Here is a 52079-nt window from a genome sequence, read left to right on the forward strand (position 1 = left end):
GCAGCAAGGGTCCAGCATGGCAGTCCTGGAAGCAGCACAAGAAACAAAAGCCCCCCTGGCACATCCCTCTCCAGGTGGGATTTTCCATAGAAGAGCACCCCGGTCTGCTGCTGTGTTACCCTGTATCCCAGAGCTCTGGCTGGCAGGGGTGGCAGCTGCCCCAGGCAGGGGTGAGCTGGGGAATGAAGGACAAAACTCTGCCTGATGATAGCAAAAAGTCTCTTCCTGTCTCAGCTGGTTTCATTTCTCTGTTCTGGTCTGAATACACACTGGGTTGGGGCCAGGACACTTCTGAGCCCTGGTTTCTTGTCTAGTTGCTAAACCAACTTCTTCTTTGGCTGGCTGGATTCTTTCTGCTGCTCTTCCACATGGCCAAGACTGGTGCCTGTGTGAAAGAGGAAGGGAAGGTCCTGCTCTCTCACTCAGAGGGAGTGGTGCAGCTCGAACAAGTGTCTGTCACAAGGCAGGAAGAGTAGGAGTCAGACTTTCCCAAGGCTCAAGTTAGATCTCTGTCTGGCCGCCGCGCTGACGTGTAGGACAACAAAAGCACTCTGTTGGTAAATGGAAGTGGAGTAGTTTGAGAAGGTCCCAAATTTTCTTCTTGGCAAAGTGAGGTGATACGTTTTCACAGTGCTGTGAGAACCTTCCTGAAATTTTCTCTCGTGGAGAAGGGATTCACAGTGTGCAAAGAGGACCTTCAGGTTTGTTTTATAGTCACAAGGCTCAGCAAAGAACTAAGAGGAAGCACAATACCACAGCCCTGTGGTTACTTGTCCTGTGTTCAAGCTACTGCTGTCCTTCCTGGAGGTCATAAGTATTCAGTCAGCTCCGAGCGTCAGCCAGTAACGTCTCTGGGGAGCCAGAAAGTCCCTTGGATCTTCACTGTACAGAGCTGGTGTCTGTTTGAGGCTGCTGAAAAGGACTGTGCATCTCATTGACAGCCCTGGCTATGGCTGGGGTGGCTGCCTGTGTCAGCTGGACCTGGGGAATCCTGAGCATGTCCCATGGAGGGAGCTGGGGGATGCATGCCGAAGTCTCCCTGGATGGGTAACTGTGACTGCCTCACTTCCACTGCTGAAGGAAGCAGCAGGCTGTTTGGTGAACCTCTCAGCCTGCAGTGATCCATAAAAATCTCGAGCACAGGCACCTGCTCAGACTGTCTTATGCTTGAATTCAAGAAAAGCTTTCTCCTTTAGCAAAGTGAAGCTAGCACATGGTTTGGTGCTAGCCAGGAGCATCACCCCTGCCCCTCCTGCCCCATCCCGAGCTGTTCCTGGCCTGGCAGCCAGAACTCCAGCCCTCCTGCCATGGTCCTGCTCTCTTGGCAGCTCCTCCCTACCTGTGACATGCTGCAGACATTGCCCCCGGAGAATACAAAGGAAGGAGCACTTGTCACCAGGAAGGACAGGTCTTTCAGACATCTTTTGAAGCCTCACAGCCCTGGGAGTGGGCAGGACTGAAGTAATTTGTTCCTGGAGCCAGAAGTCTGGAGGAAAACCAATTATGGAAATAATAACAACAGCAACAATCAGAATAGGTGGGATTGAGCTCAACACAAAGACAATGTGTTGGCTGAAGCAGGCATCTGTTTCTGTGGAAAAAGTCATCTGCTCCTGTGATGAGCACCCCTCCCTGCCTTTGGGGAGCTGGGAGGAGGAGGATACAGGAGGGATGGAGGTGGCTTAGTGCACACAGAGCTGGCTGTGCCTGGACTAAAGGCAAAGTTTGATGCCTTGGTGTGTGAGTAGGAAAAAGCAAGGGAGCTCTTTGCCCCTTTCACTGCTCCTGGACAGCATCAGCTACGGCTTTTGTGAACCTCTGAGCCAAGCTCCACCTCAGTGAGGTGAAGACAGCAGAAACCCTAATGCTTTGCAGGACACATCGTGTCAGGTTTGGCCACACTCAGCTTGGTGGACTCTGAGGTGACAGTAGGGACCATTTGTGATTTAAAATGGGTCAGTCACAAATTGCAGTAACTCATGGTGGCGTCAGGTGTGTGACCTGCAGGTGAATACCTGGAAACAGAGCCTCAAAGGGAAGTGGAATCCTGTCCACAACCTGCTGCTGTGAGGTCAGCCTGGGCTGAAAGCAGCGAAATTGGAGGTCACAAATCATGGTCAGTGAAGGACTGTGCCCTTCCTGCTGGCACTGTTTGATCATGGCCCACGGCGCAGGCAGCTTTCACCTGCCCAGCCCAGAGTCCCTGAGCCCAGCCTGCCCAGCCCAGCCTGAGCCAAGCCCAGGCTGAGCCCAGCCCAGGCTGAGCCCATCCCAAATCCAGCCAGGTGCTGGGGTTCCTGGTGCACCTGCGTGATCTGACCCCTCAATGTGTCTGGTGGGTGCTCACCTGACCTGTCACCCCCATGGCGGATCTTGTCCTGCCAGACCTCAGAGGGCCATGTCCCTCTCTCCTGACACATGGTCTTGTCACCTGCAGAGTGACATCCAGGCTCACAGAGCATCCCTCAGAGCTGCAGGACTCATAATCCCACACCAGCGTGGGTCTGTCCCAGGGCAGGGCAGGTCAGGGGGTGCAGCCCCACACAGGCAGCGGGATAGGGGCTCAGCTCGGCTGTAGCCGCACCACCAGGCCTGTTTGGCACCCCAAAACAGACCTGCCATCCTAATGACACTTGCCAAGGATTTCTCCTGGCCTGCAGTTTCCAGCCTGCGTGAGCATCACCCGGCTGGAGATTGAACAATGTCCTTTAATAGGAGCAGGCAGCGCAGTTTGCAGTGCAGGGAGCGGCGGAGCCTCCACAGGCAGCGCCGGGGCCGCGGCGGGGCTGCCATGCCCTCATTTGGAAATCTCTTGCTCGACCCAGCTGCTCGAAATGCGGCTGTTTCCTACACAGAGGCCAAGGGAGGCTTTTTATTTAGAGGATGCTTGGCCTGCTCAGTGTAGAGGGGAAGTCGAAAGGCAGCAGCTCTGCTCCTGGGCTCCGCTGGCTGTGACTTGGACCTGGAGCAGGCCCAGGAGCCTCCCGGCTTTGCTGGTGCTGCCATTTATGGGGCTCCCCCGCCGAACAGATTAGATAATGCTCTCCCTCCTGTGCCCCGGCACTCCCTGCTCCTCCCGGGAAGGGGCTGCTCTGCGTACGCAGGAGCTGCCTTTAAAAATAACCTGAGGAAACAGCCAGGCGGGAGGGCACCGCTCCCGTTTCCATGAGAACACGGGGAACGCAGCCTGCCACGGCAGCTCAGCCCTGGCCTTGGCTTTCTGACCCCGCTCGGTTTCTCCCCAGCTTTTCCCTGCTTTCCTCTTCCCCCGCCCCAACCCCTTTCTTTCTCGGGGCTCCTTTGGGCGGGCCCTTGCTGTGGCCCTGCTCTCTGCAGCCTCTCCCGCTGCCTCCCAAGGCCTCTGAGCCCTCCTGGGGGAGCAAAGCCCCGTCCTGCCACCGCCAACACCCCAAGGTAGGGGTCCCACAAAGGGTCCCACCCCCAAAACGGGCACAGCCTGGTGGATAAAGCCCCCTGCCCGAAACAGTGAGGCTGGGGGCTGAGACAAGGGTTCAGCCACCTCTCTAGCAGGGCAATATTGCTGCCAGCTCCTGGGCTGGCACAGGAATCTGTCCTGAGCTGGGCTGCAGGATGGGGTCCCTGTGATGCTCTCCTCATGCTGGTGGGAGCTGACCTGTGGGACTGACCAAGGTGTCCAGCTGCGAGTGGACCACAAGGCTTTTCACCTTTCATACCATGATTTTTACAGTCTTTTCCATTCCCAAGAGAAATTCTGCAGGAATTTTCTATTTCTGCAGGAAAGGCAGCAGGGAGATGAAAGGTTGATCTCTCTCGAGACCTTTGTACTTTATTTTTACTTTTGTTGTTGTTTTTATTTTAATCTTGAGGAAGGAACAGGCTAAAAGAGGCATAAATAAAATCCAGCTAGTTGGGACAAAAATACTTGGTTGAAATCCTTGCCCAGCACTGTGGGTGAGTTTGTATGTGAGCGAGACACTCCACTAAAGGAGGGTTCTGTATCTCAAACCAGGATTTTTTACCTTTCTCTATGTTCCATCTGGAGAAGAAGGAGAGTGACCAGGTTAACCTTCATCTCTGGAGAGGGTGAGCAGCATAGCAGAAGATCATGTCCACAGCAGAAGATCATGTCCAAGAGCCACCTTTGTCACCCAGTCCCCAGCCTCAGCAAAGCAGCTTCCTCCCTGCTGTGAGATGGGGCTAAGATACTCTCCAAGGCCTGGTTAAAAGCCTGAATGATGCTTTGCTAAATGCAACATTACAGAATCACAAAGTACTGTTAGTACTAAGCCTGGCATAAGCTGAAGGAGCAATCTTGTTTTCTTTTCCAAGACAGACTTTGGGATTCCCTTCACCTGGGTCAGCACCTGGGGGTGTGTCAGGAGGCTTTTTTGGAAAGGAGAGAAAATGCTGTCAAGCTTTCATCTGCATCTAAAACATGTTTTAGCTTCATGCTGAGGATAGTGCCATTGCTTAAAACAAATATATACATCTCTAATTTCCTTGTGTTACTTTCCAAAGATCCTAGTCTCAGTGTGGCTTGTCTGTAGTCTCTCACCACAGGTTGCCCGTTCTGAGAGGTTCATTTCCAAGTCCCAAAATGTCTCCCTGAACAGTTCCTTTGGAAGCTGCAGCCCCTTGGCCATGGCCACCGTGCCCTGGGTGCCAGTGTGAGCCTGGACTGGCCACCTCTGCCAGCACTCCAGGGCTTTCTCAGTGGGGTGGCAGGACAAGACCAAACATGTTGAGAAATAGCAAGGAGAGAATTGTTATGCCAAATTCAAAGATTAGTGGTTGGCTTATTAGGTTTTCCCCTGAGCTCAGTATTGAGTAATTCTAAATGACCCACACAGAAGTCAGAAGGGAGGATTAGTAAAGTTTAATGGTGGAGGTTTGAGTTTGGAAGTGTCATGGGACTAAAAGTGCTGCCAAACCACAGTTTCCCCCCTTGCTGGTAGACGTTTCTTAGTATCTTAAAAATTGTTTTACCTCACTTGCTAGTTTTCTGAGTCATTTTAATAAGCATTCCAATGCCCATTGAGCCTCAAACAGCTCTTGCGTTTCTAAATGTATTTTATTGTTTCTCTGTATCTTTTTGATGCATTTATTCCAAATCCCTTTCAGATAATCTAATCTCTGGTTTTGGTGGTCCCTGCTCAGGGCTGGCTTTAACTGGAAGTGAATAAACTGAGTTGAAAGACAAGTCAGGTGAGCACTTAAATAACTCCTATAGAAGATGATGGCTCTCCAGGGAAGTTGCTCTTGGTGGAAGCTTCATTCTTGAACTAAGTAGCATGAAAATAATCTCCATTGTGGCCATGTCAGTGGCTGTGGAAGTTATCTTAAAAGAGAAGAAGGTTGTACAGATACCCCAGGAAAGTCCAGGATGATGGAGACCATGCACCAACCACAAAAACATGTCATTGCTGGCTTGGGCACTGATTTATATAAAAGTATTTGGAAAAGATACACTGGCCATCTGCCACTTCAGCTGACCCACTGCTTGATGTAATTTCTCATAAATACTGTTACAGGGACAGTTCTTTATTCCTTGTGAGGAAAAACAAAATACAGCTTCAGTCTGCCTTTAAAGCTGCATCTTATACCACATGCAAGGGTTTTCTCAGACACATGTTCTGAGGTGTCACACCCAAGCAGTGGGGCCACCTGAGTTCAAGGCATTCCCAGGGAGCAGAAGGGAGCTGGGAGGGCTGTTCTGCCCCTGGAAACATCCTGGTACCCCCAGGAGAGGAGAGGGACACTGTCTCTTTCTGACAGTGGGTAGCAGCTGAGGGCTGCACCCCAAAACATGCAGTCCTGCTGCTGGTGTGAGGACACAAGTGACCACTAGCACAAAATGCTGCCAAGCACCTGTGACTGCCAGCAGGGAGAGAGGCTGGATGCTCCATGGGTGCAGCCAGACTGATGATTCCCAATGGGACTGGGGCCTGGTTCTGTCCAAAATTTAGGTCACTGCCAGGAGATGATGCACATAAGCCAGGGCACAGCCCCATGCTGCCACAGGGACCCTTCCCCACTGACACACTCAGCCAGAGGTGCTGCCCTGCAGCAAAGGACAGGTCTGGCAGAGATGGATTGTCTCCATGCCATGCTGAGGTTGTCCTCAGCCCTGTTTCAGCTCAGCAGTGACCCAGGCTGCTGCCTGCAATCTGAGGCTCCCCCCACATAAGCTGCAAGGTCTCTGTCCTGCTGACAAGTCTCTGCAAAGTACAGAGTTCATTGCAAAAAAAAAAAAACAAAAAAACACACGCAGAAAAAAAGCCAAACCAAGTAACAGAAAACACAGAACCTGGGGCACTGTGCTGGCCAGTCCCTGCTTGCTGGCTCAGCCTGGTGCCCGGGTGAGCCCTGCTCCACTTCAGCAGCCCAGGGAATGGGCTGGAGCAAGCACAGCAGTACATGGGCAGTGGGAAGCTCAGCTGCTGCACAAGGTGGATGCTGCTCAGGTGCAAAGTGTGATTCCCAGCAGCTGCTGCATTAGGTGCCTCTCACACAGCCCTGCCCAGGGCTGGCTGGAGCAGCCGTACTGATGATCATCCACCTGGCTCTCCACCTAATGCAGTCAGGAGGTGGCTGCAGTGAGAAGCAGTCTGTACAGCCACCACTGGCTGGGGACTCTGGCCACGGCTTCTGGGGCTGTGTGCAGGTGTGTCCATCCCCAGCACTTACCTCCTGCTGCTGGGATAGGGCTTCAAAAAGAGTTAGGAATTGGGAAGCATGGACAGTGAGGGATGCTGTGAGCAGTACCAAGGGCTGGGATCAGCCTCTGGAGAGACGGGCAGATCTGGGATGTGCCCAGATGGGCACAAGAGCTGAGCACTGGGGCAGCTGGGCACTCTGCAGCCCCTGCACATGTGACCTTGCATTCCCTCCTCAGCTCTCCTTTGCCTCCAGGACAGCTGTAAGAAACCCTCAAGCCTCTCCTGAAGCTCTCAGCAGTAGAAAACAGCTGAGCTGTTTGATTTCTCATGGCCCTTCCTGCCTTTAGGCAAGTGCAAAGTTTGGGGGCCACACTAGCCTTGGCAGGATCAGAGAGCACCCTGTGCCACCCACCAGCTGGAGGAGGGGAAGGGGCACTGACAGGGGCAAAGGGGGGACATGCCAGAGTCAGAGGGAAGGAGGTAGGTACCCATTCCAACCACAAGGGAAAGAGCATCCTCAAGATGATCAATGCCGTTTTCCCTTAAAATAATGGCTTATTAAAAAAAAAGAAACAACAGGAAAAAAAGCCAGCCATGACTCTCCCATAGAGAGGAGCTGAAACTCTGGGGCCATCCATTGCAATCCCCATGTCATGCATATTCCCACAAGTATTTCTGGAGCCATCTCTCCCAGACAAGTTCCAGCTTGGAGGCTGTTACAGCAACAATCCAAGACAAAGCTATCTCATTGTCCTCTGCTGAGCACAGCCCACTCTAATGGAGCAGAGGGGTTCCATGGCCCTCCTGTGTCCATTCCCCCTGGGGACCTCTCCTCTCCTGCCCACCTGGACAGGTGCAGTCCCTGGCTCCAGCACGGGCTCTGGGTCAGCAGTGCCAGCACAGGATGGCAGTGCCAGCTCCTGGTAATGGCAGCCTGGGAGCACTGGCAGCCCCAGCAGGGATTAGTGATGATTCAGGGGATTTCAGCACAGCCTGCAGGGAGAAGGGCCAGTTTCTGTGGGCAAACCACAAGGCCTCAGTGAAACACCAGGTTCCCTGCCCGAAATGGCTTCACCAGCTGTGCCCCAAAGCCACCTGGTTTGTACCTCACTGCCTCCAGCCTGTCCCTGGCCAGCTGAGACAGCACAGCAGAACGAGTCACCCCTGTGCCAAAGACAGTGCCCAACCTCCATCAGCTCCCACGGGCAGAGCTGGCACTAGAGAGAACCCTCCAGCTGCACTGCAGTTTGGATGTGCAGCACATTTGAACTGCAGACAGACACTATCCACACCCCAGCAAACCTGCCCTTGGTGAATGTGCTCACTGCTCTGCTGGACCAGGCATGGGGTTTCAGGTGAGTTAATTCAGTAATTTTCCAGTCTCGCTCTTTCCCATGTAATCCAGGAAAGCTTTGCTGTGCTTGAGTGCTACCATCAAACACCATCACAATAAGGCACTGCTGCTGACACTTCCAAGGTCTTCCAGGTTATTCTCAGTTTCACTCCCTGGTCATCAATAATGGATGTGGAAAAAGCAACCAGACTGCAGCTGTCAGCCAAACCTCACACCCACCTGCACAAAACACAGGGAAAGGCTGAGGTCCTTGCAAAGATCTGGAGCTTGCATGCATATGGTAAATTAAACTTCACTTTTGATTTTATTCTGAAATTGCATTGAAGAAAGTTCAGGGTTGCCCATTCTTGTGTATTTTTAGCTGAACTTTGCACATTCATTAAAAATTTCAGTGTTAACATTTTTCTACCCATTTTCCTGGGTGTTGAACATGAGGCATTCTGCCCTTTTAAAAGTTTAATTCATATATATATATACACATATATATATGTACATATATATAAATGGTTTCTCAGAGTCTTACTCACTGGCTGAAGGAGAAAAACAAAAATCTTTGGTAGGTTTGGATGCATCTGAGTTTATTTTTACCCTGTCTGATACTGCAGAATTTCCCTGCTAATTGTCAATCCCAGGCTGAGCTCACGCTGCCAATTTGATCACTAGACTCACACTGTGGGTGTAGCAGGTACTACTTCTCACCTGGCACACTCAGCCTGGCTCTATGCAGCATTTGGACAAAAAAAACCTGCCCAGATGGTGTTCCAAAAGGTGGGGGAAGCCCAGTGGTTCAGGAGTGACACCTTGGGCAGCCCTCGCCTCTGGCCTGTGGCTTGTGGCCAGTGAGGTGCGTGGGGATTGGGAGTCCAGGGCAAGTGGGCCACATGGGCCTTGAACAGCAGCTGGTCAGGGGCTTGTGTGATTTCTGTGTAAGAAAATAAATCTAAAATGTCATAACCAGGGGAAGAGGGTCAAGCAATGCAAGAGGCCCAATTGTGATTAGGGCTCCCCTCCACTGCAGACAAATAAAACCCAACAAAACCCCATGATGGTGGGGAAGTGCCCTGTCCCACTAGGGGAGAGCTGGAGAAAATGTCACCCAGGCTATTTCCAGCTTTGTAACTATGTTTTTTTAGGAGGAGGGAAGGCAGACTAGCCAGAGGAATGTGGAGCAGCCAAAGGAGCCTGCTGGCCTCCTGCTTCCCCAGGGGAAAAGCAAAGCAAACAGGAGATGAAAAGCCTGTGATGCCATCTCCATCCTTAGAAGAGTGCCTTGCCTACCACACTACCACATTTTTTGTGTGTGGGTGGGTGGGTGGAGAAAAGAACAAAGATCACTCAAAGTCTTCTGCTCAAGTTATTCCATGTTGCGTAAAAATATGGTAATGCTCATCTGAGGACAGGCTGGAGCCTAAACCCTCCCAGGTGAGTGCTGGAGACATTAGGCAATAGCACCTTCGTTTTCCTTCTTGGCCTAGCAATGGATGCTGAGCAAAATGGAAAGCTGGAAGAAAGTGTTGCCCTGCCCTAGGGGCTGTGGTTGGAGCTGAGCAAGAATCCTCAGCGGAGAGCCGGACTGGAGCAGGAGCCTCCTGTGCCCCAGGCAGAGCACTCACCAGGCATCCAGCAGGTAAAACCACCTTGCTCCATCCCTTCTTTTTGTGAGAGAGCAGGGACACGGTTTGGCCACCTTGTCCTGGGAAGCAGGAGCCTCCCTGGAGGAGCTGGAGCTGCTCGGGGAGCAGCCACCCTGTCCCTGGCCTGGCTGGAGGCACAAGGGAGCGTGTGGGGAGCTGGAGCCTGCTCTGAGGGCTGGGAGCCTCCCCCGCCAGGGCTGTGGTGCTGAGTCCACAGGAGGGTGAGACACCATGAATCATTTTCCAGTAGATAGCACGGAAGTGGGATAAGGAGCATTTAAGCTGCCAGTGAGTGTAACATGAGAGGCAAATGGTTTCCCAAAGAGATTCATTTCTTGAGCAAGGACTCTGGGGTGCCAGCAGGCAGCCTGCTGCCTGTGCCACACGTGTCCAGAGGCAAGGCTTGGCACCCCACCAGCCAGGGCTGGGCAGCTGCTCCCTGAGGGAAGCAGAAACAGGAGGAAAGTGTAATGACAAACAGAAATTTCTCTTTAGAACATTATAAAAGTGGTGCATGTCTCGCAGCACCGAAGGGACAATGTGCCAGCCTGGAGGAGCAGGAAACAGGACAACACAAGGGGCTGCCTTGCAGCAGGATGGCAGCAATCATCCCTGCTCTCCAGTCTACAGGGGAGAAAAGCTCAGCTGAAATGTCACAGGAAAGCCCAAAGATGGCCCAAAGGGCTCCTGGCCCCTCTCCTCCCCCAGCACTGCTGGGACCAACAGAGCAGTCCCCATTCCAGGCCTGGTGAGGACGCTGCCATCACCGTGGGGGGTGACGAGAGCAGGAGCCACACGGCTCCTTCCTAAAAGCTACAGGACACAGGTGGTTAATGCAGGTTCCCTGGATAAAGCACAGCACTGACTGATAACCTTCCTCTCCTCTCCTGTCCCATGGCAGCCTGCCAGCACCTGGCACCATTTTCAGTGCCCAGAGCACAAACAAGCAAGCAGCTGCTCCATACAATCCATGATGGGCACCCAGGGCACAAGGGTAAGTAATGCCAAAGATCAAATCAAAGCTTTTAAGGTGAGGGGGCAGGAGCTTTAATCTCTCTCTTGATCAGAGGTTTTTAGAAGGTCCCACCTGGGGTTGGTCACAGTATCCACCTTTTGCCAGGACACATTCTTTCTCTGAGATACTTGCAATTGCTTTGCTTTGTACAAGCTGAAACAAAAGCATGGTCGCATGGCAGCAACACGAGGGAACACAGCAAAGGTAGTGCGTGGGAAAGAAAACCAATTAAAAAGAAATATTTTCTAGCTGGATGCAGGCATTAAAGACTGGCTTGCTGCTTTGAGCACAATTGTTTAGCCAGCTACAGGTGCTGTCTCAGACTGCAGGGACTCAGGGGCTGAAAGCAGACAAATGTAACAGCTCTGATGGGTTAAGAACATAGGAGAAACAAGATGCATAGAGAGAGAAATGTTTTTATTAGTCCAGCTGATATAGCTAGAAAAAAATAGACAAGTTTTCAGGCAACTCCTTTCATTAGGTAATTGCTGTGAGCGCAGTAACAACGCTGTGTTGAGGAGAGGCACCACTAAATGAACACTCTCTGATTACAAGAAGCAAAACCAGCTATTTGCCAAGCGTCTGTGAACAGTGACATGAAGCACAGCATGGGGGATCTAAAGAATATACAGAACCAACCGGTTGTCTCTCGCACCATTTTCTCTTCCCTGCTCTCACATGCTTTGTACAGAAAACTCCTGTGCTGATTAACTCAAATATAGGAACGCCCAGTACAGAACAAAACTCTTACATATGATCTCCTCTCCCCCTCCCAATTAACTTTGAAACACATACAAAGCTGTATTAAAAGAAAAAAAAAATCTTATCTGAAATGTTCACTCAGCCTTTTCTCACCAAAATTAAATTAGCTTACCCCAGCTGGAATCATCTCTTCAGCTAAATGACAGCCTGCAATCACAGCCTTAGAAATATCACAGCCTTTACAAAAGAAAGCTTCAGTTATCTACACAAACCTATATAAAGCTGCACGCCAAGGAGCTCTGCATCAACCTCTCATCACACTCCCTCCATCAAAGCTGTGTTTTAGCAGTGGGTAGAGCTGCTGAGCAGGTGCATCTGCATGAGCTGCAAAGGCTGCTCTTCCCAAGGGTCTGATGCTCCCAGTTAGCAATACTTGTGGGAAATGCTGCTCCTGTATGTTAATAATGTGATGCTTCCACACAGCGAGCACACGTGTACAGCCATTCTGGAGAACAGACCTACTTGATGCAATCTTGAGCTCATATCCAGAGAACTACCTGAGCTTGCAAGCCAGGCCCAATTTGGAAAAACTATTTAGCATGTTTTAATTGACTGTACTGCTCAGTTTTAGGTTCATGGGGCAACCGGTGCAGGGGCCAGCAAGAGTCAGCTGACTAAAGCTCATTAGCCGGCATTTTCCTGTAAGTGGCAGCTTCCAGCTCCCATCTCTCCCCTGGCTGAGCTGAAAGCACTTGAGAAGCATGGGCTGAATTAATCTAGGTTTCACTTCATCCCATACACTCAAAAGTGTTGTTGTTTACACTAGCTAGGTTGAAGACAAGCTCCTCCCCACAAAGCAGCTCAGGGTCACTAATACCATGGACTGGAGTCTGACCTCAGAGCCTTGCCCTGCACCCCTGAGGGCCCATCTGAGAGAGCAGCAGCCCTCTGATCCCAGCCATGTCTCCCCTCCCTCACAGGAACCAGCCTGGCTTGCAGTACTCAGGATTGAGTTTACAGTTGGCATGAGCAGATGCACAAGTCAAAGCCTTGGAGGTAGGGCATGTTTGCAGTGACTCATGTTTAACATTAGTTCTCAAATTTACAGCAACTACAATCAAGTTAAGAGGTTCAACTTCTGAAACTGCTTTAACAACATTTCAACTCAGCTGGTCTGCAGCAGCACACCTAGGAGGATGTGCTTGCACACAAGACCAGACCACCTAACATAACTATGAAAACCAAGCCACTTAAATCTCAAAGACATTCAGTTAACATATCTAAGACATCTCAGGCCAAACAATAGTTTATTTCATTTCATTTTCAGCAACATCTCAACCATCAAAAAATAAACTCTAACACAGATGGATGGAAGACTTCTCTACAGTGTAACTAAGTGGGCTCTGACCCCAAGGGTTTGAATTGGAGTGACATTTTATTATTCATCCAATAAGTTAGGAAGCATGAAAATAAAGTGCTTTATTTCTGAGCTGGCATGAGGTCATCAATGGACTGGCCTTTTTCAAGGCGTTTCTCCATTTCAATGAGAAGCTTCACTCCATCCACCACCATCTGCACCAGCTCCACCTCAGAGAAGCCAAGACGATCAGCATTGGAGACATCAAACACTCCTCCAACAGCAGCTGTGTCCACACCACCTGCAGCAAGAGATTCAGTTACAACATTGACCTCAGCCACAGCAGACAAGTCTGACTTTCCTCCCTCACTAGCTTGAGGCAGGGACACAGCAGGACCATTCTCTACAAGCTGCCACTGGTGCCTCGTCCCACATGCGGGAAGATAAAGCCCTGTGTAACTGCCAACATGAACCACAGAACATGCAATTAGGCCAGCTCTTTATTCTTCTGACCCATGAGCAATCTAACCTGAGGTCACAAGTACCCGCTGGAGCCATCTCCTAGCCATAGGTTAAACCAGGATTCCCACCCTTGCTTATGAACAGGAACAGCTGTCCCAGGTCCACCTTACCTGGTGCTCAAAATGACACAGAGGACATTAACTAGATAGCCAGACAAAGTACAAACTAAGTAGAGCACTGGCATCCTCAACTCCTCCGCTATAAAATTTGAAAATGTTTTTCTCTACATGGGCTTTAAAAGGGTTCCTTTTGGGTGCTGCGACAGGCACTGACAGTGTGAACCAAGAGATGGCTCTGGCCATAACTAGGCTTTTGCTGGTGTCCTAGGGCAGACTGACCCAGCCCAACAGTGTTATTATCAACTCTCACCTGTGCCTCGTTTCTGCAGCCGAAGTCTCTTGAGGACTTCTCCAAACTTCTCATGTTTCCCAAGGTGTGGGAGCTTGATGTGCACACCAGCACGGAGCCCTGTTCCAAGGTTGGATGGGCATGTCAGGATGTAGCCCAAGTGTGGATTCCACATGAACTCGTAGTTTTTGGCCTTGAAGAGACTTTCTATCTATAAATAGAAAGAATGAATGTTTAGAGATTGTTCTCTACCTTAAGATTGCAGAACATCCATTAGTGCTTACTTGCAGCTTCAGTCACTCAGCAACAGCCACAACACCCAGAACAGAAATTTCAGCCACATAAGCCTCCTCCCTATGGAAAAAATGGCCACCAACAAGGGGCTTTTAAGGCCTTCATCTTGCTCCTAGCAGTGAGACAGGCTAAGTTGAAAAGCTACACTCCTTATGTCACTATCTGTTGGGAAGCTGGATTTACTCCATGTCAAGCTGGCACATCTCAGGATCAGGAAAGGGGCCAGTAAAGCTCAAGCTTCTATCAAGACTAGACATAGAGAACTTGAGTCCAGCTTTGCCCAAGCACATTCAAGCAATTTCTCCTCCTCCCCAAGGTGTCTCAAAGCTTTAGAGAACTATGCAGAAATTCTTTAAAATACAGTTTGGATAAGGGTGCCACCACATTAAGCAAACATTCTAGATTGCACAGCTACAAGGCTTTTTGCCAAAACACCTGTTTTGGAACCCTCACAGCTCTGGATCTCATCAGGGTGTTTTCAGAGATCCAGGCTGTGAAACACAACCACGGAGGACTCCAGAGGAGGCTTGAAAGCTGCATTCTCAGATCTAACCAGACAACCATTTGCCATTTGAACCTACAGCCCAGACAATGGTGATTTACCTTTGTTAGTCCAGTACAGAAGCGGCTGAATACTTCCTTCATGTTGCCACCTTTCTGCATGGAAATAACTCTAAGGTGATCCTCCTCATTGATCCAAACAAGGAAAGTCTTGTTATCATTGTGCCTAGGAGACAAAGCAATCAGCTTGCTGTCTTGCCCACCTCACATTTTGAAGATGGCCCCAAATTGCTCATCACTGCAGTTTTTAGTTCAAGATACTCACTTAGCTGCTTCAACAAGACTGATCTTCCTTCTTTTGCCCACACAGGACCTGAGTTAAGCCGGTAGTTGTTACCCTGCTCTTTTCAAGAGGTAATTTGAATTGGCCTTTACAGAGTGAGTAATAACATGGCATTACCTAGTCTTACAGTATCAAAACCTAAAACCCCCTCATCCCCCAGCTCACTTCTGGCTCCAGTTTACAAATTAAGGTATTTCTGCTCAGCAATGTGAAAGGTGATCAGTAGACCTTGAGGGAGTCCTGTACAATAATGTTCATAATGACACCATGCATAACAAGCCTTTTTAGCAGTATTTTGTCAGATTTATGTCAAACTGCACTTTGTACCTTACTTTCACTATGAACTTTAGATCAGGGCTCTTCAGAGATGCTATATAAAAATCCTCTGAACAATGGGCTCCTCCTGCCCCAGCTTGCAGCTGACAGCAAGTACTATCATCCGTGTTTATCTTGCTAGTAATTTCTGAACTTGATTAGGATCAAAAATTAGCTAGTACCCAAGGAAAGTTATTTATGCAGACAACACTAAGACATTACACACTTCAAGTCTGTAGATTAGTCATGCTCAGATGACAGCACTATCTGGTGCTGGCAATCTGCAGGTAGATGATGCAATCTTAAAGGTGACCTACAGAAACAAAGCATGCTTCCTCTGGGTTGTACTGAAACAGCTGCAGTAATAAGATTGGAGCATTCCTGTTGATAAAAACCTAGCCCTTAGCTTACAAGGGAGCAAGTTAATTATGCTGCAGAAGCTCCTGAGATGCAGTTTTATGTAGGTGACCTACATTTAAAACAAGCAGAATCCTTCTATTCCACACCTCTGCATCAGTCAATTCCTGTCACTAAGTCTCTGGGGACAGGGGGGAGATCTCCTCACTAGCACAGATAAAACCATACCAGCCCAGCACCAGTGAGTTTCTGCAAGCAACTCACTGGGGAGTAACCCAGGGGAGTCACCACGCATCCAAGATCAACCCTGAGCTAAGAAAATGCTATGGTTTGTACCACAAGTTACTCTCAACTCTTGTGGGAAGAGCTGACTGTAGTGGCACATCTGCTCCTTTACAAGTGATCCACTTCCATAAGCTGCTTCAGTTTTTGCATGGTAGCTCACTAACCCATGCAGGCTCTGGTTCTGGGCTAGCCAAGCTGGCTTGTTCTTACCAGCACAAGAATACTTGTCCAAATTATGGTGGTTAACTGCAAGTTCTCTGTAGAAATTTCTCATCAAATACAGTAATATAAGGTGAGAAGTTACTACTTTGCCCAACAGTACAAGTCACCACTGAAACAGCAAGATTTTAACTTCTATGACTGCTTCCTCACAGACATACTCACCAGATACCCCTGGCATCAGGCCAGTCTCGTGCCATCCCAGATGCCAACAGAAGAGGAGAAACTGGCTTGTCAAACAAGAAGTGGTCATCAATCAGCTGCTGCTGCTCTGCATCAGTCATGTTCCTCAGAGCATAGTACTTCCCCTTGAGATCACCATCCAGACTACCCAGAGCTGAAAGAGAGAGACTCTTTTAGAATGGGACTGAAAGTTCTACACTTTCCCAGCACTTTGGAGACCACACACAAAGTATGGCAATGTTTGATCTGCTGGGTCTGGTTCCTCCCTTGCTTTCATCTGCAATGGCAGTGCCCTTGTGGCAGAACCTGAGGCAGTATCAGATGATTTGTCTGCACCTTCCAGGCTTATACAAGTAGCCTTTGTTCCCTTACATGCAGTATAGAATCATTACTGCTGCTGAACTCTACAAACGGAGACTGCTTTTCTTCCAAGGAGAACCAAGGTTATGAATATAACAAGCAGTATTATTCTAGTCAAGGACTGTTACCCTGCCCTTGAGAAATTTTGAAACAATTACACACTCAGCCTCCAGAACTGCACCTTGAGCACTGGGAGGCCATAGGAAAAAAAAACAGCTGAAGAGCTTCACTGAAAACCAGTGCTTATTCTATTCAGCTGCAGATTTGGAACAAGACTACATCTCTAAGCAAGCTGAACATTAATGAAAGTCAATTAAATGCAGCCACAAAATACTGCACCCCATGACTCAAGCCCTGTAGTTGCTACATACCTGTTACATTTCAGGTTTGAGCCCTGATGAACCAACCTCTTTCCCCACACACACAGAAGTTTTTGAGATCAGCAGAGGTCAACTTTAATGCAGTCCAACTTCCCTCTGCCATGTGCTCTCGCTGTCAGCTACAAGCTGCAATGCTGAGGCAGCTCTAAAGCAATGAGCCTTTTCCAGGGAAAGCTCCATGTTCAGACTAAGTCTCCAGGGAGGTGCCTTTTGCCAAGTGCCTCCATTTTCAAACTGCAAAGAGCACCTCTTGCACAAAGGACAGAACGGCCCTGGTGCACCCAGCTCTCACCTTACCTTCAACAGAGAGCTTCTCGATGGCGCGCCTCTCTCCTCGACTGCAGTGTGGGGGAAGGCAGAACCCACGGATGCTCCTGCCAGTTCTGACACGGGAACTCAGCACGTAATTGGGATCCAGGTCATCACCTCCCTGCAAGGTGAGCAAACCAGCAAGTAAAACCCTGTTACCAAGACACCTAAACACATGTAGCCTCCATGCATTTAAGAATGCACTTTACACCTGAGGCAGTGACTCCTTGGCCTGTAAGCCACTGCCTCACTTCAGGGCAATTCTCTTCAGCATCACATCAAGTATCTGTGTAACACAACTCTTGCTCTGAGGTCAAGGCTACAGATACTAAGTAGTCCTAGAAGACAGGGATATGACCAGAACATCAGTTCCATGTCTGTTTCAGACTGTGGTCTGGACTTCTGTTATCCCTTACAGATTTGCAATCTAGAGACATCAACATGAGGCAAAAACCTTCCTCAGGTATGAGAATTATTCTTTACTGTTCTCCCAAGTGTCTTTATTTTCAATGATTTATGGCTAGCGAATCAATATGGAGTTAGGAAGTCCCAGAGTTTAGCTAACAGTAACCTTTAAAATCCGTAAAATTATTAAGAATCCTTACTCCTAGCTGTAAAAATATTTATTCAATGGCATGACACCATCAGCTGGTAATTAAGATCCAAGATCAGACAGAAGAAAGTATTCAAATTTTATGATAGTCCTCAACTTCCAGGGCAGTGTTGTTTAGGTTGACTGTTAGAGCCCACAGCTCACGGAAACACACACTGAAGGTGTTTGGCACAACCCTCACTGCAGCAGCACCTGAGAAAAGCTCCTGCTGCACACAAGCTGCCCAGCCACTGACATCCCACAGCAGCAAGCTCTTCAGGCTGATTGCACCAGACTCACAGCCCAAGTGTCCGTGCTCAGTGGAAGCAAGGGGACAGAGCCTGAGCAACCAGCTTAGGCAGCTGCCAACAACTTCACAGTCCTCAGACCAATAATCTGTAATTGATCAAAACTTTATACCTGCAGGTTATCAGCATTCAGGTCAGTCTTGTGCTGATCACTTGGTTTGTAGCCACCATGCCTGTCTTCAATAACTGGATCAAAGAGCTCCTTGAACACTTCATAGGATTCTTCATCACCAGCCACACATCCTACTGTCATTATGAAGGGATGGCCTGGAGTGGTAATAAAGTCAGAAGAGCTAAGTTTGGGTGACATTTGGCTGTACTCCAGTGCAGCACTAACCAGGCAAGTTCTTTAGTGGCAAGTCTAGTCACTCAGAAGTTCATTCTTACATAGAAACATTTGGAGAGACCCTACATTTTACACTTCATTCAGTTCGTCAAATGCAGTGCTATGGAAACCCATAGCTATTGTCATTAAACCAGGCTCATTTGTCAAGCTTGGTTTAGGACAAATTTGCACAGCACATCTAATTTGACTAGCTAATTTAGATCACTGCATAGAACTTTATGTCTAAACAATCATGCTTTGCTGCAAGCAAGCATGCTTTGCTTTTTGCTCCTTCTGCTACAGAGCTACATTTCTGTAGTCTGCTCATAAATGCCACCTCCACAAGATTAGTTTTAAGTCACCATATTCAAAAGCACCAGTTACTTCAGCTGGTTCACACGGAATATTCTCAATGCATTTTACCAGGATTATCAACCCCAGTCTGAATGACATCATCCAGGGTGAAGCCACTGGGCGTGACTCTGTCTCTCAGTTTCTCGTATAATTCCAGGGTTAGAACTTTGGCCATGTGGTTGTTGTGGGTGCTCAGGTCCGGATACTCCTCATCAGGAGGCAGTCTCTGATTATTTAGTTGGGCCATTTTGATATTGCTAGAGTAAAAATAAATACTGTAATGTTAACATGTAAACACATCTGCTCCCCCTTTTTCATAGAAGTGCTAGAAAACATCATGTAACCAGTTTGGAATAGGAAGAGACCGAGATTGTCAGGTAATCTTTTTTTCCCCCCCCTCCTCAGATGAGTTATAATTAGAATGCATTTGGTTTAACTTTTTTTTTCTCTCCAGATTGAAAGTATTTAGCAGAGCAGTTACATAATAAGTGTCTGGGAATTGGTGTGTCAGATCACAGCATGAAACATAGCTTGATGGAAACATGGCCTCCCAACAGAGCCATGCCTTTAGAGCAGTCTCTTGATGCTTTGGATTTGTCCCTCAGTAGCTTGAGAACTTTGGGTTCTCAAGCATTGTCAAGAAGCACTTCCAGTCAGGAGGGAGAACAGATCATTATGCAGACCTAACGATCCCATTACCTGGGTTGTCAACCCCAGTCTGGATACAATCATCCAGGGTAAATCCACTGGGAGTCTGTTTATCCCTCAATTTCTGGTACAGGTCCGGGGTCAGCACCTTAGCCATGTGATTGTTGTGAGCTTTCAGGTCAGGGTACTCATCCTCAGGCTTGTACTTCATCTTCAGGAGGTTGTGGCTGTTTGAGAAGGGCATGGCTGACCCTACCGCAGTCACTAGGGGAGAAAGACGGGAAGCCTTTCACTGGGGGTTTGGCAGCCTCCGAACCGCCCGGGGGAACGCCAGGCACCCAAAAGGTCACCTTGGCTCACGTTCCACCCGCGCCCTTCACACCTCTGCGGCTACACCACCTTCCACAGGCGCCGAGGAGGAGCAAAGAAAGTAAGTTCTTCACCTCCAGTAGCCTTGCCCCGTCCCCACCATCCCGGCCGCAGGGGCACAGGTTCTCCCGCCTCCGGGGCGCCGCCCGGGTGAGGGGACGCGCCCAAGGTCGCACAGAGCGGCCGCTGCACAGCGGGCGGACCCCGCGCGGCTCCGGGGCTCGGGGAGCGGCCGGGCCGCCGCCAAGCGGGGGGTGCTCGGCCCCGCCGGGACCCCGGGCCGGCCGGCAGGTGAGCGGGGCGGCACCGCCGCACCCTCGGCGCGCGGCCGCGCCTCCTCTCGCCGCTGAAAGGCGAGGGGAGCCGGAGGAGCGACGGCGCCCTCCGCGTCCGCGGACACCCGGCTGCCCCCCGACCGGGGAGGGGAGGGCAGCATCCAACAAGCCCTTACACAACAGACAGCTCCCTCAAGGGACCTGGACGGGGCGAGCGTATGTAACTACCCTGCTAAATACCGGGTTAATCTGGTTTTAGAGCCCAACCAGGCCCGGCGAGCACCTGCGCCGCTCCCCGCGCCCCCCGCACCGGCTGCGCCCCTGCCCCGCGCCGCCCCTCGCGCTCCTCCTCAGCCGGACCGGCTCCACCCCACACAGCGGGGGAGGAAAAAAAAAAAGGAAAAAAAAAAAAAAAAAAAGGAAAAAAATTAAAATCCTTTGTTTAAAGGCTGCAGAACGGCTCGGCTGCCCCGGGACTTACCGCGGGCTTCGCAGCTACAGCAAGAACCTCCGCGACGCTCCGCGTACTACACCGCCCGAGTCCGAGTGAAGCTCCAGCAGCCCCGCCGCGCGTCTTTTATATAGAGTGCAAGCCCGCACCCCCATTGGCCGTTATTTATAGCCCATTCATTCCATTGGGCCGCGCAGCGGCGGGCGGGGCGGGTGCTGCGCCGCCGGCCGGGCCCGCGCTCGCCGCCATTTTGCTCGGCGTCGGGGAGGTCGGTTGTGGGTGGTGGGACGCTGCGGGCCGCTCCCGCGGCGCTGAGGCGGCCCCGGCGCGTCCGTTAGCGCCGGCGTGAGGGCAGGAGTCCATCTCGTGTGCCACTGGCTGGGGCGTGCCAGCGCACACCAGCGTGGCTGGTCGGAGGCTTCACACCTTTGCCAACACCTTAGTCGGGGTTCAAACGCGGGTCTGATAATGCATCACCCCAAAGTAAGGGTTATGTGGCGTGCGGACTGGCCGTGCTGGGAGCCTGGTGAGCTGCAAGTGCCCCGAGCTGGCAGAAAGCCCTGAGGCGGCTGCGGATGTGGCACGCAGCCCCCGGCAGCCCGGTTCTGCAGAGGGAGGACCTGCACCTCGCCTCCAGCACCTGCGAAACCGTGGGCTCGTTTTACAGTTTAATTCGAAAGGAAGTAGAGTGATGGTGTAAATCGCAGTGAATCCTCTGCTCTTGTCATGTGCCAAAAAAAAAAAATTCTTCAGCTTTTATTGGAGAGAGGGTGATTTCCTGCTAAAGACAGGCACAGGAACTCTGGGATCTGACCTATCTAAAGCTCACCTGAAATTCACAAAAATAGTGACTTCCACTGGTCTTTGTAGGAATGAGCAAGTTTGTCCCAAAGCAAAGATGCAGCTGAGAATCCTGCTGTTTGCAGAAATTGCAATATGTTAACAATCTGAATGAGTATCTTGATTTACTTTCACCTTTACATAATAGTATCTTTATCTTTCTCTGACGTGTTTCTCACAGCAGAACCCATGTTTATCCTCCTGTCCAAACAGAGTGTATTTATCCATGAGTGTGCAGATCTGAGTTCCAGAGTTGCTTTCCTTGACATGAGCTGTGAATGTCAGGAGACATCACCTGAAACTCTTTCCCCATCACAATCCTTTCAGCACCATGACCAGTACCCTCACCCTAACAACAAGAAGCATGTGCACTTTACAGAACTGTTTAGGACTTAAAAATAATAATATACATATAGAGGAAATCATTGCAAAATAAAAAGCCTAGACTGCTTCAAATAAAAATGTGCTGTGTTTGGCTGCCATCCAGATTTCCGAGTTATTCCAGGTCTGGTAGACTGAGATGCTGAGTATACAGATCTCCAGGAGAAGCCAAGGGCTCAGCATCTGTGCAAGTCCAGTCTCAGCTTCCGGATCAAAGAACAAATCCTCTCTCTTGGTCTCCTCTGCACTTTTAACCTCACAAAGTCTTCCCCTATGCATTAACAGTTTCACACAATGCTCATGTTTCAGAATAGTGTAAATTGCAAATAATGCATGGCTAGACAACTATTAAATTATTATAAGTGTAAAATTGTACCTAGAGTCCTCAATAAATTACAATATAAATGTAATATTACTGGATTACCTCAGCTACAAACATCATTCTGATTTTGGATTTTTTTTAATGTAAACCACAAATATTTTATTCTTAATTTGAAACAGGAATATACTAAACCCATTTTCTTACATTATGGCATATTTTTGTGGCGGTATTCTCCACAAAAAGAAAAAAAAAAGCCAGGTTCTGAAGGCTCATTTTATCTTATTCCATAATCTATTGCCACACAAAAAAAGAAGCAATCAACTGTTCTGTAGTTTAATTGTTCAGGAGATTTCTGGAGTCAAGGTCACCCCAAGATCCAAAACCCAAGGATCCGTTTCATTGCATATGCTCTTTTTCTCCCAGTCTTGCAGAACAGGGAATACCAGTCATGGTGAGCAGGTAGAAGGCTCAGTGTGCCAAACATTACAGCACTTCTAACACAAACACACACCTCTTCTTCACAGAACTTGAGTGACATGGAAAGAGTCAGGAACACAAAATCATGAAAATATACCCAATTTACACGTTTGACAAACAATGCATCCTCTACCCCCCTTTTCTCACCACTATTTATTTGACAAATTTCTAGCACGCAGTAAGTCAGAAGTGGCTGGGTTTTACTCAGACAGCATTTAAAGATTTGCTGAAAGCTGTGTGTAAATTGGATCCTATCTTTGTCACAGCATTCCGTGCCAGCTTCCCTAGTGACTTAATTACAGATGCTGTGCCCTGTGTCAACAGCCTCTGATCACCCGCTTTATCTGCCTCATCTGCTGGGAAACACTCGCTTTGGATAAGCCTGTATGGCCTGTTAGACTGTGATAAGGGCACCAATACTCACTTTCCATGCTGGGATGGTATCTTAGTGAATACTGATTTATATGCTACATTTCCAGTTGGAAAGGTGGGCTGATTACTCCAGAGATCTTCGCACTGAGCTTTAACAATGAAGAATTAAGGGAAGTTAATCAAGGGCCATGCAGCTAACTTCCTAAGAGGCTTAATTATAAATGTTGTGTGGTGTGCAAGTGCAAGAGGAGATGGGTGTTACCTAGTGAATGTGTCTTCTGAAATTACTTGCGTGAACATAATATGAACCTGAAGAATTAGGGGATAAACATCATCTTGGAACTATAGAACAATATTCCAAATTAGGAGACAACAAGAGAAAGTGGTTTGCTGTGAACAACTGAATTGTTTCCAATTCCTAATCTACAACTCATGTAGATCTCATGTACCAGTAGATTAAAGAAATTGGCCATAGCTCCATCTGCTTAACTTGTCAAATGAAACTTCTCTTCCCATTTATCACTTAAAATGTATTTGCTTAGTTATTATCCTTGGTGTGTTTTTTTTCTCACTGCTTAGGCAGGCTGTTGAAAATTACCGATTGTTTCCAGTGAGCTGAGTGCCTATGGAAATGAGGAGTTGCTGAGTGTCTCAATCTTGCACACAGTCAGGCCCACAGTGATCTGAACAGCAGCCCATCATGGGAAAGAAAGGACATGAGAACATAAACAATGACAAATATAACCAATGACACTAAAAATTACAGAAAATTAAACAAAGTGGGTGCAAATATAAAGGCACAGTAGAGCCATGATTGCCAGTCAGAAAAACAGCTGAGTAGGAGTTTGCAGTTTAAGAAACCTCTGAAACTGCATACATTATGTTTAGATTAGATGGAGAAGAGTTTCATAACTAACAAAGACTACTGCAATTATGCTATGGGCAGGTCAACACCATAACAAAAAATATGTTCTCACTGAAGGTAATGGGAAAAAATTCCCTTATTCTTGGTGTAACCACATTAATTTAAAAAATCACAGATCATCATCTAAACAGCTCTCCGTTACTGGGTTTGTGATTGTGAAAGGATGACTTTTTCTCCATTATTGTGTATTACAGGTTACTGGTGAATGCACCACAGTACAGAGCATTATCTGATTTAGCTGGGAACACTACCTGCACGTCCAAGGTGATTCACATGCTCCCTGCTATGCCCATACCGCTCCCATGCCAGGTGGCCTGGGCTTGTTGTGAGCAGAAGATGAGGCAACATTCTCCTCCTTTGCTCCTCCTTGCCTCCTGACTACAGCCCCCGTACCACAGGGCAGGCAGGGTTCTCCACATCACTTCGATCCTAAACACGAGACAGAAGTAGGAGTTAGTACCATGCTGTTAGGGGGTTAGATAACAATTCTGCTGCTTCTGAGCCCACAGTGTGGTTTCTCCTGCAGCCTTATGAAACCCCTGTGAAGAGCTTGGTTGGCCTTGAGCTGCCTTTCCCTGAGGCTGCCCTGGGGGAAGGGCATGCAGAACTTTCTGGAAGCTGTCTGCCTGGGGGCCATGGAGGCAAGGCCCAGGTCTGCCAATAGCAGTCATTCCCTGGGGAAGGGGCTCCAGCCCTGCTGGCGGTGACCCTCGAGACACCCCACACGTTCAGTGGGTGATGAACGCCATGTTCCTACTGGGGCTATCAGTCCCCATTGCAGCTGTTCCCAGTGATGCACTGGGACTCGTCACTTTCCCTGACAGGGCAGCTGCCGAGGCAGGAGCACCCCACGGGTTGCCCGGGGGCTGCTGAGGGTGGTCAGTGATTGTCCCCACTGCTCAGGACCCAGCAAGGACCGCGGAGAGGACGGGGCGGGGGCGGTCAGCAGGGGACTGCGGGGGACAGGCGCCTCGAAGGGGCTGAGGGCACGGGTGTGCTCAGGGGGATGGATGCTTCGATGGGACTGTGCGCATGACGGGCTTAGGGGAGCGGGCGCCTTGATGGAGCCGTGGGCATGACGGGCTGAGAGAAACAGGCGCCTCAGTAGGGCTGCAGGAACTAGGTCTGATCGCGCCGGGCACAAGCGGCGGCGACTGCCGGCTCCAGGCAGGGCTGGCGGGGGCGGAGGCGGTGGGAGCGTCAGCAGCCTGCGACCGAGGCGGAAGAAGGCGCTGGGTGGCTCCGCGTGTGAGGAGAGCCGGGCCGGGCCGGGCTTGGGGAGGTAAAAGGCTCGGGGCACGGGGAGAACCGTCCCTGCGGGGATGCGGGGCGCCGGGGCCAGGGCGTTCCTGCCCCGCGGAGCGGCCGCCCGGGGCCGTTACGGGTTAACACTGCTCTCCCGCAGGCGAATGCCGCCTCTCACCCCTTCTGTGCCCAGCCCGTGCTTCTCACCTGCCCGCAGCTGAGGTTCCCGGGTCCGATGCGCTGCCGGGGTGCAGGAGCCGCTTTACCGCTCTCGGGATACGGAAGGGGACTGAAGGCAGCCTGGTATCGGGGTCACCTCTGAGCGGGTGCACGGAGCGGCTCCCCAGCCTGCGTGTGCCTGGGCAGCGAGGGGGCTGTGCCTGCCGGAGGTTCCCCGTGCCGAGCAGCCGGGCTTCAGGAGGGGGCAGGGGCAGCCTACCAGGTCCCTGTGGGAGCTGCTCAGGGAAGAGAGATGTGTGTCTGCGTGGTGATTGAAGGGAACCCAGAATCGTGTTAGTGCTTTTGTTTGTGAGGCTGTGTGGGATCCCCTGGGGCGTTGGGTTTAGGTCGCTGCAGCCATGGCAAACCCAGAGAGAAGTCCTGACCCCGTGTCGGGGGACACCGCCTCAGGACACCGCGGCTGCGGTGCTACAGCAATCCCCTGCGAGCTGCCTGGGGGAAAATGTAACAGTGTGGGAGCCTCTGCACTGCCAGGCAATGGAGAATACTGAAAGTGGTGGTAGCTCACTGTACTCCTTGACAAGTGGGCGAAGCAAAGAAACTTTCAAAATTCCTCACAGACGCTAATTATACCCCAATTGTATGAAAATAATGTAGCAGGTGAGGCCTAAGGGATGGGTCACTTGGGATGTCAGCTTGCACTGATATGGACTTGCTGATCTTAAAGGTCCCTTCCGGCCTTAAAGATTCTGTGATTCACTGCTGTGACTCTTAGCTGCGGTAAGTGTAGTGGCTCAAAGGAAGGCAAGGAAGTTGGCAACCAGCTGGTTGGTGTATTCAAAGGGAGAGGAATTCACTCAGTGTTCCTGCAGGCTTGCTACAGGATTCTTTTGCACATGGGTGTAACTGCAGTAAATACTGTGAAAGAAATGGATTCCGTTCGAGGTCCTTTCAGATGACGCTTGTGAGACCTGAAAACTGCACTGCATTGAAAGTATCTGGAGTGAGAACTCTGAGTATCATTTTTGAAAGATTAAGACATGAACATAATCATAGGGTGCAAGCTATAAAAGACAGCATTTGTTCTATCTCACAAAGTCCTTTATCTATACATTTCTGAATTCATGGGATGCTCTTACTATTTCACCAGATGTCCAGACAAGCCTCCTCTGCCTTGGCATCTGAACACCTTATGCAATAATCATGTCATAAGCTTTGGAAGTTTCAGCCACAAGCACATCTGTTTATCAACCTCAGTGACTGCAGTGGAAAAATGATAAATCTAGCTGCTTAACAGCAAGTTGAGCTACATGGAGCTCCAGGCAGGAACCAGACTACAGACACCAGACTACACTTTGAGAACTGAATGTTTTTAATTGAAATGATGAAGCAGGACCAAACTCTTAAACATTCAACACAAAAGTGCTGGAATTAAGTAATTGTTCTGAAACTAAAAGTAACACTGGTTTTGGTTCTGCCTGGGATGGTATACCATAAATCTGACTTTCAAAGCCTTCTGTCATAGGCTTTAATTTCTAACTTTGGGATCCATGTTTCTTCATTAAGCAATTCTTGCCTGAACTGATCAACCTGCAGCTTAGACAGTTAGCTGCTTTATCTGAAAGGCAATGTCAGGTTTCATTGTAACCCACCTTCTGATTTCTAGATTGTCTTCTCAAAGCCATCAAAATTTAATTGTAATTCTCTAAAACAGCTCTGAGACCATGGGGCTGAAGTGATTCAGCTGTTGGCATTAGCTTGCAAGTAGTTGTTTACATTTAGCTGGAGCAGAGATCACTTCCCAGACAATTACTTTGCACCCCCAATGGCAAATTAAAGGCCACAATATTCTTTTTCCATGTAGTTAGTCAAGTTTATGCATAAATTAATGCCCTTAGCCTATCTCTAAACGTTCATTTGGAAAACTTTCAAGGATACTTTTGTTAGTGGTCCTAATAGCTGGTGATTGAGGTCCATGCAAGTAGCAGAATGTCTTTGTGTTGTAAGTCATCAAAAAATAAACAAGAAGATGGGAATAGAAGTTAAACTTAATAACGTGCTATGAGTGCTCGGGGACAGGGAGCTGAAATTGGTACTAACCTGCAGTAGCATTTTGGAGCAGGCTGAGTAAATTACAACGTATTTTCCCAATTTTTCTTTAAAAGGTACCATAAACAAAGAAAAATACTTGTTATTTTCAAATGTGTGGGATCCTTCCATTGATTGTAATTGGATCAAGACTACAGTGGAGAGCAGCTCCCTAAACTGCCTGGGAGTCTCTTGCAGCATCTTATTTACACAGTGCGGTTTTGTTCTTTATTAGAGAAAATAAAATGACTTGGTGTTATATCTGTAGGTTCAGCTCCACCATGGTCCTGTGAAACTCTCCTGACATATTTATTCTTCCCTAGGTGACAATCATCAGCCAGCTACAAGATTGTGACCATGAGTTTTGTGGAATATGGAGATACGATAAAGGATGGTGACACAGCTATTGTGTTCCTGGGCCACGAGTCCATGTTTCCTGTGAAGGTGCAGCATGGCTCTGTAACACAGACTAAGTATGGGGTCATCAGGCATTCCACAGACCTCATAGGCAAGAAGTATGGCTCCAAAGTGACCTGCAGTAAAGGAGGATGGGTGTTCATTCTTCATCCAACTCCAGAACTGTGGACCATGAATCTCCCGCACAGGACGCAGATTCTGTATTCCACTGACATCTCCATAATCACCATGATGTTGGAACTGAAGCCAGGCTCTATAGTATGTGAATCAGGTAATAATTACTATGTTGAAATCCTTTATTAAGAACTAACACCAACACTTTCATGAGAAAAACAGGGTTTTCTTTATATTTTGCAAAAAGTTGCACTTTCTTCCCACTGTGATACAATTTTCCCTACCCACATGTTGAAGAATTCTATATCATGTGCACACGTTATCAACTGTTTCTTGAAAAATTGGTGCTACCTCGGCATGCAGCCTAATTTATGTGGGTATACCTCTGAGCATGTAAACATTTTCATTTCCCTTTTCTAAAACTGTTGTTAAGTACTTAAAAAACGTTTGTAAATACCTGATTTAAATCAAGATTCAGGCTTTGAATTTGCAGCTTCAGAGGATGTAGTTAGGATAAACTGGTGAAAGAGATTCTGGTGATAGGGTGTTGAACTAATAAGAGAAATAAATTGGCAGTATTTATATATGGCACCGTGTAAGTACAGAAATTTCATTCTTATGCAAAATCACTGATTAAATACAATGGATGATGTGTTCATCACAGGGCTGTGTTTTATTTCTAAACTTGGTTAAATTTATTACAGCTTTCATGATTTTGCTTAATTTGGCAGTAAGGAGTGAAAATTTACATAAATATTATCTTGGTTACATAGAGTTTATAATAATGTCTTCATAACTTTATTGCTACTTGCAGTATGAGGCTTGCTTCATTTGAGAGAATCTCTGTAGTTTGGAGAAATAGCAGCTGAGGTAGTTTGTCCTTGTTTTTTCTGGCTGTTGGAGCATTTTTTGGAGCAGTTTCCTACACCTCCCTCTCAAGCATAGATATGGCAAAGGATCAGCATGATAGGACTGTGATGCACTGTGCTTTCTTACATTTACCGTTTCCTGTTCCCACTCATGCATAATTTTGGGCAGCTTTTCAGGCATAATGACCACTTTCCAACACAACTGAGACAGCACTTATCTCTGCACCCAGTTGAGAAGCAGGCAGTGTGTTTAGCTGCTTGCTGTACAGCAGCACTCGAAGCAGGCAAAGCCCTGTGCAGAAACCTCTGATACTGTGAAAATAGCTGGGTCCTGTGAGTTTGATTTGGTTTGCAGGATGATCAGACGTTTTTAGTTTTGTCATGGGAAGTTTCTGTATTCATCAGCTCTTCCCCTCCCTGCTATGTTTAGACAGGATGGGAAAAGTAAACAGAAAGTTATTTGGGGGGCAGGGGGAAGACGTTGGAATTGCTCCATGTCCTGTCTCACTCAGACTAGTCAAATGTACAGAGCTGTATATAAAATATTTTCAGTAGTGTCAAAGGTGCTTAGAGAGGATGAAAATGTTTAATCTCTTGCTTAACAGCTAAGAAATGGAAGCACTTGATGATTTCCAAAAATGTTGTGAGTCAAAAGTCATAGCCACAAATCAATCCTTTTTGCTAAGGGGAAGCTGTCCCCAGGTTCATGTTAATGTTTGTACTGACATTGTATTGCAACTTCAGCTTTCCAGGCAAAGTGAACACTTTTACAGCTATAGCTATGCTTGCATTGCTTGCAAGGTTCACTGTTCACAAAGAAAGGAAAGAAGAAAGAATACTACAATAAATCCATCTGGCTAACCTTGAAGCAAGAGACCTTACTGCAGATTTACTGTGAATTAAAAACTTGACAGGTATTGACAACTGGAGCCTGCAGTGTGGAGATGTAGCCTGATGTAGTGCCTGCTTTGTGGTGATGTAGCCTGCTTTGGTGCCATCCTAAATTCTGTGGTGTTTAGTGATCCAAAGTCATTAGCTCTAGATCAGCCTTGTGTGGGCTAGACAGAACCAGCCCAATGGTGATGAGTAGAAACAAGACAGGAAATCTGGTATGTAAAACTTGAGTCTGCTTCCTGCTGGTGCCAAATTTAGGAGTATTTTAAGCATTAATTAGCACAGAGGTCTACATTTTTTGTTATTTGAACTTAGATATACAGTTGCTGTATGAATTGGCAAAGCAGGCTCTGTACAACATGCTGAGCTCTTTTCCTCTTGTCTTACGAACTCAGCTGTAGAGGTGTGTCCTGGATTTAGCCATTGTAAGCTAGCAGAATTTTGAATTGGTCTCCTTAACTGTGAGAAGAAGTGATTGAAAAAGTAAGAGGAAATACCCTCTGTGTCGTGTTGAAATACTGTGAATGTAAATAATCTTCTGCATGTGATTATAAAAATGGAGTAGAATAACCAGAAGGATTAATTATATAGTTTAAATTGATTAGTCATTATTTGTCCTAAAAGATACAAACATATTAATATAGTTTTTACTATGTTTAATGATCTTAAATAAACACATAAAGAGCAAGCTTGTCAGCAGCACATGCATAATTAAAATGACCCAGGCATGCTCTGTTGAGGAGGCTACAAGGACACTCTGCATCTACCTGATGTTTCATGACAGAGGTGTAGGAATATGATCCTTTTTCTGTCTTCTGCTAATTTCTAATTTATAAAGGTATGTTGAGTTTTAAAACTGTTACTAGAGCTAAGATCTTTTTAAAATATTGGTCCCTTCTCTAAGAAATTCCACACTTGGATACAGTTTTTAACAGCCTTATCTTTCCAAAATTATGGTACTCAAAATAGCTGCTTAAATATCTGCTGTGAGTGGCCCAATAGTATGAAAGTTTCATTCCTGTCAGGTAACTAATAATCCCATTTGTGTTTATTGCATGTGCAGCAATGCCTAGATAAAGGAAAAGGCTAAATCTTTCTCTTCTGTCTCACCCCACTCTCCAAATCACCAACTTCCCAGGCTAGGCTCTCTGTAGGATAGTTCCATTTGACAACTGGTTTTGAAGGGTTCACGTTTATTTTTAATACTATACTGGAACCAATATGAAACCTTTAAAATATTTTTTCCAAGCAAAATCCTTTTCTTTCCAGTCCCCACACCAAGGCTTTTTACTGGTCTCTCTCCATGGTGAGATGTAAAAGAGTGCCTGTCTTAATAGTACAGCATGTGAAATCTCATTTAATCTGATAAATCTCAGAAATATTTTGGCTTCAATGGTGTATAATATTTAGACAAAACATAATTTAGTCAAAAGTGCTTTAACCACCATCCCAGTGATCCTTCAGCATTCACAAAATCAGACTCACGTGAGCAAAAACGTTAATTGGATTTTTTGTTTCCCTTCAGCTAAATCCCAAATTAAAAATTGCTAAACCCTATTCATTGCTGCACAGCAAAGGGTTTCTGAGCTGAGGGACTGGATTTCTGAAGGCTGAGAGCAGTGTTCTGGGTTCTCATGGTTTCTCAGAGAAGGAGTAATAGGAGCTGCCACCCAGCCTTACCCTAGAGCTTCTCAAAAACAATTATGAAATTTTCAGACTCACAGCCTGGGTATAGATTTTGTTAAAGAGTACACCCATAAAAAATTAATGAGGACTTAATGATTAATGGATACTTAATAAATGATTAAGAGTTTATTGTGGAGTCCCAGCAAGTCAGCTGTATGCTTATGACTCTTCTGAAGTGCTTATAGACTTTTTGACAAATACTGCTCCTGTCTTCATTATTTTTGTGTCATAAGTACATCTAAATTGTTTGCAGCTCTGTTTTTAGTGTAAAGTACAGATCAAAGTTAATTCGATTCTGGAATGTGCCCAAACTAATTATGTCTGTGTTTTATAATGTCTCCCTTATCTACCTTTTAGCAGCTGTTCAGGTTAGAGTGGGAGAAGAATTAGAAACCCTGATCCTTGTATAGCACCTCTTGAAGTATTAGGGAGGCCTCATCAGTACAAATGTCATAAACCACAACATTTCTTGCCACACCAAAGCACTGAACTGGTGCTGGGGCCCCAACAGAGGGGCGGTAGTAAAGATGTGGATCCATTGGAACAAGTCCAGAGGAGGCCATGAGGATGAGCAGGGGGCTGGAGCATTTTCCCTATGGAGACAGGCTGGACTTGTTCAGCCTGGAGAAGAGAAGGCTCCCGGGAGATCTTATAGCATCTTCCAATACCTAAAGGAGCTGCAAGAGAGCTGGGGAGAAGGAATTATACAAGGGCATGAGGTGATAGGACAAGGGGTAATAGGTTTAAATTGAAAGATGTGTTAGGAGGAGACCCATTACTGTGAAGGTGCTGAAGCCCTGGCACAGACTGCCCAGAAAAGCAGTGGATGCCCCATCCCTGGCGGTGTTGAAGCCCAGACTGGATGGGTTTTGAGCAACCTGGTCTAGTGGAAAGGTGTCCCTGCCCCAGACAGGTGGGTTGGAACTAAAGAATCTTCAAACATCGTTAATTCCAAACCATTCTGTGAGTCTGTGATGATTCTATGAACCAAATCTCTGACCACATGAGGCATCACTGTAATGTATTCAGACTTGTGGCTGTCATTAGCTGATGAGGAATGCTGTTCATACCCCAAAGTATTTGTTTTCAGACTTTCTGGACTCACTTTGATCTTGTAATTTCACCTGACCACCAAGTACGCTTCTTGTGCAGCTCTGAACCTAACCCTGTTGTTAACCATATTGTGTCCATTCTGTAGAAGATTCCTTCCTAAAAAATTCAGACTTTTGAATCTATAAGGAAAATGTATTTCTTCTCTTGAATCTCTAAAGAAAAATCAATTCTTCATATTCTTTTGTAGGCAGTGCCAGCCTTGAAAACCTCCCTACTACCCTTCCCTCAGCTTCTCAGTCTTGTCAGTGAGCAGTGGCCCTCTCTGACCTCCAGCCTGCTGCCTAGAATTAAAATGCCTGCTTCAGCATGGTGTCCATGACACATAGGCAGATAAGCTAATTTTCTGTCATGGGAACTTCTTGACTGCAAAGTGAACTTTTTTTATTAGGTGTTTTCTCTTTCATCCATCAGTTCAACTCCTTGAAATTCTCTCCCTCCGTCTCTTCCTTCTGTCTGTCCCTGCTCCTCCTGTGTCTTACCTCTGTTACTGTGATTATGACCCTTGACTATCTTCCCAGGAAGATATTTGGGTTAATTTCCATCAAATGCTTAACATCTTTTCATGTATTCATTATAAGTCATTACACAAACTTGTCATGTAGAGTGAGCAGTCTTTCTGTTCAGTCTTTCTGTTTCTTGACAAATTTTAGCTGTGGAGTTGTTAGCTCTGTCTTAAGGTTAATTTTCCCTTGGTTTTGAGGCTCCTTCCGTTCTCATGGCTGATTCATGACCTATCTTACTATTTGCTAGGACTAAGTGGTGTAGCTAGGAGACAAATAGAGCAACACTGTCATTGTTTTGTTGTATTTACGCATTTCAGAATATCTTAGGTAGCCAAATTATGCATCAGAAGCTTAAGCTCTCCTAAAATGTTACTAGATATTTTAGAGACCCAGTAGTAAATAGCACTTTGCATGCTTTTCTTTTTTTTTCCTGTTTCCAAGCAATATGAACCTTTTTATGCACTTAAGAGCTTATTCAGCTTTATTCCAAAATGCTTTTGCTTACACACAGCTGTACACATCTATAAATTCTAAATGACAATTTGTAGCTCCTTTTTTAAGAAGAAGCACCACGTTGAGAAACTTCTAGGGAAGACAAGCCAAGTAATAGCCTGCAAAGAGAAAATGTAGTGGAGCACAGAATCAGGTCACTTATATTTATGGCATGGGTAGGATTCCAGGAGATTAGACAAATACCCTTTGCAATAAGGAAACCAGACTAACAGAAAACAGTGTAAAATGTACTTTGTATCTTATATCAGTTAAGTGCTGTGATGCTGTGGTGACTCTCAATCTTGGCAGTATTCTGTGCTGAAATAACGTGCTTTATTTTTGAACAGCTCAGATATTGTCCACTTCAACTTTTGAGAAGGTGAGAAGTTGTTTTACCATGGTCATTGTTTCAAGATGGCTGAGGTGTGTGGAGGCTTCTCTGTGGAAACCCTGTCACTTGAATAAGCAGAGAGTGAGAAGAACAGATCTCTTGGAAGTCAGGGCAGTTGAAAAGTTCATCTCATCAATACTTGCTTGTCTCCAAATCAGAAGGAGCAATCAGTAGGTGCTGAGCTAGAGTGTTTTATACAGATGTCCACTTGCTAGGACTGAAATCCTGAAACTGCAGTATTCTGCTTGTTTTGGGAGAGGGGCAAAACCACTCCCCTAGACCTTATATGTATCAGAGAAGGAGAATGTCATGTGCTTGAGCTCAAGAAGAAGGAAAGAATACTGCATTAGTGTGCAGGGCCATTAGCCATTACCTAAATCATGGGTGTAACACAGGAGATTAATTCCTGCCTCTGGACTGAAGTGGAGCCCATTCCTGGTTCACTCTGTGCTGATCCTGCACAATGCTGCCTCCTCAGATGTTGAGCCTTGAGTGTGGCATATTGGGGCCCCTGCAGTGTCTCATTAAATGCCTGCAATGCAGATGTCTGCTTTTTGACTAAGATGCTTGAGATCACAGAACAGTCAATGTAAAGGAGCATCACATTTTCCAAGTGAAAATTAGCAATGACATAAGTGCTCACCTAAATGAGCTCTAAAGCAGCAGCTGTGCTGTTAAGGTTGTCATCAGTACAGTTTGCATTGTTGTTGTTTTACTTCTCTTCTGTAGAGTCCATTCATGATTAAAACATGGTAGTCAAGTGGGCATTGTCCTGTGGTAGAGAGCAAACAGTTTATAAGGCTATTTATTGTGCAGGCTGTCAGAAAGGGAGCATCCTGGTGTAAAAATTAAAAGTTAATTTTTCTAGTTGTCTTACCTTCTGCTTTCTAGGGCATATCAGGAACACAGACATTTCACTGCACCTCTGTGAAAAAGAAAATCCACTGGAGTTTTTCCAGTTCTGATCTTGCCTCTTCTGATACAAAATGTTAATTTTTGAGTATCCAGTTTTTTGGTTCAGGTAATTTGTATACAGGTAATTCAAGTATGCTATTTCTGGTTTGGTAGCATTCTACTATGCTTGCAGTAGTACTCCTCAGGTTTTGTTGCTGCCCTAACTGATACTGTATCATGCTAGGATACATTTCATTTCCCAAGGAAACCTGTACAAAACTAGAACGTACTCCAAACTGGTGCCTAAGACTCTTTGAGTCATATTTTGCTTTTTAGTAGTGATTTTGAAATAAGGACAAAAAGAAATTGAGATGGTTGCAGGAGGACAAAAATGTTGAATGTTGCACCTTTGTGGGGAAGAAGGTGGATATAAAAATTTATTTCTCCTTTACAACATCACAAAAACAGAGGGTTGAACCTCTGCCTTGTGCAGACAGTGCTGATTGGGCTTTAGGGCTTGTGGTAGGTCTGGACTCATGCCAGACTCATATTAATGGATCACATCAAATGTGCTGATCTATTGGGCACATGAGAGTTAAGGGTCATCATCATGTCACATGTCTGGGTTCAGAATATATTTTCTAGGAGAGATTTTTACAATAGTGGGTGATTCATAACCATCTTGTTTCCTGCAGTTTTGAGAGTGTTGTCACAGAGAAGACAGGCAGCATCTTCAGAAATACTCCCATTAATAATACTAATGTGATGGAATTTGATATGTTAAAATGTGATACATATGTATTGTTCTCATGTTTGTGGTTGCCAGTCAACAATAAATAATTCCTGGCAACCTTGTTTAACAAAAGCTCTGTCTGTAATACGCCTGCAAGTTGTGACTTCCAATATCTTGGTTTTAGTTCAGGGTTTGGCTTGGAGTGTTTGTGAATAAAAGAAGAGTTTTGGAAAAGAAGCCAAAAAATCTTAATGAGTTTTCCTATGGAAGAGACAAACGGTATCTTCTGTGGTGTTTTTAAGAGCAGATTTAAAAGGAAAGTGATTAAAAATGTAAAAGAATATGAACAAGGAAACTGGATACATGCACAAGCTGCCTCGCTCTTCTGCTTACAGCCCAGGCTTGTTCAGTCTTTCAGATTAGCAGGGAGAGATGCAGAAAGTGTGCAGCACTACACATTTGAGAGGTACAATAATTAAATTTCCTCATTTTACAATAGTTCTCAGTAGTGTAATCCTCCCTTTTGGCATGAAATGCAAAGGCAGAATTTCAGTCTTTAGCATCCTGGGAGCAATAGTCCCCTGCTTTTGTCATTAAAAACCTATCAATGGAATACTATTTCTTTGTTATGCACATACATCGAGTTTTCACAACCACATGGCTTCTGTGCTACCGTTACTCCTTTGACCAGGGAAAAGTTCACTTTGACATTTAGATCCTTCGAGTGCTGTGACAGGATGGCTTTTGCCGTATGCACGTGTAGGTGTGTTTTGCTTTTTCTTTGTTTTATTTTAATACCACCTTGAATGCCTGTACTTTCACTTTATAAAATGCATGTGTGTAAATGTTTCTCTCTTGTCTTGGACCCCTCTGAAGCCAGTGCTAAAATCTGCGGCCCCTCCATCCCTCCCTGTGTGCTGTGCCGTGCTGAAGCTGCGGCGGGTGCCCGTGTGCCCGCTGGGGTCAGAGCCCTCTCTCTCCCAGGGGAGCAGGGGACCGGTGCCGATCCCGCCGTGCAGCCGCCTGATCCGCTGGCAAACACGGGCCCTGAGCTCTGTTTACAGTCTGAATGTGCCCCCTTTCAGAGCTGTCGGATTAAATACAGTGCCACAGCAGTGTTCCTCCCCTTATGTGACTAGAGGGCAAGAACCTGGGATCTGCCGGTGAACTCAGACTTCCTGGCTGATTATGGAAAGTACTGCACCAATTAAGCGGCTGTACCAGCCCCTGTGCCCCCTAATTAATTTCCTTTCTACTTGTTTCTGAGCTGCTGTACTTCAGATTCTGTCCTTTATATGTTTTTTTTAAGATTTATGCTAGCTGAAAGGACTTGCCTCAGGCTGGACAGTCATTGAAAATAGCTAGAAATAGATTTTATTTCTACAGGAGAAATGTGTTTTAAGCACAGGATTATGAATCAATAAACACAGAGAATTCGGGCTTGCTGTGGGGTTTTGAATTTGGGGGATTACTCCATTAAATGCCACTTGAGTGACTAATTTGCAATGGGAATTGGTATATGGGTGTTTTCTGAAGTGAAAATCTTTGTTATTAGTCATCCATCTATTTAATATGCCAATGGATCATTTAATGTAAGTTTCCTAAATTATCAAACTAAAACAAGAAAAAAATATCTTTGTATTGTCAGTCCCTGCTTGTCTTGTATGTGGTAATTGTAGTTACCTACAATTGATAGATTTTGTTAGACTAAGTTAAGCTTGTGTAGGTGAGTATGTGTGTAAGTGACCTGTGAAAACAGCTGTTTGATCAGTGTGGCTGCCAGGAGCCAGGAGGCCTTGGTTTGGGGTAATAATTCCAGTGGGAGTTGAGGATGTCTCTTAAGAGATCTGTGCAAAGCAAACTATATCCTGAAGGCCATTTGTTTGCATGGATATTAATAGGATTTTCAAGCACAAACCCATACCAACATCTTTTCTTTGTTTAGTAAAGTATAAGGTTTTGAAAATCCGTTAAAATTTGTCTTAATCTCTTTTCACCCTATAAGAGTCTGACACTTTGAAAAAAACCTCTCCAGTTAATTTCCCTGAATTTTTCCTGTTGCATTTACTTCCTCATGTTCTCTAGTAGCAGTTGTTAGGGCTATAGCTGACCCTTGACATTAGTTTCCTCCTCCAGGGAGATAGGACAGATCCTGGGTTTGCCAGATTTTGTAATGAATGCTTTGAGGACCCAGAAGACTGTTTCCTAGGACACCTAGTCCCTCTCTTCTTGTGCAGGAAGGACTGTTCTCTTTCAGGAGCTGAACAAGTGGTTTGTGTTCATTTGAGTTTTGAACGAGTGTTCCAAGCAGGAAGATGAATGCAGAAGTCTTTAGTTCTGATGTTTGCCCCTGACAAACCCAATTTCATGAGTTGTTTGTCTTTCCTAGGTACAGGCAGTGGCTCCCTCTCCCATGCTCTCATCAGGACAGTGGCTCCCACCGGGCACCTGTACACAGTGGAGTTCCACCAGCAAAGGGCTGAGAAGGCGCGGGAGGAGTTTCGGGAGCACGGGGTGGAGCACCTGGTCACTGTGACCAACCAGGATGTCTGCAAAAATGGCTTTGGGGTCTCCAACATTGCAGATGCCGTGTTCCTAGATATTCCATCTCCATGGGAAGCCATAGGACATGCCAAGTCGGCTTTAAAAGCTGAAGGTAACTGCATTTTTTCTCTTTCTGTTCAGGAAGCACTGTGCACATATCTCTGCCTTTGAGCCATACACTAGATGTGCTCCCTTCCCTTGTGTGATCACTGTTCTCAAATGTCAATCTCCAGGCATTTCTAAGGCTATAAAACCTTCAAAAGGCGTCTTCAATTTACAGTGGAAGATTTGAAAGGAGAAGAACAATTTTTTCCTGCAGGCCTGTGAGAACTGCTACAATTAGCATGGGCAGTTTATAAAAACTCCTTTGAACCATTCTCAAGTGCATTTTGCTAGATCTGAGGTGTGTGGGAGGCAGAAATAACAATAAATGCTGAAAGCAAATTTCTTTGGCAATTCAGTGGAAAGGTGTTTGTATAAAAGGTGTTCAGCCTCAGTTCACATCAATCATTGCAGATTTGTACCCATTTAACAGAGCACCCCAATGGTAATGTTAAAAAATATGTGGTTACACTTAAATAAGCTTGTCAGTTTATGTCCTAAATCTTTGTGATTGGAACTAGTGAGAAGTTTGCCATTGGATGCAGTGGGAATGGAACATAAAGGATGTTCTAGCTTATGCCAGTTACTCTGGGATTGTGACAGCAAGTGAGAACTGATGTTGAGATTTTGCACAGATTTCATCACTTTATTATACCTCTTTTCCCTATCAAAAAATAAGCTTCAGTGAATAAATAATTCTTTGATCCTGGAATAAGTTTTAATTAATTTCATAATTGTGTGGATCTGAATTAACTTTTGCCAAATTGCTTCCATCTACAAAAGTGACTTCTCTAATCAAGAGAGCATGGAGTGCTGAACAGTGTCCATGCTGGGACATGAGTTTAAAAAAACTTGATTATGTGCCAAGGCCCAGTTCTTTGTTAAAATATATAAATTCATTTTGCAAGTGAATTGCAAAGTCTTCTTGAAATCACAAGATTGAAGCTTGTTCTTTAAGGTCACTGAATGTGCACTGCCTTGCTGAGTCAGGACCAGCCCTGCTGTTGGGCTCAGCTACTACTGATAATTTTCTAGAAAGCTTTGTGATACCCACTAAACACACTTCCTTTAAAAAGTGAATAAATAGAGTCAGCCTTGTTAGCACTCTGTACCTGCAATGGTTACAGCTCAGTTTGTAGCAGCTTTCCAGTGTGTCCTGGGGGGGAAGAAAATCACTGCACTGTACAATGCCCTTCCCATGCTCAAATTATCTAATCTAGTGAGCACAACACTCAGCTGACTTCCCAGCTTAGAAGGCGCTGCATTGCGCAGTCCAATTTGAATTATTTAAGTGGTGCATGCTTAGAATACTAAGCAGGGCTGCTTGAACAGTTCCAAGTTTTGAATCCTTGTCTCACTCCAGCATTTGAAATCCTAGAAAATGTAATATAGTCCCAAACCGGCCATACCATCTGGCTATGCTTTTCTGTGCTATGCTACAAGGTTACATCTGCTTAGGCAGTATAAATAATACTTCAAAATCCCACATTTTTGTGTTTGTGGAGTGGCGTCATTCACTTTATGAGCCACTCAAAAGGGGAAGTTGCTGATCCTTGCTGCAGTTTTTGCTGCAACGAGCCTCCCATGTCTGAGATCTGGTACTGATCTAAGGCTCCTCTTTTGGGCAACTTCATACCTGACTAACTGGGTGCATTTTCTAAATTTTGCTATTTTGCATATAAACAAAACCCAGTTTTCATATAAAATATAATTGATTGTAGTAGTAAAATGTAAAAACTTAGACACTTTCCTGTTTTATCCTGAGTCATGTGGGTAGTTTTGTTGTGGTTTTTTTACTGCTGTTAAATCTAAAATATGGCAGAAGGTTATCTGTAGCTGCTTCCCTTTCCCTACCACAGGCAGATAATTTAATAGTGCTCCTTTGTTTTGTTTTCAAAGAGTTAAACCTCTTCTGCAGTACAGCCTGTGCACATTCTGCTGTTATTGAACCCCATTCCAGGGTTGGTGTAGTGATAAAGCATCACTGCAGGAAATGAGTTCTACTCTTTTCTGTCCACACCCTCTCTCTCAAGACAGGGTCACATTTGAACCATTCACACTGTGGGTTTTGTTGTGATGTGCCCTGCAAATGTCACAGCTGTACTGCCAGATAGTGGTAATTTAGTCCCTGAAGTCTTAAGGTACTTTGAATTAAATGAGAACAAAGCAAATTCTATATATAGCATTAGCTACTCTCTTCCTTAAAACCTCAATACTCACAACAGAGTTCAACTGAGGAGATATGGGAGAGTTCTCAGCCTTAACAAAACCTTATCAGATCAGTGTTTTCTCTTCCACTTCAGCTCAAGGTCCTGAATAGTTGCTGCTCTTAGTAGGCTGAGTGTTAATGATCCTGTTTGCAGAGTGCAATTATCACTGACGTTATGCCTTGCAGGATGCTGTAAATGCACTGCTTGGAGCAGCTTGGCCTCCCCTTTAAAGCACTGCCAGCCTCTGAAGAGCTGAACAAATAGAATGGCACAGTAGCTTTGTGACTGGAAGGTTCTTGTTCTCTGGTGATGCTTCAGGTTTGCATCTCAGCTGCATCCTTTTGTGCTGATGTCACCAGTCACACTTCCAGCAGAAAAGCTGCTTGTGGCATCTCTGAGGCACTGCTGCACTGCAGAACTTCCTTTCATTTCCAGACCTGCACTGTTTTTCTTCTGCAGCATCTGCTGATTAATGCTTTTCTGTTGTCATAGCTGCTGTTCCCAATATCTGACCTTGGTGGTTTTTGCAAAGTTGATGTTAACCCCTTCAGGCTAAAATTTTAAAAATTTGGAAAATGAGAAAATTATGAGGTAACAAAAATATCCTCAATATTCTACAGTTCTTAAATGCCCTGAAACTTTTGACTCACAGTCATTTCTCAGCTGAATACTGTAGTGCTTTGAATATAATTCTGCACCCACCTACTCTACTCTCATAAATACTGTCTATTTCTTCCAAAGCTGTGGAAGATGAGGGAGAAACCCACTGGTACAATAATTTTCATACAGATTTTAAATTTTCAGGTAGGGGGATGGAAAATTACAGCCATGTATTAGGGTGGATTAGCCTCTTATATTTTAAGTTGCTCCTTATGGTGTTTAACAGTCTGAGTCACAAAATTATTAAAACCACCTCTCTTTTATTTCCTTTCTTTCTTTAAAGATTTTACTCTTTAATTCAGATTTTCCATTCCCTCTGAAGCATCGTAAAGCCCCTAAACTGTGAGTTTATCAAACTGTGATCCTTGAAAACAGCTAAATCAGGTAACATGGTGCTGTTAATTCTCCCCCCAAAACTCTGCAGATAAAGTTCACTTTGAACATCTCCCTCTTTGGGCCTCTGCACTTCCATGTCCATGTAGGAAGCCTCACTGGCTATTTTCCTTGAGCTCCAGAGGTTATTCATGATCCCAGTTTTAAACTACCCAGGTATGGCTTTGAGGCACAGCTTCTGTCCCTCACCATGTGAAGGACTTGGACTCCTAATTCATCCCTAGCTTGGGTCTGTCAGGGCTTGGTAGGTCTGGTGCACACAGTGGGCCTGCCTGAAATACAAGTGATTCTTTCACGTGTAGAGAGTCAAGCAGAAGGATTCCTGCATCAAAATCCTCACTGGACAGCCAAAGCTACTGGCTTTGACACAGTATGAAGGAAATAGTTTGAGATTAAAGGATCACTAAAGAAAGTTGTTAGGTTTTCTTCCCCAGTATGGAGCCGACTGATTCTTTAATTTCCTTGTTACATGCTTTTACCAGCCCATAATAATGAGCAGGAATAAATTCCTTTTGAATGATGCACCTACAAGTGCAGAGGTTAAGGTCACATTTGCAGAAAATCACATCAAGCTCCTATTAATGAGCTGGCAAGTGATTTGGAGAAAATTCTCTTCTCTGAATCAAGAAACATCATTTAATTTCTTCCAACAGCCAAATCCTCTAATTTCACTTGTCAGGGAAGCTACATCAAATCGCCCACGAGCACACGCACTTAAAGGACATTCTGTCCCCTTTTGCAGAGACAATATTTTAGTCACAGAGTAAATGCCACAGTGATGCTGCTCAGTGACTCTCCTGCCTCACCCCTACACAATGATAATGCCTGTGTGGTTTTTTTTTTCTTCCTTGAGATCTTTGTAATGTAATCTTCCAGTTATGACAATGCATTGAAGTCCCAAACCCAAGCTGTGTTCTCTTGCTAGAGTTAAAAACGTTGTGCTGTATTCTTTATGTCACAGAATCATTCTAAAAATTACTGGCCATTTTCCCTAAAACTTAATGGTGCTGCGCTACATGTGCATCATCTGAATAATACTGAAATGATGAAAGAACCTCTCAGAGCACTTGTAACACATACAATAACCTACAAAAATAAGAGCACATTTCTTGGACTTGTTTTCTGTATCATAAGCACACCCTGGAGTTCTTGTCAATAATAGCACTGAGATTTTCCACACTTGAAACCTAATGCACTTAATCGCTAAACAGAACTGGTAGAGATGTTAGTTCTTGCTCAGACAAACCATAAACAAAATTGTTTGTTAGAGTTGCACAGGAATATTCTGGCAACTTTTGAGGCACTGGCTTCTTGTAGAGATGCAATGGTGGGTCCCTCAATTACCAATTAGATAAAGTCTGTTGAAAATGTACAGTACTGTGTGGATGAAAATCTTCCGCTTCTCTCTTCCCTTAAGCTCACTTTTCTAATCATTCCAGTCAGAGTTGTACTTCCATTTTCATGTCCTCTCAACCCTGTTGCTGGTTACAATGACTGCCAGGACTGTGTGGGCTTGTTCCAGGTTATGGATTCAGGACATTTAACCTCTCCATTAATGCTTCAAACTAACTCACTCCCTGTAAAACTGAAGGTAGAAAAAAACTTAAGTCTTTCATACAGTCTCATTATTCTCTTCTCCTCAACTGTAGCACTTGTCAGATGCATTATACATGAATAAACACATTTTTAGACAGCGCTTGAGATCAAAAAGCTCACACAGCTTCCCAATGTGAACAGGATTAATCTCTCATAATTACTATATCAATTTATGATGACACACAGATCTCATTAACCAAATTTAGGAACGGTAGCTCTCCTTGAAGGAGAGCTCTGAAAGAACACAAACCCAATTTGTACAAAAAAGTTTCCATTCAGATGTTTTCACTGCTCTCTAGTCTAGTCCATCCCTTTGTGATCCACAGACAGAGCAATGTGCCCCAGGGAGGAGAGGGGGGGAGTTCATGTCTTTTCTTCATTCACTAAGGAATCCTTGGCAGGGCAAGACAAAGCAGTGCATATTCAAGTCCTTTAAACCCTAGAAGCCTCTTGGTGTCTAAAGGACAAGAGGGCTCTCAAAGAGTCTGAGAACTGTGAATGCTGAAATCTAGATTTATATTTGTTTGGTGATTGTGACAGAAGGGGTGTTGCCTAGCTGGTAGTCCAGCTGGGTACAGAGGGCAGCCCTCAGAGTGCAGAATTCAGAAGCATCTGCTCTGTTCAAGATGACAATGTCTCTGCTCCTGGGACAGATAAGCACATCCTTCTGAGTGCTGGTTTTCTACTTTCTTTTTTGCTGGTCTAAACACACCACAGGAATTGAAACTTCCAAATGTTTCTATTTCAGACAGCCTCTCGCAGTCTGCAACTGCAGTTTCATTTTTGCCTTCCAGCCTTCTGCTAACTGTAGCTTTCCAATCTTCACTCCTAATAGCTGCTTAATCACATAATTCCAGCCTGTAGCTGCAAGTCAGATCTGGCCTGCCTGATGGTACAGGAAAAAGCAGAGGGGACTCCTCTCCCACTTGTTACGATCTGTAAGGACAGATGCTTGATGAGTTTGCTTCTAAGCCTTTTGTAGGTGTATTTATTTGGGAGGGATGTATAAAGATAACGAGAAATATAGGCATGAAAGGGGAAAACAAAATTGACAGAACTATTAAAACCCATTGGATGGTCTCAGGTAGATGGAATACCAGCAGTTCACTGTTTTCTCATCTTTCACACCTGAGAAACTTCCAGCAGTGCAGGAAGTAAAGTAATATTTTTTGTGCTTGCCTTCTGGATATTTGCTACTGCAAGCAAGAGCTTTCTTCCTTATTAAACAGCTTGAAAGCCTGTTTTCTGTAACCCTACTTCCCCCAGCAGTTGTGAGGAGGCAGCCTGATAAATCTTCACCAAGTTTGGTGTTGACGTGCTGTGCTCAGCTGACCAGCCCCAGGCAAGAGGAAGGGTGCTCTGCCTTTAATTGAAGGCTTGACAAGAACCGTAGGTGGCTTTGCAGCTTGTATGGCAACAGCTGTGTGCAGGCTTTGAGTTTTTGACTGTAAATCCAGAGCATGTGACTTCAAAAGCCTAAACGTATCTTCAACCCTTAGAGTCGGAATAAATAAGAACAGACTTACTGTAAATGTAAATATATTTTGCTTTCTTTATTGCAATATAAAACCTCAAAACCAAAAAGCCTGAATGAAGTAGTAGTCTCTGGTCTCTCAGATTCTTGCTTTGCAGACAAAGAGTTATTGTGAGCTGACATTTAGTTAAGTCAGACATTTGTTCAGTTCCCTACACAATAAGAATATAAATTCTTTCTTTGTAACATGTGTGCATCATAGTAGCTTTCTTATTATGTAACAGAATTTTTTTCCTGAGCTTTTCTGTTTTACATCTGCAACCATAGAGTAGAGTGTGTAAGTTCTTTGGGCAGAAAAGATTAGCTGTCAGATTCAGGCCAGGTAGTGCTGGCCATCCTGATGAACATACAAATCTAATTTCATGGGAGTTAATGGACTGGGCGTGCAATTAAATCAGCATCAACGGACTTGGTTCATAAAGACACATACCAGCATTAGTTTTGCAGGTGATTATTAGATTTTGGTTTTAATTGTCACTCCAGGGAAGTACTTGTCCAAGGTACTTTGTTCTGAAGATTCATGATAAGAACCCCTTGGTGCAGAGACTTTATTTGAGGACTAAAATTAAATCCTGCTTAGCGTATGGTGGATTAATGGTTGTGGAAAGTGTTCTTCCCCAGGCAGTACCAGCACATCATTGCTGCACAGTAACTGGAGTGCTACAGTGACGCTTTCAGACCTGATGCTTTCTTTTTTTAGAGATCTGACTTTAGAAACGAAAAAGGAAAAAAAAAAAGCGGAGTTTGAGATAAAGCAGGCTTCATGTAGTCCTAGCATTGCCTCTATTTTTAGCAGGATGCTTTGCTCTGGCTTGCACGGGTTCTTTAACTGCTTAGATGGCTGGTATTGGAAGGTTTGACTGGAGCCCAGGAGAGGACTGGGGAGGAATGCAAATCAGGTCAGCAGGCATCTTCATCTAATTGCAATAAATGAAACAAGAGCTGAAGCTGCATTGCCCAGTGTTCCTTCCTCCTGCACAAAAGCTTTTCAGGAAGGGCAGTTGCCTTGGGGGACACTGTGTCCTGGGTGAAAGCACATGCCCTGGCCTTATGGCAGACAGTGTCCTTATAATTCTTTGATCTGATTTGGCTGCGGCTTTTCAGAGTAAATCTGAATCATTCTATTCTCAGCTGTTAAGGTGACATTGTAGCACTTAGAAAGGTGTAGGGGGCCTATTAATAGCCCGTATTAAGAATCAAAAATCAGAACTGTGCATAGACAAGGAGACAAGTGTTAGTTTATCACTTAAAAGTCCCGTCCTTGAGTTTTACAACATTTTGCTGTAAGCCTGCACGATGTGATATCCAGTAAACTTCAATGCTCAGGAGACATGCTAGTCAGCTTGACTAAAAGGGCAAAGCCTTAACAGCACTCCATCTATGGCCTGGAGAGCTGCCTTTATTCTGTGCATGCATACCATCGTCCCCAGCTAAACACAGCCTCTTTGTCAGGGGCGTGTGCAGTGCTGGGGCTCCAGCCCTGGGCAGTGTGTGGAGAATGACTTCTGGCTTTGTGTACGTGCCAGCTGCAGTTTGGTGCTCAGTCCAGAACAGTGGAGAGTGATTCCAAAAGAGTTGCTGCTCTAAAGGGACCAACTTTAACAGTTTTGCTGTGAGCAAATGTGGAGGGCAGCATTGGATGTGGAAGATGAATGAAGTTGCTGTTGTTTTCAAAGGGTCTGAAGCATCCTGTGGAGTTGTCACTGTTTGATTTTGTGCTGACACTTTAATCCAACAAAGTTGCCATGTGAAGATTTTCTTGAAGAATGTTTTCACTTTGTCTGTATAATAGTAATTCTATGGGCATCTGGGAGAATTTGAAAAAAGATGAAAAGTGCTTCATTTTGGCTTTTGCCCTCTTTTCCACTACCTGTCTTATTTTGCAGGTGGCCGCATCTGCTCTTTCTCCCCCTGCATTGAACAAGTTCAAAGAACCTGCCTGGCCATGGAAGAATCTGGTTTTACAGAGATTAACACCTTGGAAATTCTGCTCCGAGTGTACAATGTAAGGACAGTTAGCCTGCAAATCCCTGACCTTGGAAAAGCAGCTGAGGATAATTCTAGCACTGGCTTTGACAGCAGCAGCCCATCACATCAAGGCAGCTCGTGTGCTGATCTGCAGCAAGGGACTGTGCAGTTCAAGAGTGGTGTGCCACTGAGGGAGGTGGTTGGGCACACTGGGTACCTGACCTTTGCCACCAAGAGCCTGCTGTAGTACATGCCCAGTTTGTGCAGTCTGGAGTGGAGTTTGTGTGTATTCTGTTTTCATGGCTCTTTTAAGTATGGCATCCAAAGTTTTACTTGTCAGGGAATTCCATATATAGTCAGATTTGGTTGGAATATGCTTTGTTTAAATAGCACACAAGCATTTAGCAGAGCAGCATCAAGGGAATGTTGAAACTCTGGAATGGTGCTCCACTTGCTGTCAGAAAGAAGATAAATTAATAGCAAATGGCCATTCACTGGAATGTGCAGGATTAAGGTCTCTCATAAGTAAGCAAAACAAACAACAGACAAATTACAAATACGTTGGATTTTTTCCTCCTTTTTTTCTGAATTACTTTCCCAGGTTTATGTTTTTATTTTTTCTAGCACCACTGGACACTATTCTTTTAACTTCTCCAATGTCTGTGTTGCTCTGAAGAATGTGCAAGTGCCTACTTCCTCCATTTTAGATAAGAAAGTTCCAAGATTACAGGGTTGCCAGCACAACTATTCACAGAATCAGTGTTTCCGTGGAATAGTGTTCCAGAGGACTATTGGCAACACTCAGGAACACAACCTCTTACTCCATTCCAGGCTGGCATCTGCAAATCATTTTGACTACACAGAGGTCAAAGAAGTGTGGTAATTGTTGGATTTAATTTAAATTGGTATATTGTGCTCATCATTTTGTAGTAGAAATTTGAACCTGGATCCATACGGTCATGTTCTAATAGAACAGCCACTTTTATAGTTGATGAATCTACTGTGAAAATTAACTGAACAGCTGGCTAATACTATCTGACCACCTCTTTGTAAGTGGTGTGGATGAGGTTCCAGTTGTTTGGTGGTTTGTTTCCATTATGGTGTATTGTTTTCCTGCAGCTGAATGACAGAAAGATTGCTTTTGGCAGGATTTCTGTCTCCAAATTACATCAATAATGCAAACTTAGTAAAATCCTCAACCAACCTTATTAATTAAGTTTTCAGATCATTTACTCTTTGGTCTTCCATACAGAGCTGGTGGGTGTGAGGAACTGTTTGAATGCTGGATTACATTTTGTATTTATAGATTAAAATAATAATGAAAATTTATTAAAGTTCCTTCTTTTTTTCTTATTTTATTTTTAATAGTAAATTCACAAATATTCCTATTCCAGCAACTAGTGCTGCCACTCAAAGCATTTAGCTGTGCCTTGCTTTCAGTACCTGAGCATATTGATTGTTGTGCAAGAGAAGCAGCCATTCATAAAGTGCTGCCTGAACATTTAACCTGATATCCCTCCCCCTTTCTTGACAAAAATAAACAAAGCTAAGCTTTTAACGTGGTTCAGCAGAACGCTAATCCATAACGGTTTAAAGAGAGCTCAACCGATCACGGCTGCAAAGATAAACTGTTGAGCAGATTAAAGGCAGAAAGCAATTCTGTTCAGCTAAATCAGTTATGTAAGTTGGCCTACAACTGCAGTATTTCCCCAGAAATTATGGGAAAGTTCCCTTTCTGCTGCTGTTCTTGTTCTCCAGGCTGAGCTGCTGACATGGTGTGTGAGGTTTGGTGGTTGTGTTAGAACATGTGTGTGAGTGTGTGTGGGTTTGTGTGTATTTGTGTGTGCTGGGATCACCACCCAGCAGCACAGCACAGCTACTGCCAGACTTCAGAAGAAAGGATGGGGAATTACAACCATAAGATTCTCCTTAACTTCCTTCAAGGTCATCCTCATTCACTAACAGGGGGGTTCCCCAAGCTTCTGCAGGGACAATTCCAGACCCAGACTTGATTGGTCTTTCCAGACAGACCTTATTTTAAAGTAATGTAACATCTAAACAGGACTAAAAAGGAACAAAGTCACTTTTCTGTGCTACAAATAGATGTGGAATGGAAATACCAATGTGTCTTCCTGGAGTTTAAAACAAGGCTGATGCATTTTTGCCTGCAAAGCCCAATTCAAAACCCCTTGAAATAAACCATTGACTTTGCTTGGTCCCATATTGATTTGACCTCTGCTGAGGAAGGGCAAGCATTGCATAGAAGAGAAGGATTTCATTTCTGTCTTTGCAATATTTAAAAGGCTTTCTGTGTTTTTGTTGCTGATGGCAGCCCTGGCCAGCAGCACTGCACCACTTCCTGCTGCTGCTTTGTTGTCAGGGTCACAGGGAGGATCCCACACTGTCCAATGTGGACAGTACTGTGCTGCCAGACCCCCACTGTTTAATGCTGCTTCTGGTCACCTGTGTCCTACATTCTGGCTGCACTCCCTGCCAAAAGTGGGAGATCAGAAAGATGGGTCTTTCCCTCCACGCTGGGGAATCTGCCTGGGCCATACTTTTAGAGAGTCATTTCTCTTCTGAATACATTTTAGTATCCAGTATGGAACAAAATACTGCTTCCTGCCCTGGTGGAGTTCAGTCACATGTTCAGGTGGACTTTTTCACTGCTGCCATGCACCAAGATCCCTCAGTCATGGATGAGCACCAGGACACAGCCCTGCACACCAGCCAGGTGCTGCTGTGCCCTGTACCCTGCAGGCTGCCATGGAGAGCAGGCTGTGACACTGGCAGCCCACAAGGCACACAGCAGTGACTAAGATGAGTGGCATAAGAAACACTCAGAGCTCTGCTGCTGTTCACAGTTTACCTGTGCTTTAATTAAAGCCTCACAGATCTGCATCTCACTGTGGTTGTTTCCTGCCTACCTGTTAGCACAACACTCTTCTCTGAAGATGATCATAAATCCTGCTTGAGAACCTTAAAGGGATAAAGTGGCAAAAATTCTAGGAACTCACTCTTCTGCTGCATATCCTGCTCTGCCTTCTCCTTAGGTACTTTGGGATACGTGATGGTGAGGAGATGGTTCTTCCTGGGAAGTGTTCCAGAGATGAGGGTTCTGGTTCCCACTCTCTCCCTTGAGAGTCCATCTGTGCTCCATTAGTCCTGGTGAGCAGGATGTCATGGTGACCCAGAAACGAGGGAGGGCCAGAGCTGCAGTGATGTACTTGGGAATGAGTGCTCATCCCTGCAGGGGCTGCATCACTTGGCTTCAGGAGTGCACTGGGCAGCCTGGGTGTTCATGCCTTCCCAGGTTTGCTCTGGTCAGATACTGGAGAGCTGTGCCCTCCTGGGCTGCAGTTCAGGGGTGTTTGGTGGTCCCAGCTCACGTCTGTGCCAGTGGGAGCAGAGCAGGCTCTGAGAAGGAGGGTTGGGAAATGCCTGAGCTCTTGGAGGCCATTGTTGGACTCGGTCTCAGCTTCTGCTTGCACAAGTAGGAGAGAGGCATGATAAGAGCAGAGTGAGAGAGTCAGCATTGCATAACCATGATGTTACACCAAAGGTACGTGCAGCTGGGACCAGTCAAAGGGAGGAAAGGGGTTGCTGGAGTACCAGAAAGTTCTGTCTGTGTCACCATGAGGGAAAGCATTTACATGCTGCTTGGCCTCTTGAGTGCTCCTGAGGAATGATGTTTAGATGCCAAAAGAGGGGAGCCAGACTGTGCTATTTCCTTTCTCCCTATGTGACAGCTTCTGAACTGGAATGAATCTGCATCAGCACCAACACAGGGAACAGAAAAACCTTGAATTAAATAGTGAAATAAAAATAATTCTCCTCACTGGTATCCAACCCTTTGCCTGCATATCTCACCCAGGAGATCTGTGTCCTTTTGCAGGCTGTTGTTTTCTGCTGCAGGGCAGCAGGTTTGAACTCTGAGGTAAACTGGCTGATATGCTGCTGATAGGAACAACCACAAAGCCAGCTGGGAACAGTCCTGTGGGCATCTCACTGTGCCTTGTGCTTCCCCCTGGCTGCTAAGGTCGACTGCCCACAACTGGGCTTCCCCTTGCTGTGAGTGGTCCCTTCGCATCATCTCTGCTGCTGCCCTCAGACCCAAAGCCAACAGCCATTCCAACAGCATGCACCAGCTCTTCCTGCTGCTCCAAGCCCCCTGAGATTGCACAGCCAGGCTTTGGGCAGAGCATTTTCCTCTCCTCTTTACTGGAGTGCAGGACAAGGGCTGTATTTTGCCACCCCATCAGGACCTGCAGGTACAGCTGGGTGCTCCTGACCAGGCACCTGCAGAGAGCAGCAGGTTGGAGCTGCTGCAACCTCAGCCTGAAGTTATTTTGGTGGGGCCTGAGTGGGTTGATGCTAAATTTCATCTTCCTTTACAGTTGTTAAGAGGGCAATCTGCATGAGTGCTTCCAGTGGAGCTGTGGAGCTCTCCCCAGGGCTCCAGATAGCAGCAGGATATGTCAGAGACCAGGACTGAGTGCATTCAGAGCTTCTGCTGCCAGAGGTGCAAGCTGAGCAGTCAAACCTACGTAAGGAGAAGAAGGAGCCTTTTCCATCTCTTTCTGAAAGCTGATCCTGATTCACCATGAAGCCCTGTGCATGACTAGGTCTAGCCAGCTCAGAGAAAACTGTTGCTTTAGCAACCTCCCTTTGTATTAGGCACTGTGAGGGAAGGGGAAGTCTGCAGTGGGATTTTCCTCTCCCTCATGTTGCTTCGGGAGAGCTGTATTCCCCCCTCCTAACCTGAGTCAAAAATACATTTGCAGTAGTTTTGCCTACTATGTGTCTGCAATTCAGCGTGGCTGGTCCCTGGGGATGTGGAATGAAAGTTTGTGATGTCAAAATATTCTGAGCCAGAAGTTTCCACTTGAAGGGTGAGGAAGATGTTAAAATTGTAGGCTCTGATACTTTTTACACTGGTCCCCCCTCCCCTTAGAAATTGTCCATAAAGTACTATTTCAGAATAATTAAAGAATCAAGGGACACATTATTTGTAGGAATCAGCTGGATTTGAGAACCAAATCTGCTTGGAGGAAGCAGAGGAAGGAGCAGTAGTAAGGTGGAGAATGATTTCTAGGAGAAAGCTCTTCCTTTCCTGGCCTTTTGCAATAAAGAGGCAATTTCCCAGGAAATTCCAGATTCTCCTCTTGAAAGCTGTGGCTCAGAAATGCTCATTAGTGAGGATGTCAGTTCAATCAGGCTGTTCTAACAAGGGATGTAGGGTGGGATCTACAGCTGATGGAGTGGAAAGGAGGGAGGGAGATGGAAAGAAGGCTGCAGTCAGCTCAGCCTGTTGGTTTACAGGTGCATCATGTCACACTGTTAGAGGAGCTCAGTATGGTTCAAATTATGTCAGCAAAATACACAATGTAGTTATGTATTATACAATAAAGAATCACCCATTTAAGGACATTACTGGGCAAGAGAATTGAGTAAGAGAGAGATTTGATTGCCTATGTTGAAAAATCAGATTTAGCTAAGAAACTAGCTACAGTTTCTGCATGTTCTCTTGATGTGTTTTTGTGTCCTCTGTCGGATAAGATTGAAACATGTAAGAAAATGGATAATATTTGAGTGGAATACAGAACCCACAAGCACATCAATCTTTCCAGACAGGAGGCTGACTTCCAGTTTTTACCACCCAGTGTTCCCAGGAGGATCCTTCATTGCTGACATT

The 52079-nt window shown here is 45.8% G+C and overlaps 2 protein-coding genes across 3 annotated transcripts; one reads left to right on the top strand and one right to left on the bottom strand.

Moving 5' to 3' along the window:
* Positions 1-11044: 11044 nt before the first annotated feature.
* Positions 11045-20587, bottom strand: CKB (creatine kinase B). Of its 2 annotated transcripts, none has more exons than XM_030948556.1 (8): positions 20472-20587; positions 19398-19610; positions 18132-18286; positions 17108-17240; positions 16053-16224; positions 14471-14594; positions 13595-13784; positions 11045-13004 (listed from the first exon to the last, which is right to left on the bottom strand). In XM_030948556.1, the coding sequence occupies exons 2-8, from the start codon at positions 19588-19590 to the stop codon at positions 12826-12828; spliced, it is 1146 nt and encodes a 381-aa protein (XP_030804416.1). In that variant the 5' UTR covers positions 19591-19610; positions 20472-20587; the 3' UTR covers positions 11045-12825. The 2 variants fall into 2 exon arrangements, with proteins under 2 accessions (XP_030804416.1, XP_030804417.1); XM_030948557.1 differs by lacking the exon at positions 19398-19610 and adding an exon at positions 18768-18955 and having other exon boundaries at positions 12635-13004; positions 20472-20548.
* Positions 20588-24951: 4364 nt separating this feature from the next.
* Positions 24952-47713, top strand: TRMT61A (tRNA methyltransferase 61A). Its single transcript, XM_030949414.1, has 4 exons — positions 24952-25040; positions 27595-27959; positions 37767-38033; positions 46303-47713. Exons 2-4 carry the CDS (start codon positions 27629-27631, stop codon positions 46629-46631), a joined length of 927 nt encoding a protein of 308 aa, XP_030805274.1. The 5' UTR covers positions 24952-25040; positions 27595-27628; the 3' UTR covers positions 46632-47713.
* Positions 47714-52079: the final 4366 nt, after the last annotated feature.

The sequence above is a fragment of the Camarhynchus parvulus genome, chromosome 5, assembly GCF_901933205.1.
Source record: "Camarhynchus parvulus chromosome 5, STF_HiC, whole genome shotgun sequence".
Taxonomy (NCBI): domain Eukaryota; kingdom Metazoa; phylum Chordata; class Aves; order Passeriformes; family Thraupidae; genus Camarhynchus; species Camarhynchus parvulus.

Coding starts and splice junctions, on each gene's coding strand:
- CKB (XM_030948556.1), bottom strand. CDS start 19,590: ATGCCCTTCTCAAACAGCCACAACCTCCTGAAGATGAAGTACAAGCCT. Junction 18,287..19,397: donor GACTGGGGTTGACAACCCAG/GTAATGGGATCG, acceptor TTACCACTCCAG/GCCATCCCTTCATAATGACA. Junction 16,225..17,107: donor CGAGAAGCTCTCTGTTGAAG/GTAAGGTGAGAG, acceptor TCTCTCTTTCAG/CTCTGGGTAGTCTGGATGGT.
- TRMT61A (XM_030949414.1), top strand. CDS start 27,629: ATGAGTTTTGTGGAATATGGAGATACGATAAAGGATGGTGACACAGCT. Junction 27,960..37,766: donor CTCTATAGTATGTGAATCAG/GTAATAATTACT, acceptor TGTCTTTCCTAG/GTACAGGCAGTGGCTCCCTC. Junction 38,034..46,302: donor GTCGGCTTTAAAAGCTGAAG/GTAACTGCATTT, acceptor CTTATTTTGCAG/GTGGCCGCATCTGCTCTTTC.